Source organism: Populus euphratica, unplaced genomic scaffold (assembly GCF_000495115.2).
Source record: "Populus euphratica unplaced genomic scaffold, PopEup_1.0 scaffold559.1, whole genome shotgun sequence".
In the NCBI taxonomy this organism is placed as follows: Eukaryota; Viridiplantae; Streptophyta; class Magnoliopsida; order Malpighiales; family Salicaceae; genus Populus; species Populus euphratica.
The window spans coordinates 55,833-108,469 of NW_011500433.1; the positions used below are offsets into that span (position 1 = coordinate 55,833).

General features: G+C 30.9%; 3 protein-coding genes, 1 long non-coding RNA gene and 1 pseudogene across 7 annotated transcripts; 3 read left to right on the plus strand and 2 right to left on the minus strand.

Annotated features, from left to right (window-relative positions):
* Positions 1–14,239: 14,239 nt before the first annotated feature.
* On the plus strand, positions 14,240–18,811 carry LOC105114650 (uncharacterized protein At1g04910-like). Of its 2 annotated transcripts, none has more exons than XM_011011269.1 (12): positions 14,240–14,662; positions 14,949–15,053; positions 15,280–15,382; positions 15,471–15,538; positions 15,831–15,919; positions 16,016–16,196; positions 16,309–16,437; positions 16,519–16,652; positions 16,735–16,948; positions 17,606–17,790; positions 17,871–17,966; positions 18,233–18,811. In XM_011011269.1, the coding sequence occupies exons 3-12, from the start codon at positions 15,349–15,351 to the stop codon at positions 18,384–18,386; spliced, it is 1,284 nt and encodes a 427-aa protein (XP_011009571.1). In that variant the 5' UTR covers positions 14,240–14,662; positions 14,949–15,053; positions 15,280–15,348; the 3' UTR covers positions 18,387–18,811. The 2 variants fall into 2 exon arrangements, with proteins under 2 accessions (XP_011009571.1, XP_011009570.1); XM_011011268.1 differs by having other exon boundaries at positions 15,289–15,382.
* Positions 18,812–19,098: 287 nt separating this feature from the next.
* TL29 (ascorbate peroxidase 4) lies at positions 19,099–22,683 on the plus strand. Of its 3 annotated transcripts, none has more exons than XM_011011270.1 (11): positions 19,099–19,300; positions 19,408–19,506; positions 19,895–19,979; positions 20,064–20,098; positions 20,231–20,296; positions 20,408–20,448; positions 20,875–21,005; positions 21,152–21,258; positions 21,689–21,826; positions 21,954–22,088; positions 22,282–22,683. In XM_011011270.1, the coding sequence occupies exons 1-11, from the start codon at positions 19,205–19,207 to the stop codon at positions 22,390–22,392; spliced, it is 1,044 nt and encodes a 347-aa protein (XP_011009572.1). In that variant the 5' UTR covers positions 19,099–19,204; the 3' UTR covers positions 22,393–22,683. The 3 variants fall into 3 exon arrangements, with proteins under 3 accessions (XP_011009572.1, XP_011009573.1, XP_011009574.1); XM_011011271.1 differs by having other exon boundaries at positions 19,101–19,240; XM_011011272.1 differs by lacking the exon at positions 19,099–19,300 and having other exon boundaries at positions 19,342–19,506.
* LOC105114651 (uncharacterized) lies at positions 22,517–24,270 on the minus strand. Its single transcript, XR_840179.1, has 3 exons — positions 24,086–24,270; positions 23,858–24,006; positions 22,517–23,527 (listed from the first exon to the last, which is right to left on the minus strand). It is a non-coding gene; the product is annotated as an uncharacterized LOC105114651 (long non-coding RNA).
* Positions 24,271–28,398: 4,128 nt separating this feature from the next.
* Positions 28,399–31,823, minus strand: LOC105114653 (cytochrome c oxidase subunit 6b-1-like). Its single transcript, XM_011011273.1, has 5 exons — positions 31,674–31,823; positions 30,380–30,682; positions 30,176–30,258; positions 29,971–30,052; positions 28,399–28,778 (listed from the first exon to the last, which is right to left on the minus strand). The coding sequence occupies exons 1-5, from the start codon at positions 31,719–31,721 to the stop codon at positions 28,725–28,727; spliced, it is 570 nt and encodes a 189-aa protein (XP_011009575.1). The 5' UTR covers positions 31,722–31,823; the 3' UTR covers positions 28,399–28,724.
* Positions 31,824–45,351: 13,528 nt separating this feature from the next.
* LOC105114654 (WAS/WASL-interacting protein family member 1-like) lies at positions 45,352–47,099 on the plus strand (annotated as a pseudogene).
* Positions 47,100–52,637: the final 5,538 nt, after the last annotated feature.

Sequence of the window (52,637 nt, forward strand, 5' to 3'; positions counted from 1 at the left end):
CTTTTCTAAGTCTAGCCATCTCTTTGTCCTTTCAATTTCAGTTCTTAAACTCATAAATCAATCCTTTCAATTTATGTGATAGGCCTGCATTTAAAATGAATATTTACCACAAATTAAAGGTATCTTATATTATTATATATGTTATTATAACACATGTTTTAGTTAAAGAGTTATTGATACTTCAAGTGCAAAATGATGATATAAAACCTTGATAAAAATGCATTTTTAAATACTAATCAGTTTCTTCATAAGAGTTTTAGATAGATATGTTAAGGTTCCAATAGATCTGACCTTTTTGAATTTAGAGTTGTATAACTCTAGATATAATCTACAAATCAAGTAAAAGTCTAAACTGATATAAACTTGGACAAAATTCAGAATGCTATTATGATTGTTTGAACCTTAAAGTATATAATTTTTTGCACAAATATTATATGTATGGATTTTACTTTTTAAGTGAAAGTGATCTTACTGAAACTAGAGTTGTATCACTCCAAATATAAGCTAAGAACCAAGTAAGGGTCTAGCTGGCACAAAACTTTTTTTTTTTTTATTTACGTTGGGTGTTCGGGCCAGCTTGTGCGCACCATGACTAATCCCCACGGCCCACTGAATACCCTGCAAACCCAGTAGGCATGTAAGGCACCGCGTGGGTGACAGGCGTGCACCCCAGGGCTCGAACCCAGGTGCAGTGGAAGGAGACAAGCCCCTTCCACCACTAGGCCAAGCCCTAGTTTGCTCTTGTGGTGGTTTAAATTAAGCCCTAAAAAGGTATCATTTGGAGTTATTTTTTTTAATAGGCATTAATATTAGCTTTTAAATGGAAATGGTATTGATGAATTTGGAACTACATAACTCCTAAAATGACTTAAAAACTAGGGAAAAATCTAATTCAACTTTACTAAATAGATTATATTAAGTATAATAACGGATGAATTTGGGTACTTTAAGGATAGAATTGGGTTTCCCTACCTTTTTACAAAGATGTAGATTTGTGTCTTATGTTTCAAAAGAGTTAAGACATGTTCAAAATTGGAGCCACTTGAAATATGAAAGTTGTAGGAAATTATATCAGCTTTCTTGTGTAAAAACTTCAGGTCATTTGGACTTCTAGAACTCCAGATATAGGCCAAACACTGAACAATGCTCAGGCTGGAAGACAGATTCAGATGTCTTTGTTGTTGCTACAATTTGGACTTGAAAATAGCCTTTTTTAATTCTTAGGTTCCATATAAAAGTTGTAGGCTTATGTCTTACCTTTCCATCCATATAAAGTAGACCTAAATCTGAGATCTACATCTCTAGATATGACCAAATTACCAAACAGTGTTCTGGTATGGATTGCACCTGCATCTCTTTTCTAAGTTTGGCTATCTCTTTGTCCTTTCAATTTCAGTTCTTAAATTCATTAATCAATTATTTTATTTATGTGATAGGCCTGCATTTAAAATGAATATTTAACTTTATCTACACTGTTAAAACTTTGTCATTTAACTTTATCTCTAATTTTAAACTTTAGATGTTTGGAGAAAAAATATCTCATGTCTTTATAAAATTTGATCATATTATTTATCTCAATTATTCTCTATTATGGATGTTTAATAGTTGATGGAAGTCAATGAGACTTGGAATAATAGAAAATAGGTATACCTCCTATCCCCAAACAAGTATATGATGATCAAATAAAATTAAAAAAGAAACATAAGAACATAGGTAGAGAAAATCAAGGTGAGGAACAAGGTGAAAGAAGATAAGTAGAATCTGTTATAACCCAAAACACTTTCTGCACTGCCTAAAACCATTCGGCCAAAAACCTAAACCATTCAGCCATTTCTAAAACAAGCCCAAGTTTAGTCGAGAGTAGAGGTACGACCTGATAAGTAAAGAAAGTAAGGGAGTAAAGTGAAAACAATATGGAAAAATTAAGGAAACAACAAGATTTTAAGGAGGTCTATTTCATTACTAATGAACTTGATCATTTTATTTCTAGTATAATTATTTCTTTGTTGATTTAAAGTCGAATCCTTTTTCATAATGAGTGAATAATGTGTATTAGTTTATGACATCAACAAATCCAATTAAGCTACTAATCAAGTCCATTTCAAGTTCAAGAAACGAATTGACTGACGAGATTGTTTTGGGTTTGATGTTTTCTATTGTCTAATTTTACAATATTGAATGTAACTATAAATTTGATTATTGGATCAAGTTAAAAATTTATTAGATGATACCAAATGTATTGTTTTATGTTGGGGTAGAATTTCAGGTTAACCAGAATTCAATAAAACCATATAATACAAGTCAAAGATTATATATGAAAATTATATAATTCCCTCATTGGTTTGAGATTATCTTTCCTTATGATTTTTGGATTCTATGCTTAGCATGGATTCCTTATTTTATTAGGAAACATATATGGCGACATATTATTTTCATCATTAATCACGAGGTTCGCATCATAGACTACCGAATAGAAACTATTTAATAATAAATTTTTAAATTAGGGTTTTTCTATATCATTTTTCATCATTATTTTATGTTATTGTGCTTGATGTTTTTCGTCTATTACTTCCATTTGTGTCATTTGATATTAGAGCTTCGCATCATATATAATCTTATTTTTTAATTGATTCTTTCGCATTGAGTTTATTTGAGCTTTGTTTGAGCTTGATAGTTTGAATTGATTAGCTTAATATGAGGTTTTCTATGATGTTGAAAAAATATCTCCACGTTAAGTTAATGTTTGATTTTTCTAAAAACAAAATAATATGATTTTATTTTTTGCTAATAATTAAAAATTGAGAGACTTCAAATGAAATTGAAAAATAAAAAAAAAAGCCTTTGTTTTCTCAAGTACCATTATTCGCCTTTTTTTTAATCATGCCTTCATACTTTTTTCAAATTCTATTTTCATTCTTTTAGTTTGAAAAATATATGTTTTGATTCAAAATTTTAATTTGTTTACTTTTAAGTCCATATATTTAAGAGATGAAAGAGAAAGTTGTTGAAAAATAAAAGATAAATAAAAAATCATTGGTTAGAGTTATTTCACAAACAACAACCAAACTTGGTGTCAATATATTCCAAATAAGGAGAGGTGTGTTATTAAGGTGGTTTTAATCCTTTATTTTGTCGGGATAGGTAAATTAAGTTTTTAAAAAAAATTATTCAAGATGATTTTTTAATTTTTTTCATCGATTATAAGATATTTAGAGCCTAGAAATAGCATTAGAGGGGTTTATTAAATGTTATTTTTTTATATTTTAAGATAAAATAGAGACAAAAACAATTTTTTTTTGTTTGTGTTGGAGGTGAAAATAATTATGGTATTATTTTTATTATATACAAGTCAAAGGAAAAAAAAAGAGTAAAAAGGACTGGATAGGGCTTAGAATGTGTTTGGTATTGTGGTAGCTTTTGTGGTTCTGGTTTGAAAAAAAAATTGTTTTATAAAAAATACTTTTAGTTGAGGTTGGTTTGATATTTATATATATTTGGTTAAAACTGTGGTTCAAATTGAGTTTGAACAAAAAAATAATTTAATATGTTTGGTTAGTAATGCTTTTCAAATTAAAGTTATAAAATAATTTCAAAAAATATATATTAATACTGATGGTTTTTAATTTAAATATTGTAGATGTAACTATTGTTATTATATCATGAAATAAATAATATTTTATATAAAATATTTTTTATTGTTCCATTAAACTATCTACAATTCTATCATGTATGAAATACATTTGACAAGAACTATAATCTCCTTAGTTTCTTAAGCACGGAACAACATCAGGTAAAATATCATCAGGAATAAAATTGAGATTGCAATCGAATTCTGCAAATGCTACGTCATTAAGCAATCTCCGTCTAATTTATGTTGTGTTATTTAGGGGTGTTCATGGTTTGTTTTGGTTCGGTTTAGATTCAAAAAAACAAACCGAACCGAATTACATTAATTTTGTGAAATATTAACCAAACCAGACTGAAAACCAGTTCAAACCAAACCGATCTAGTTCAGTTAAATTCGGTTTTTTTGGCAAAAAACTAGGAAACCTAAACCTGAACCCTGAACCGCCAACCCAAAACTCCACTTGATCCTTTGGCTCTCTCATCCAAACCTTACCAACCAAATATGAATCCGTTATTGAAATCTACAAGAAAGGCCTGAAAGAATTTGGATCCGGCTTGAAAAATAAATATGCCATTATCCGTGATGTCGCTTCACACACCGTCCATGATCTCTCCACTTTCTTCGAGGACGGTGCTAGTACTTGTAAATCTCGTCAAGCATTCATGATTATAACTTATGTTAACAACAAATCAAGTTCCTTTCATAGCTCAAGTGTCGGTTATACCATACAGTGACAATCCTTATCTTCTCTTGTCTGCCCAAAACGTCATTGATAACGTCAAAATTGGAGCCAGTTGCAAACATGAAAGTTGTAGGCAATTGTCTCAGCTTTCTTGTGTAAACAATTCAGCTCATTTGGACTTCTAGAACTCCAGATATGGCCAAAATACCGAACAGTGCTCGGGCTGGAAGACAGATTCGGGCTTCTTTGTTGTTGCTACTATTTGGACTTGATAATGGCCTTTTTAGATCTTGGGCTCCATATGAAAGTTGTAGGCCTATGTCTTACCTTTCCATCCATATAAATTGGACCTAAATCTGAGATCTGTAGCTCCAGATATGACCCAATTACCGAACAGTGTTCCGGTTTGGATTGCACCGACATCTCTTTTCTAAGTTTGGCCATCTCTTTATCCTTGCAATTTAAGTTGTTCAAGTCATCAATCAATCCTTTCATTTATGTGATAGGCCTGCTTTTAAAATGAACATTTACCACAAATTAAAGGTATCTTGTATTATTAGATATATTATTATAAAACATGCTTTAGTTAAGGAGTTATTGATACTTCAAGTGCAAAATAATGATATAAAACCTTGATAAAAATGCACTTTTAAGTACTAATCAATGAGCTTGTTTAGGGAGACCTGTCTGGATTTTCACCTTTGCTCCTATAAACATGAGCAGGTATCAATAGGGTTTCTTACACTAGAAGCATAATTCAAATGTTCGCGATCCCTGAAGCTGAGAAAACGTCTAAACCAAACCTCTCTATATAGATATATGATACATCCACTATCACGTTAAAACAAGCAGAAAAGGCCAGGACTTTGCTTGTTAAACATTGAAATGCAGATGGTAGTGCAATTGAATATTGAAAGGAAACTAGGAAAGGAAGATTGAGAATTTCTCTAGGCAAAGAGATGGCTTTTTATGAGAGGTAGGAAAATTATGTTAATTGTTAGGGTTAGCCGGTTAGGTTGAAAGTTAACTATTTATACCATAAATTTTTGTTAATTATTTAGTGGACCCGGTTCGGTTTAGGTTGTGTCCTGTTTGTGGTTCAAAACCAAAATCGAACCAGACCTGTTAAAATTTATAGTTTTGAAAATTGCTTTAATCGATTTTTCATTTCAGTTTGGTATTTTTTGTTAATTTTTCTTTAGATTTATCTATTTTCTCGGTTAATCGGTTATTTTGAACACCCTTGGTGTCATTGAATAATGCTAAACACTAATGTTTTGAATAAAACATAATTAAAAAAAAATTATTTTATTTTACTGGGTTAGACCCGGTTCGAACCCAATCGCAACCTCATAGTCAAATGATCTCTATCAATTTCTGAATCGGCAATGATAGTATAAGATCTAACAAAAATTAGTATTGGATCAGCCTATCTTAGGAGAGAATGGGAATAAAAGCCAGCTCAAGATAACCTAAAAAGAAAGGCAAGGACAGCCTTGGTTTCAAACACCCGAGCATACTTTGGGGGCTACAAATACAAAGAGAGAGAAAAGGTGGCTGCCCCCTCTTCCTAAAATAAGCTTTATGCTCTTGCTTCCTTCTCTCTTTTTAAAATGAGCTGCATGGTCTTGTTCTTTACAAATAACACTAGGGCTCCCTAAGGTAAATTGCTCGGATATATGAACCCTTTTGTCCAACAACTTCTAAAATTGGATCTTTAATTTAGCTAGTTCAATAGAGACTATTTTATAAGGGGTCTGTGTTATAGGATTAACTCCTATAAGAGTTTTAATAAAAACCTCAATCTCCCTGATTGGTGATAGTCCTAGTAATTTTTCTAGAAACACATTTAAAAATTTTTTTATAATAGATATATTTATTAATTCTATACTTTTATTTTTAATTTTTTCACATGAGACAACTAAGCAGGACAATCCTTTTTAATCAGTTTTTCAGCAGTTATAACTGAAATTATAGAGTTTGGAATCACCCTCCTCTCCCACGTGAATACTACTTTTTTTAACCACTCACATCTTGGAGGCTCATGGTTTCTGTGAAATAATCTACTTGTGTCTTATATCTATTAAACCAACCCATTCTCAAAATCAAATTAATACATAATAATCCTTTTTTTCCGGGATAAATACATGATTGATCCCTTTATATGGATGCTAACATACATTTAATATGTAGTAGTTCACGTATAACAATCTCCTTCCCTGTGATCCACTTCATGTCAAAATCACATCATCAGCGAAGCTTTATCGATTGTCCCCCGCATGCGACCAAAATTCATCTCCTTCAGCTTCAAGGCTAATAAAGGTCCTGTCCTCCCTCGGCTTTGCTGGCGATCCGCTCGTGACTTGTTCTTTTCTTGCTGAGAATAGTTTTCCCGACAACGTGAATGACAAAGGACCCACTTGATCTTCGTTGTGTAGATAATTTATATTAAATAACCTTGAGGGGATCTCTTGCCACGTGTGACGCATAAAAAAAGCGGTAACTATAATAATATCATTATTAAATTAAACCAAAACCACTAAACACGTCGAAAGCAGTATTATTTATTTTTAACAAATAAAAGTTTTAATCTATTTACTTTGACAAGTAGCAAGAGTAGAATTGAAGATTGGAGGATGCATGAGAGCAACGTCAGATGTCTCAATGCTTTTATGATTTATCATCTCGTGAATATTATTTTTAAAAATATTATTTATTTTAAAATATATTAAAATAATAGTTTTATTTATTTATTAAAATTTATTTTTATATACATTAAAAGTTTTAAAAATACAAAAAAACTAATTTAAAATAAAAGGTTAACAAAATAATAACCCAACGCTACGCTAAGAAATCTTGTGGACACACTACTGAATTCGGTGGTGCGGGGAGAGGATCCTGGCGGCGGTGCCACGAGCAAGGAGGCCGTGACAAAGTTGCGACAAGAAAAGAAGAGGCCGGATGTCACGAGACCTTAATGGCATATGTTTAAGCACAAACTGCCAAGAGATCTACCCGACCTTTGTTATATTATTTTGTCTTCTCCCAAGAGTAAATTTAACCTTATCCACTACACATAATTGCTTAGATTTTCCCGGATGGTGACAACGTACGTAGCGAACATTTGTTTTTGGCAAAATCCATTGTAATTCATCCATTGTTTTCGGGTCACCTGACATTCCGAGGCCCTTTTTTCACATGGCATGCCCCATTTTCTTGTTCGGACATGTCGACATTCCGCTGGTTTGATCCGCTTTTTAGCCATTGGGAAATATGCAAGTAATCGTATATATTTTTTATGGACTCCTTTTTCACACTAAAACTACAGGATATAAAGTATTATGAAGTTATTAAAATTTAGAATTTCACAAGTGATTTATAAAATAGAAAGATAAAATAAAAAATTAATTAAATTATAGAAAGCTCGATAAAATCTTTCTTTATTTATGTTATTGTATTTTATTAAGAAAGAAACTAAACATGAAGTGAAGAATATAATTTTTTTTAATAGAGATATCACTTTAAATGTGTTGAATTTCTCCTTTTCCATAACTATTGTTTCTTAATTTTTTTTTATTGTATTTTCATTTATGAAAATCCTAAACTTTTGCTAATTTTATTAAAATGTTGATTTCTTCATCGTTAGGCCAGACTAAATCTCTTTATTTCCATCATTAATTGCAATCAAATAATACCATTAAGCTAAAAATCTCTCAATTTCCATTTTAATCACAATCAAATGTTACCATTAAGTTCAAAATCAATTTTTTTTTATTTTCTTCCTTTATTATATTAATTAGTTCTCTAAAAATTGATCTTATTCTTCTTTTTCATCATTTTCATTCACCAATATCCTTTTTTATTGTCATTTTTCCACATTAAAAAATGTATGGGTAAAACTTGAGTTGTGAGAAAATATATTCAATTAAAAATATGTTATTTTTTGTTACTAGCATATCGTTAATTGTTCTTCATAAATGAAATGTGCACATCAATTCAAAAGAGGCTATAAATGCTCCAATCAAGACTTAAGTGTACCTATGCGTGCTTGTATTATTCTTTTAAAGGATATGTAGGGTTAAAATTAATAAAGAATAAGGGTGAATATTTTTTTTGGTTTGATTTGGTTTTTATTTCAAAAAAATAGTTAAATTATTTTTTTAGATTTAAAATCATTTCAAATTAAAAAATAGTTCAAACTGATTAATTTTATTCAACTTGATTAAATTTATTTTGTAAAGATAAAAAAGAAGTATTTTTTTATTGGATTTTTTTGTGACTTTTTATGGGCTATTATAACCCTTGTAATTAATGTAAAAGATCTATTTCAAAAACAAAAAGTTTCCATATAAGTTATACAGACAATACCATACATGTTCTAAGCTAGGGTGATAACTTCAACCATTCTAATCATTCATTGCTTATGCTTCACGTATCAAGCTTGCAAAATATCATTGCATGTGTTTGTATGCATGACAAGAAAATCAACAAAAATACAAAAATAGCAAATTAAATATATTGTTTCCTAATGATTTGTCATTGCATTAATGACTGCACTGTAACTCTTTGGTAAATCTTGTATTTTGATTTACATTTTATTTTAAAGGGGTGGATGAATAATTAAATAAATAATAGAAATAAAAATAATAGAAATTAATAAAGTATAAATTATTATCTAAGAAAGTTAATGTGGGATAAGGTTGAAATTAAATAAGTCAAACTTTTGAGCCAAATGATTTTAAAACAAAACAAGTCCTTAAATAATAAGAGGGGAACTTGTAAATATATAAATAAGTGGGGAGTGGGAAATTAGCCATGTTAGGGCTCGAGAGGGAGAAGAAATTAAGTGAAAAATTATCAAAGTTCATCCAAAACAATTCACAAAAAAAAAAAGATAAAACTAGTGATTAAAGTATACTAGGAAGGGTTTGAACAAAAAAAATCTCAAAAGGGATTTTTCCTAGAGGAAAATAAAGGGAAAGAAGGAAAGAAATTTTTGTGGTGATTTCAAGCTTCTCATTTCTTATTTCTTTGAGTTAAAAGGTAACAAATCCTTTCTTCTTAATTAAATTGAGGAATTTAGTGTGTTAAGATTTCATTTAATTGTATTAGGGTATATTTATGGTATGAATTGTAAGGTTGAATGGGTTAATATATGAAATTGTGGGTAATGTTTAAATAATAGTGAAATTAATTAATGGTTAAGTAAATGAAATAATAGGGGGTAATGTTTTGATTTGTGAAATTAAAGAAAAATTATCGGTTCTTTTTTAGAAGGGGTTTCGGCCTAGGAAGAAAAAATGATTGAAAATATTGAATCAATAATTGATAATTAAATGAGTTATGTGGTAATATTGATGATGAAGAAATTATATTAGTGATGAGTTGATATTGTTGATTAATAATTAATTGATGAAGAAATTATATTAGTGATGAATTGATATTATTAATTGATAATTAAATAAGTTATATGATAAATTGATGATGAATAAATTATATTAGTAATGAATTGACATTATTGATTGATAGTTAAATGAGTTATATGGTAAATTGATGATAAAGAAATTATATTAGTGATGAGTTGATATTTTTTATTGATAATTAAATGAGTTATGTGAAAATATTGATGATAAAAAAATTATATTAATGATAAATTGATTGATAAATAAATGAGTTATGTGGTAAATATTAGTGATGAGTTAATATTATTGTTTGATAATTAAATAAATTATGTGCTAATGTGCTAATGAAATAATTAAATTAGTGATGAGTTGTTATTGTTTGTTTGACAATTAAAGTGGTTTTGTGGTGGTGGTGTTAATAAAATAATTAAATTAATGACAGATTGATTTTGTTGATATAGAATTAAATTGATGATGTGATGACATTATTGATGTAATAATTTAATTGGTAACGAAATGAACTTGCAAGAGTGAGCTAGGCTACAAGAACTATTCAGCATGCAGGTTCAACTAACATGATGCAACACCAGGTAAGTGTTTAATAACTTGAATATTTTTTTTCTAAACTTTAGATATTTAAATTATCTCCCTAATGAGTGAAATTTTAAGCGTCATGGTGATAGATTTCCCATGATAATTTATTTTGAGAATGGACTATTGGTGGATAAGTTATCCTGGTATGGAATTGGTGTCCTATGAATGGGTGACTGATGGTCCAGTTATACTGGTTTGAAACTAGTGCTTCATCGTATGAACAATTTTAGATTTTAGATTATTGATTTGTGATTAGTAATTGGGAAATGAGTAATAAATTTTGAAATTTCTTTCCGAGTAACAAATATATATATATATATATATATTGTTAATATCATTTGTTTAATAATAATACTACAAAGATTAAATATGATTGAAGAAAGAATATTAAATCTATAATTTATAATTTTGTATATAATTGTTAAGATAATTGTCTTTCTTCATTTTAGTTAACATGATTATTCTTTGAATTGATATATTAGAAAATGTGAAATATTATTGATTGATAAATGCTCTAGTAAATAAAAAAAAATATTGAATTGTGAAAATAATTTGTTAGGGATTGATGCTAATATTGTTAATAACTTGGAATAGGCTAAATTAGGGGAAACCATGCTGAAATTTTTATTAAAAAAAATAAACTTCATGAATTCCAGATAAATTGTTAGAAGTTTTAAATAGGGGTAATCATTTTCAGTTCGGTTCAGTTTTTTTTAAAAATAACCAAATCAAATTTTTTTAAAAAAAAAAACAAAATTGGTTCAAATTGATCACTTTCAGTTCTTAAAAATAACCAAATCAAATTTTTTTTAAAAAAAAAAATTGGTTCAAATTGATCACTTTCAGTTTAATTTGGTTCGGTTATTTTAGGACAAAAAACAAAACTCAACTGGCTCATTTTCGATTCATTTTCAATTTAGGTTTAATATCAAACCGGCTAATTTTTTAAATATTTTAATCTATTTAATTAGTTTTTTTCATGGTTCGTTTTTTATTATTTTTTCTTAGTTTAATCGATTTTTTGGTTTTTATGCTCACCCCTAATTTTAGGGATGTTACAACGTATACTCAAAAAAATCAAAGTTATTTACCAACAAATAGCCTTAATTTTTTATCATTTGTTGTCATATGTAACTTTTCACCAAATTCTATAAAATAATAAATTAAACATGTTAGATTGAAAATACATTAATTAATAATTCATAAAATAAAAAATATAATTTTATAAGATAAATTACTTGAATCAAGGTTTTCATACATTTCAATATCATCCATCAATATTTTATTGTTAAATGGAATTGGTATATAATGCAACAAAATTTAACAACAAACAAATACATGAATTATTGCCAAAAAACAAAAAACTTCATGATTTATTAAATATATGGTTGCTAGTGCTGAAGACTGATTTAGAAACCGTTATCGATATAAAAATAAGTAACATATGTTTTTAGACCTTTAAAATAATTTTATATTTCAAAGTATTATACTTTCACTAACCCAAAACTTCTAACTTATCATTATTAAAATCCCCACAATCATTAATCAAATACATCACAATCTCATTTATACTCTCAACACTATCTTCTTCCTCTAAATATATTTTTTAATCAAGCCAAAGTGTTTGATATATCATCTACTCACATGTCATTACTAGCATTAACATCATGCTGATGTCTAGGATCATTTTTCATTTCATGAACTTTCAAATAAAAATTATATAAACTTACCAAAATATTTTTCATTTTATTTGTTAGCAATTGTGATTTATCATCGTTATGCAAGTCATTAAAATAGAATTTCATACATTTTAACTTAAAATTTTCATATAAGACATATACAACAAAAGATCATTACCCTTTTTATTTCTCCAATATTTCTTAAACTTTAACAATATAATTTTTATTATTCCACTTGAAATATGTTGACGTATATATAAATCAATTCATTATATATATATATATATATATATATATATATATATATATATATATATATATATATATATATATATATATATATAATTGATGTAACATGTAATAAACTAAAAAATCTCAATGTATCCATGTATAAGATTCTAAATAAATTTATCAAAGATCTTATATTTTTTCAATTCTCCAAATTAGGTAGCTTTATATATTTTTACCCCCCTTTAAATCAATATCCATAAAGTAACTTGTATATCTAGGATTGTTTTCACTTAATCTCATAAATGTCTTATAAAAAATGAGAAGAGTTGAGTCGGGAAACAACAACAATGACATCTTAAAATGAAACAAAACAAATAGCAATAATTAGAAAAATATAAAACTTGAATAAGATTTTTGTTTTTTTCAATTATATAATGACTTTATCGTATAAATAAATCATCATTAATTAGAAGATGAAATTTGATTAAAGTAAATAAACATAAAGTGATGACTACTTTTGAAATAGTGAAAATATTTCCTTCATTTAAATATGCTCTTAAAAATTATCACCAAACCATAACCTCTCTCATTTTTTTTTCTTTTATAAAACTCTGTAGATTCATTAAACACACCATATGAACAAGAAGTAACCTAGGTGAGGGAGTACAGACAACTTGAGAGGAAAGAACCCGAAATTCAAAATGAAGTATCCAAACATAAGCAATTACTTATCCATATTGGGAATACTCGTCGACAACGAGACGATCGATGATAAAGGCTAGAGAGATAGAAAGACAATGGCTAGCAATGGAGGCTAAAGAGAATGAGAAACAGATGAGAGACAGAGCGATAACGAGGGAGCGTAGGCGACTGCGTTTGGCTTTAATTTAGGGTTAGAACATGGTGGGAAGAGATGAGAGATAGAGAAAAAGCTTAGGGGATGCTTTTGGGTTTGATTTAGGGTTCAAGAAAATTTAATATTCATATATTTTTATTTTTGAAGTGCTAGCTAAACAGGTCTGGTTCAGTTAGTTTCAGATTTTTAAAATTAAAACCAAACTGCATTGATATTTATCTTGTTTTTTGGTTAATTTGATTTTTATTCCGTTTTCCTAACTATATTTGTCGAGTTTTCTCGCAACCTCGGAAGGGAAGGTGAAGATCCAAGTGAACAGTTAGCTGCATCGAGTGTGAATGCGAGCAGAGACTTCAGAAAAAGATGTGCACATGCAAGCCATCCTCTTTCATTCAATGCATCTCATCTTGAGATCCACAATTCGATCCACCCAACGCGAATTATACAGCTTTTTGTTGGTTTGGGCGAAATAAATAAATGGAAATCAGACATATTTACATTTACATAATAAATGACCAAATAAAATTAATTGTAGTTAAGCATGAAATCTGTCATGCATTTGCTCCGTTTTAAATTAGGCACAAACAAGCACTCAGCTGGTCCATACATTTACGAGCGTGCATCGTAAAAATTCATGTATTCCTTTTTTTTTCTTTTAGATGAAAGAGTATTGTAATTAACCTTACGGCTAAATTTATTTTTTTATTTACTAATTAATATATTTTTAGTATTTTCAAATTATTTTTATATTAAAAATAAAAAATATTATTAATATACATCTTAACACAAAAAATTATTTAAAAAATAACTATAATTACTGTAAGTTATAAATTTTTTAAAAAAACTGTTTTTATTTAAAAAAAAATTTATAGAGGGGAAGAAAGATAAACAGTGAAATAATTTTAGTGTATTTTTGTTTTAAATTTTTAAAATTTTTTTAAGTTTGAATTTTTTCTTTTCATTTTAATATACTGATTTTAAAAATAAATATTAAAAAATAAAAAATTATTTTACTCTATTTTTAAATAAAAAATATTGTAAAAAATAACAATGAAATAATATTATAATATTAAACAGAATTTTTAATTCCATCATAGAGGATCCAATCTGTCACCCCTCCTATCCCCTAAACAAAGCAAACTGACAGAGCAAAATAAAATAAATAAACAAAAAAAGATATTCCCCAAGCAAAGAACCCCCCTCCTCACTTTACTACCACAGCCGACTACTGCACACAAACACGCACTCTCCTTTACCTTTTCCTTCTTTCATCGATCCTTCTGTCTTTCTTTTCTTTTCTTCTTAATGGCCATTGATGCCCTTTGCTCCTTCATCGACCTCTTCTTCTTTTCTAACTCTTAGAAAAAAAAAGCAGCGATAGAAAGGGAAAGAGAGACTGGAAATAAACACCAAGAAAGAAAAGTAGCGAAGAAGATGATGCAGAAGCGAAGATGGAAGACCGTGGGTTTGATGAGGAAGATGCTATCATGCGCCATATGCACGATAGCGATGATGGCCCTCCTCTCCGTACACTTACATGTTTTCCCTCCTTGCTCGAAACTCCCTGATCCTTACAGGCTTCCCCATCCCGTAAGTAATTCCACAGTCACTGGATTTCCTTTTTTCCCTTTTTAGTGTTAGAATTAGGGTTTCTTCTACTTTCTAAAGTTTCTGTTACTTCTTTTTCGAAATCCGTTAACTGTGGCCTAATGTGCTTGAAAGATGGATATCTTAGCCTTCTAATTCTTGGATGTGATTTATTTGAGCTTGAGATAACTCCTAACTGCGTTAGTTTTATTTCTTCTTTTTTACAACAATAATCGGAGGGATTTTAGTTCATACAATTTTTTTAACAATGAAAAAATATTATCTGTAGCAAATTGAAATCAGAGACAAGATATTGGGCAAAGAGCAAGAACAGAGCTGGACAAGTGAGATCACTCCTCCCAATGTATACAAAGGCCCTCTCTCATCCCACCAGGTCTTATTACATGCAATTCATTCCCAATATATTTGCCAATTCAAGCACTTTGTTTTTTTTTTTTGTATTCTGATTCATTGATGAAATTTAACAGAAATGAAAAGTACGGTGAGGAAACCATTTGGGATTAGTCTGTGTGTAGCTGTGGATTGAGCGTCTTAAGTGTTTATGTTTTTCTTTATTCTAAGCAGTCAGTCATGCATCTTTCATGTTTTCACTCCTTTAGACTTGACAGTGTTCTGATCGGAACCCCAACTGTACCAAACTATGGAAGCCTCCACCAAATCGCAATTATATGCCTTGTACTCAACCTAGTCCTAACTATACTTGTAAGTTTAGCTTTGATTTCATATTGATTTGCTTCTTTTAAAAACTTTTTCCTGTTTGCTTATTTCTGCTTTACCTACTGTTTCTCAGCTCCTTCAGAGTCGAGAGGTTACCTTCTAGCCCATACAAATGGAGGGCTCAACCAGATGCGAGCTGGGGTACTTATCTACCATCTATCTTGTATGAAGATTTACAGTGTCGATATCCATGACTACTTAAGTTTGTCAATCGCAATGGCTGTGTTTGAAATTCTGAAATTTTATTAGACTAAGCTACTTGTTAGGCTTCCCAAATTCTTATTCTGTTTCTATGTTATCATGGAAGATATATGCGGTTGTGCTGTGCTCTATGGTACAATTTATTAAGGCAACAATAATTTGTGTTTTTTATTTTTTTATTGGTTCTTGGGTTTTTGTACTGGGGTTGAGAAACACTTTTCTTGAATTGCAGATATGTGATATGGTAGCTATTGCACGTATCATAAATGCCACTCTTGTTGTTCCAAAACTAGATAAAAAGTCATATTGGCAAGATTCCAGGTAATTTTAGATCAGTGAAAATTTCTAGTTGTTGGGCCCTTTCATGTCATGATGCCATAGCTCTTTCTTTCTTTGTTCGTTGTTCCTTTTTTGCAGCAACTTTTCAGATGTCTTTGATGAAGATCATTTTATCAATGCTCTAGCTAATGATGTGAAAGTCATAAAAAAGCTTCCCAAGGAAATAGGTAGTTCTATGAAAGCAGTTAAATATTTTAAAAGCTGGTCTGGTATGGACTACTACCAGGAAGAGATAGCAAGCATGTGGGCTGATTATAAGGTATATCAATTGGAAGTTTCACTTGGCATTTATGATTGTAATCTGCTGGTTTTACTCTCATTTATTATTGAAATTCTAACACAATCTTCCTAATGTAAATTTGTTTTCACAGGTTATTCGGGCTGCCAAGACCGACTCTCGCCTAGCAAATAACAATCTCCCTTCTGATATTCAGAAGCTGCGTTGCCGTGCCTGTTATGAAGCCCTCCGTTTTGCACCTCAAATTGAAGCAATGGGAAAGGTGAAAATAGCTAGATATTTTTTCTCTTGTTGATTTCTTGTATGTGCAATGATATGATTTCAAGCCACATTGACATTGTAGTTGTTGGTGGACCGCATGAGGTCATATGGTCCTTATATTTCCCTGCACTTACGATATGAGAAGGACATGCTTGCCTTCAGTGGATGTACACATGATTTGTCTCCTACTGAAGCAAATGAACTAAAAATGATACGGTAATATTGCTGCAGTTATGTGATAATGAATTCAATTCAATGTTCGGGCTTTTTTGCTTATGTAATTTTATGTGACATGAAGAGACGCAAATGATAACTGGAAAGTGAAGGATATTGATCCCAGGGAGCAGAGATCCAAAGGTTTTTGCCCCTTAACTCCAAAGGAAGCTGCAATATTTCTATCTGCTCTTGGTTACCCATCAAATACCCCTATATACATTGCCGCAGGAGAGATATATGGAGGTGATTCACATATGGGTGATCTACAATCCCGATATCCTATGTTGATGCGCAAGGTTTGTGTTTTGGCTTTACTTTATAACTTTTCCATGTTTCCTCTGTATAAGTTAATTGTTGTTATTGATAGTTTTGTTAACCTATAGATAAATGTCTTTCAAAGGCCTTGCTGTGAGAGCAATGCAAAATTTTATACTTAAGGAAAACCATAAGATTGAAAGGAAAAAAAAATAAAAATTCACTCCTCACATCTAGGGATACACCCTAGTCCATCTACACAACTAATGATGAGTGCAATTGCTCGCATTGATGATGCCATGTGCATTTTGTATGCTGTTTTTGTGTTCATTTTTTTTTTTGTGGATAATCAAAATAGTAGTTTATTTTAGAAGTCAGATTATGAGGGGATGCCATGTATAATACTGTAACCCATTCATCATATAAAAAGTATTGGAATTGTGTTTGTAATCAAGTTGTATCCGAGACAAATCGCCTTCCCTCTCTTTCTATGTGCCATTTTGTTGTCAATCACAGTGCACAGATACTTATGCTTGCATGGAGACTTGTAAACATACATGAATGTTCTCTGTTTTCTGTCTATAAGTGCTGATTTTGTTTTTTGTTTTGGTGCGAGAAGTTGGGCCGGGATGGGTGAGAGCTGCTAATTTTTTAAGTGTGTTGCTCTATGACTAGCATGTCCTTTAAACATCTTGCAGGAAACATTGGCATCTTTTGAGGAGCTTGAACCGTTTACCAATCACTTGTCTCAGCTGGCTGCGCTTGACTATATTGTATCTGTTGAAAGTGATGTATTCATGCCGACATACTCTGGAAACATGGCAAGGGCGGTCGAAGGTCATCGTCGCTTTCTTGGACATAGAAGAACAATTTCCCCGGACAGGTATGGGATATTCTTATATATATTTTAGCTTATTTTGATCAATTTCTTTGCACTGAGCATTTTCTTTTTTTGTCCCCTAGGAAAGCACTTGTTCGTCTGTTTGATAAAATTGAGCAGGGAAAACTGAAAGAAGGCAGATATTTATCAGACCATGTCATTGAAAGCCACAGAAAACGGTATGTGTTCTTAAGCATTATAATCACAATTAATACCAAAAAACGTCAACAGCTGAGTTGCCCATGGGCACTGCTTTTCTGGGAGAAGAGGTGAGGTTTAGTTAATATTTTGCAGCCACGATTGGGTGGCACTGGGAAACTAGTGCTTGTTTTGTGAGATTTTGAGGTTATCTTCCATGGCCATTATCTTGACGGGTCAGCATTCTGTAAAGATTTGAAAATAGAATCCACTAATTGAAATTTTGTTTCTCATGTTGGTTGCATAGGCAAGGCTCCCCAAGGAAGAGGAAAGGCCCCATTTCTGGAACAAAGGGCACGGATAGGTTTCGTTCAGAAGAAGCTTTTTATGTAAATCCTTTACCAGATTGTTTATGTCAGGGGCAATCCCGGAATCTGAACACCTCTATCATAACAAGTTAGTTTAGATGCTGTAGAACAATTCTCTTCAAGATCCAAGTGCGGGAGGATAGTGGCAAATTTAATCATTCACTATCCATTGATACTACAAGCTGGCTGTGCCAGAATCAGGGTTAGGTCTGCGGATTGTGTATATCTCAGAGTTTAGGCGGGTGGAGGCATGCAAAAGATACAGAGCAAATGGACGCTGCTGCTATTCGGTGCCAGTGCTGGCAAAGATTATGTTGGGAAGAGAAGGGGCCTTTCATTCCATCAACCAAAAGCAATTTTAATATTTCAAGAGGACAATTTAAATAGTCAGATTAGAAGGAAGTTAGGGATACGATTATCATTGGATCTCTAGAGTAACATCCTTTTCTTAGATGCATGTATTCGATTCATCGTCATTCAATGCAATAAAAGTGAAAACAATTACTTCTCTTTTCTCCCGACTCTCGCCCACTTTTCCTCCTTTTGCAATAATCTTTATTCTTGCATGGTAAACCGAACGGCGAAAATTATCTTTGAACTCCTGAAGTACTAAATAATGACCCTACAAATGAAGGAAGAGAGCGACGGCATATGCAGGCCGTCGCTCTTTCTACTTCAAAAAAGAAAAAAAAAAGAAAAGAAAATGGGTCGGCGAACCGGGTGGGTAACCAATGAAAAGAAGATAGGATATCCACATATCTCCTCACGAACACTCATGCCCACTCCACATGTACAGGTATAGCCACATAGGCACACATAATCTTGTTACCTCTCTCTACGAAACGGAAGAGCCTTCTGTTTGTCTTTTAGTAGCTCGAAAGCACGGAGGTTGTTACATTGTAGAGGCAACTATGGGTACTTCTTTCCTCTCAACCCTCCCCTCTTTGGTTAGTGTCCCTTCTTTAACCATCTCTACTACTCCTACCATTAGATGTCCTTCTCATGCTGTAAGTTCTCTTGAAATGTTGCTTCAGTTTCATCTTGGCTGGGAATGCTACAGAAAATGGAATCATTTATTTTTCTCTCTTTTGCCTTTTGGCTAAATATTTATCAGGTCGCTATTCGTTGTCATAAAATGGACGCTGATGTCCCTGGTGAGAATGTTCTACGGCGAAGAGAAGTTTTGAAATGCTTTGGTGCTACTGTTGGCATGGTAAGAGAGAAATAATACTTTCCTTTCATTGCTCAGGGATTTGGCATTCACATTCTATGCAAACTTGACCATCCACTTCTTGATTATATTCCAAAGGAGATACATTAGTGTGTTGTTTTGGTATACATGGTCAGATGACACTAATCCTATATTCGAAACATTGTTGATTTATGAGATATACAATTTAATTACCTTTTTTTTTCCGGCTTAGAAAAAAATAAAATAAAAAGGTGATATCTGAAATATTTCAGTTATAATATTCTCTCATTTTGATTTTGTGGAATGTTGAAGTTAATGGTTGTATTTTGACGCATCCTTTATATATTGGAAATCCATAATGTAGAATGATGTGATGATGAGTTTCTAACCTGTTTTGCTGTAAACTTAGGAATTACTAGCTAGCTCAGGATCATTTGTTGAAATGGCCAGTGCTGCTGATTTGATCCAACGCAGGCAGCGTTCTGAGTTTCAGTGTGAGTTCCCTAATCTCAACATTTCCAAGCATGCTCAAATCAGCTACAGTTTGCTCAGTTGATGTTGCATCTTCTTTCTCACAGCCAGCATAAGGCAGACCCTTTCCGCAGCTATAAAGGTGAACCACACAACCTTGCCTTTATGCTTTCTTTTTATCAAGTAGTTGTTCTGCAGTTCCATAAAATGGATAGAAATATGTACATCGTGCTTGATGTTGTATTGATCACTATTCTGTTGATATTTGTTTCAGGGCAAACCTGAACTTGTACCATCCATTCTAACTCTGGCTCTGAATGATGCCATTACTTATGATAAGGTCAGACAAATTCGTTCACCTGTTGAATTCCGATATGATTGCTATGGAAGTCGTTAACTAAAGATAGAAGTCGAAAGAAATGCACTGATTAATTCCTGATTAAGTTTGCAGGCTACAAAATCTGGGGGCCCAAATGGATCCATACGATTCAGGTATTTCAGTTATGAAGTTATCATCTTTTATGAGTTTGTACACTGATTTATCAATGTGTGGAAGTTTACACTTTCCTCTTCCTCTAGCATGTAGAGAAACTGGGTCTCAGACATTTGCATACGCACTGCAAGCATCAACTCCCAATTGATTATGATTATTCACTGAGGAATGAGCAAATAGAACCTCCTACAGGTTCTTTGTGAAGCATCCTGTCAGCACGCTTATATCACTGTCTGTGATGTTCGCTGTCCCTGGTTTTTGGATGCTTAATTAAATTAGAACACCTGCTTAGGTTGTAGAATTGTAAATTATTGTCTGAAGTAATCCCTGCTTCTTGATTGAAGTCCCTTTTGCTTTTGAAGCAATAACTTAGCTCCTTGCCAGAATGTTGTCTTAATTTTCTTCTCCTTTTTTCCGACCTGAAGTTCAGAGATAAGCAGACCTGAAAATAAGGGACTTTCTGCCGCGTTGAATTTAATAAAGGAAGCGAAGGAGGAGATAGATTCATATTCCAAGGGCGGACCCATCTCTTTTGCAGATCTTATCCCGTTTGCAGGTTATACACATTAATAATGCCAAATTTATGCCGTGCTGCATACTATGGCCTTGTTGCATGACCTAGTTTATGTGCAGGTGAACAGAATTTAATTCATCAACAGAAAAGACCAATGTCCCTGACTCAATTGTGTTTGTTCTCTGCAGGACAAAGTGCTGTTAAGGCTACATTTCTGGCTTCTGCCATCAGCAAGTGTGGTGGTAATGAACAGAAAGGAAGCATATTGTACTCCGCATATGGATCCAGTGGACAGGTTAGTGTTTCTAATTTGGCTGTGTTGTGGACATTTTTAATTTGCACCAGGATATATATAAAATATTGGCAACTCTACCTCTGAACCAGCCTTATTATTAAAGTCAAGGTCTAAAACTGTGGCTACATAAGAGTTAAATCAGAGAATTCCTCATATGTAAAGGTACTTTTGCAGAAAGGTTAGGAAGATCCTTGTGTAAAAAGGAACATTACGATGACTGCAATTATGCTCAAATGAGTTCTCGTAAATACATACAGGTAGAAGTACATATTTCATCATTTTTCCTATCATCCGATCTACAGAAGGGTTTGTTGTTCTGTGTTTTTTCGGGGAATTAGTTTTAGTGCTTCGATTCTAGTGTGTCTATTATCAATAAAAGCAAGTTATAGTGATAAGCAATTAATCCCAACAATTTTTGTTGTTCTTATAGTGGGGATTGTTTGATAGACAATTCGGAAGGACAGATTCCCAAGAGCCAGATCCAGAAGGGAGGGTTCCCCAGTGGGAGAAAGCCACAGTCCAAGAAATGAAAGACAAGTTCTCATCTATTGGCTTTGGTCCCCGCCAGGTATGCTTTCAACAAATATATTAAGGATCACGAGTTCACAAACCTCTAAAAAGACAGGACATTTCACTTTGGAAAGACACCTATAGATGGTTGCTGACCCAATTCTGTTCCTTCCCTGGTTGACCAGCTCGCTGTTATGTCTGCGTTCTTGGGTCCTGATCAAGCAGCAACAGAGGCCTTACTGGCAACTGATCCAGATGTTACACCATGGGTTCAGAAGTACCAACGTAGCCGAGAAACAGTGTCTCAGACAGATTATGAGGTCAGTTGATGATTCTCAACAGGGATCCCAATCAATTGAACCTGCCTTATTTGAAATTATGCGATGTAGTTTCTTGCTATGGAGGAGCAGAGGGAATTTGTAGCTATTATGTACCGTTAAATCCTCGCATTCCCAAATTTATGTTGCCTCTAGATCTGTTCTAATTACGGTCTTGGAATTGATTTTCTTGCAGGTCGATCTGATAACTACTCTCACCAAATTAAGTTCCATGGGCCAACAAATCAATTATGAAGCATATACATATCCTGTCCGAAAGATTGAGTTGAGCAAACTCAAGTTATAGCGCAGACGATTTGCATTTTCAAGGAGCCATCAACTGTTCCACCACGCGCAATTATTTATGTTTCTCACAATTTTGTAAGCAATGATGTTCTCAAGTTCCCATTTGATTCAAACCATGAAATGACTGTGATTTCAGCTTCTTGGAACACTACATCCATCTTTCTAGTTTCCGATTCTCCTCGTTGTCCCACGCCACGCGGGTACTCGCTATAATGTGGTTTGTGGTATAAACAAATCAACAGATGACCCTACAATATAAAAACTCAATTTAGAGAATGCCTCCAATTATCAAAACCTGAAGTTGTAATTCTTCTTTCTTCATTTACCGACCTCTGATGTTGTAATTCTTCCTCCAAGCTACATGGATGAAAGCCAGGCTTGGTGTCAACTCCAAACTCTGCCATTCTGTAGCCTTGTGCTTGCTGCTTGTTGAAAATTAATGGCTTGATGAAGACGAATGTCATCGCCAATAATGGTTACATCCAACGCACCTTCTGCTGCCCAACTAATTCAGTGCACTCACGTCTATTGCATATCTCTCGTGCTTTTAATAAAAAGGCATGAAGATTCAACCAAGTAGAAACTATCAAGGCCCTGAATAAATTTGGCACCTTGGCAATTCACCAAGCCAGCATATAACTTTAAGGAGAGAAGTGGTGTTTGAAAAAGCGGGACCAGCAACAAACTGCGGGTGGGCAGTGTAAAGGAGATGCATGATCATTGGATTTTTCCATTTGTAAGGAACCTAAACAGTAATTAATACTGAATTGCTGTTATCAGTAACAAAAGTAGCAAGGCCATGAATATATGATTTGGCAATTAGCCAAGACATGAGAGTTGAATATGAACACTGATATTCCTGAATGGAGGAACCCCACCATGAAGAATGGAGTATTGATATGAGAAACTTTGCATCTAGTCAGAGTATCAGACAACTGTCATACAAATGAAAAAAGCCAGATAATATACCTAGTTGCCGTGTCTGCAGCAACAGCCTCTGTACGGAAGCAATGGGAAAACGCCACATACTTCAATGAAAACAGTGACTTGGCAAGGATAGCATCCATGTGAATTCCTCCCAAAGGAATCTCTGCAGTGCTAATGTGGCATTGATCACTATCATTGATAGAGCAAACCTGTTAATTGTCAGGCATAAGTATCAACAGGTCAGGGGTGCCTGCCTGTAAGAGCTCAGGGGAAATATACTTAAACCTGTAAGATGTCCAGCATCATCCCCTCCTTCAAACATACTCGCACACACGCACGCACACTTCTCTAACACCATAATTGCAAATGAATTATGCTATTATCTCATGCAACATCATAAGTACAAAAAATTGGCAAACTTGAAACCGAATTTAACTGCTCAGTCTTTTAGTTACAAAAAGCAATTCATGTCTTTGTGTTTTGTTCTACTTATCATTTTCCTCACGAAATATAAGGAAGCAGTTGAAAGAATTACATACCATCGCTCTCACTGTTGAACTATCTTTTTCTCCAATCGGAGCATGTGGATGAGTCATGTTAGGTATACATTGCGCTTCCATCTGAAGCTCATCTGTAAGTTCAACCAGGTCTTCTTCCAAAGTTGCAAGTCCTTCTTTCAGATTCTTTCCTAAGAAAATGAAAGGACATTCATCACACTGATACAAGCAACCAAAAAACCGAAAGAATGACAAATATTCAAACCATACTTTCCTCAATCAGTTTTTGACGCTATGATGGCTCTAGCTTTCCCTTCATCTTGTTTGCTACCGCATTCCTTTCCCCGCGAAGCCCCCTGAGGTCATGGAGAGAGGATCAATGGGAGAGTTTATCATATGACCCAGGAGAAGGTCAGGATTGATCTAGAGGTGGTGGCAGGTATTCTACAGTTGAATTCGCAAACTCCATATGCTTTAATTGATCTTGAAACCACTCATTGAAACCTCTCATTTGTTTATATCGGTTAGAGTATAGGTTAGAGTTTAAAAAAATTAAATGTGTTACCTGGTAAGATAGAAAGAGCGATAATAATTAGTGCACAACAATTTATATTTATTAAGCATGCAAGGGGTTAATGATTAATATTTAAAATTATATTTTTATCAAGATTTTATATTTTTATTTTATACTTGAAGTATCAATAATTCCTTAACTATAACATATTTTATAATAACAAATCTAACAATATAGGATACCTTTAATTTATAGTAAATATTCATTTTAAATACAGGTCTATCATATAAATTAAATGATTGATTGACGAGTTTAATTACTGAAATTGAAAAGATAAAGAGAAGGCTAAACTTAGAAAAGAGATACTAGTTGAATTCAAATTGAAACACTATTCCGTTATTGGATCATAACTGGAATTACAGAACTTGGATTTAGGTCTAGTTTATATGGATAGAAAGTTAAGACATAGGCCTAAAACTTTGATGAAAAGTCTAGATTCAAAATGATTGTTTTAAAGTTCAAATTGTAGTAACAATAGAGAAATCAAAGTCGGTGCTCCAGCCTAAATATTGTTCAGTGTTTAGCCCATATCTCAAGTTCTAGAAGTCCAAATGATCTCATTCCTGTTTTGTTGGAAAGCTAAGATAATTTTTCAGAACTTTTAAGAAGACTATTTGTTCAAATTCTGATATTAGCAATGACGTTTTCTACAGACAACAAGATAAAGATTGCTACGAAGTCAACATGTGGTCACTCACTCAACAATTAGTCATCAAATCAATAGTTCTGATTTTTGGCTTATAAAAAGAGATATTTGCCATGTATTTAGGCATATTGCTATTCAGATCAAGATCACTTTTTCTCTTTGTATTTTAATGTTTAAGTTTTATTTTATGTTATATTTTTTTTAATCTCTTATTTATACTTTTCATTTCCTTTACTATACTCATGTTCGTATATTATTTATTTATGTTTCTCTTATTTATTATGTTTAGCTAAGTTTATTTTGTCAATATGAAAAAGTTACACTAATGGTGTAAGAATAAATATAATATAAACTCAATATGGATTTTAATGTTTAATACTAACATGTTTTGTATTTGTTATCTTACTCACTTTTAATATCTTGCCTGTTAAATGGTTAATCTAGATTTGTGTTGAACAACCCTACTTGGTACTTTTATTTGATACTTTCATAGCCAACTGTATAGTATAAACCTATACATGTGCTATGAAAGGAACTTGATTTGTTGTTAACATAAGTTATAATCATGAATGCTTGACGATACCTGATAATATTTACAAGTATTGGCATTACTCAAATAAGATAATTAATATAATCATGCTAATAATTTATAATCCAGTCAAGTAATAAAAAGAGTTTATACTATATTTGTTTGAAATATCATTAGTGGATCCTCTAACCTTGACAATTATTTTATTCTTGTTTAATCTTTACATCAATATCACATCTCAAAAGTTCTTTTCAATTTCTTTTTATTTATTGTTTATAATTTTATATAGTTCACCTCCCTATGGTTTGATCTTGGTTTTACCGGGTTATCTATTACTTCGACACTCCTGCACTTGGAATAAGATATCAATCTTTTGATCATGTCAGTTAACAGTTAGGATAGAAGGGTTTGAAATGAGGGTAGATTTCTTGCCATTAGAGTTAAATGATTTTGATATTATTTTAGGAATAGGTTGGTTTGGTTGCCCATCAAACATAAATGGATTGTCTTGCTAAAATAGAAACATTAATTGGAATTAATGCAAAAACCTTAGTCTTTAAAGGAGAGAGAAATATTATACTTTGATTATGACTGCAAGGAGTCTAAGGAGGGAAGGGATATAGGCATATTTAGCTTATGTTATGGGGTTAGAAAAGAAAAAAAGATAGAATTAAGTAATATCCCTGTAGTAATGGAATTCCCTAATTAAAATTAGTATTTTCATATAAGTTGTTAGGATTACCCTTGAAAGAGAGGTTGAAGTGTCTAGATATAATATTTGGAACTACCTCTATAGACCAAGCACCTTATAGGATGACACCTGTAGAGCTAGTGGAATTAAATGTTCAACTACAAGAATTGCTAGACAAAAGGTTAATCCACCCAAGAAACTTGTCATGGAGTGCCTCGGTATTGTTTATAAAAAAGAAAAACAAAACCTTTCAACTTTGTATTGATTACATACAAGTAAATAGGGTGGCAATAAAGAATAAGTACTCACTTCCTCGAATAGATGACTTGTTTAATCAATTAAAAAGAGCAAGGGTGTTCTCAAAAATAAATATAAAGTCGGAGTACTACCAACTGAGGATTAAGAAACAAGATGTACCAAAGACTACCTTCCGAAGCTACTATAAACATTATGAGTTTCTTGTGATGTTGTTTGGGTTGACGAATGCTTTGAAAATATTTATGGATTTGATTAGTAACGTCTTCAAACCTTACTTGAACAAATTTGTTATGGTTTTTATAAATGATATTCTTGTCTATTCTTGCTTGTAGCGGTAACACAAGCAATATTGGAGACATGTATTAAAAGTTTTTAGGGATCAACAATTGTTTTCCAAATTTAACAAGTGTGAATTTTGGTTAAAATTAGTCTTTTTAGGACATGTTATCTTAGGAGAAGTAATATATGATATGTAGATATAAAGAAGGTAGAAGTAGTGCTGGAGTAAGAGATACCTATAAATATGATAGAAATTCTAAATTTTCTTAGGCTTGCAGGTTACTATGGAAGGTTTATTATAGGGTTTTCAAAAATAAAAACCTCTATGACTCGGCTAACCTGGAAAAAAGTAAGGTGAGAATGAACATGAAAAAGTTAGTAAAGCTTTTAAAAATTTAAAGGAAGACTCATTACTGCTCATATATTAGCACTTTTTTCAAGTTTAGAAGGGTTCATTCTTTATAGTGATAAATTAAAGAAGAGATTAGGTTGCTTTTTGATGAATCATCGAAGAATGATTGTCTTTGCTTTAAAAGTAATTGAAACAATATGAGGTTAATTATCTTGTTTGTAGCTTAAACTTGGCTATTATAGTTTAGAGGTATTGATTATATAAATATCTCATGTTTAAATATTTATAAATCATGAAGTATCTAATATTACAAAAAAAAAGTTAAATATATGATAAATATGATGGATAAAATTGATCAAAGATTATAATTATGTAATCTAGATTATAATTGTGTAATAGATTACATCTATGAAACATTAATATGGTGGAAGATGCTCTTCATCGTAAGGAGGAGGAGTGGAAGAAGAAATGATGGTTAGGGACAGAAAAGAGATAGTAAAGTTGAAGAAGATTAATGCACAATTAAAAATAAGACCTGAAGGGTCCTTGCTAGCATAATTCACAGTACATTCTGTACTCCAAGATCTAGTGCTGGAAGCTCAGAGAGATACGAAAGTGGAGAGTAAAGTGAAAGCAGGAATTGAAACGCCATTCCAGATCTCGGAGGATGAAATAGTAATAATGGATAAAAAAGTTGTATTTAGCTTGATGAAAAGACTCTTAAAAAGGAGATCATGAAAGAAGCTAATGAATCAAAATTTGTTTTATATCTGGTTGGTACCAAAATACATAAAGATCTTAAGGATTATTATTTTGGTGGCCTAATATGACAACTCTGGATCGATTGGCATCGGATTTTTGTTGGTATCCAGTTGAAACTTGAGTGCGCAATCAATTTTTCACTCTTTACCCGTAATTGGCCATTTTCTCTCATTATAAAACTAGCTCATAGCACAAATAACATGTAAGAGTTTTCATGACCCTGAAAACTTTTTAGTCAAAGTATGATTAGAGCTCAAACTTCGCTTAACATGTGCCTGAAAAAGGTTCCCGGCGAGATATGCATGATCAATCGCAGATCACATCAGCAGGAAAATAAAGTCGCGTTTTGAACCACCTAGTAGCAGATCGATGAGAATCTGATTCCACTACGCAATTTTTTGCTCGGTGTAAATAGCAAACTTTTAAGCTGCGTAAAACAGCAGCAAAGCAACAGTATAAACTTGACATGAGATATTCCGCAGGAAGTCATTCTTGAGAGTAATCAAGGCAAGTATATGTTCTTATTATCTAATTCAAGATTCTTTTGGGTTCTAAACAGTAATGAGTAACTGTTACACAACAGTTAAAGCAGGAAAAAATGGGAAAAAAAAATAAGCTTCATCTTAAGACAAGCAACACATTCTGTGTTCAGACTTGAGCTAGTTCTAAAAGACAAGCCAAAATTTCTTATTAACTCATTGATTCAAACAGGGCATTCCCTGAGAAAACACTTTTCATTAAAGGTACTCATCTGTTGGTTGAAACTTTGATTTAGCAGCAGAAAACAAACTGCATGGGGGTCTTCAAACAGGAAACACCTACAGGGGGCCTGGAAACGTGCCATTTGACCTTTGCTCATTCCATCTCTCCACCTGCCACCAGATAACAAAGAAAAAGTTGGCTTACACAGCATTAATATAGCCAGGTCAGGAGACAGAAACGAACATTGATGCCCAATTCAACCTTATAAAGTAATATTATGATCTACAGCAATGATTCATGGTTACAATACTTAGCTCAGTAATCATCTAAAAACCTAGCATCAGAATGCAGCCCAAGCATAAATGAGAAGCTTAAATATAGCATCCTAAAACAAGATGCCTCATGAAAAAAGCACTGCTAAAAGAATATCTAATCAGGTGCTTCCGGATAACCAGAACAGGATTTGCAGTGGCAATTATAGTAGCGCTTACAGCCTAAATTCAACAGAATCTGAGTATGGGTTTGTGGAAGATTTTGACTGTCACGATTATGGAGTTGGTTGTTGGCTGGCAGGGACAGTATGCAATTCTGAAGAGGAAAGTGCAATTTTGTCCTATGCAAAAGATGTTCAGCAAGTCTTGCTACTATAACAGCAAGACATCTTGACATCAGAAAAGATAGAAAACCTAATCATAGTGTAAAGTTGAACCTTGAAGGAGCCCCTAAAGTTAAGCCAGGAATGCCAGGTGCGCGCGGTTTATTGTGTGACGTCAGGGGGTGCCCCATCTACAGTGCAGGGCCTGTTACAATAAAGCACTTGCTTGGCACTCTTTAAGGCTTGGTGCCCCATCTATAGTGCAGGGCCTGTTACAATAAAGCTCTTGCTTGGCACTCTTTTTGGCTTACAGATGTTAGGAGGCTTTGCACACAAATTGGGACATCAATTGGCATGGATCTTAAGACTTCAAGAAGTTCATCCTAAATAGTTGATTCAAAGGTAACACTCAAACAAATCAACATAGGAGCCAACCTGTGTGGATTCCAATGCACCTTTGGACAAAGAAATCTGGAGTTTGGAAGACTTGGTTGTGAGATCACAGCAATCTTAAAGGTGATGAGCATGCTTATCAAGTTGAAAATTAAGATATATATTTAGGACTTGGTTTTTTCTTTCTTCAACATCCCATGACATGACTATGGTATATATCAACATAGCACTAAGGTCTTAACTTCCAAGATTTTTATGCCAGGTAAACATCATTCGACATTTAAAGAGCATTAAACAGCTTTGGAATAGCCTGTTGTTGAGAGAAAAAATAATATCATGAGCCTTAGTATATTGAAGATCTCAGATATACATACCCATTCACTAGGGCAGAGTGAACGATAATATTTGGCAAACTTATCACACTCTGAAGCATCTTCACCCTTGGCAGCTACGCACCTGGAGAAAATTATAAGAATAAATGTTTTATCTTGGAAGAAAGAGTCAGCATCAACTTGGAAGAATGATGACTAAAAAAGATAGTGGTAGAAGAAGAAGAACCATGGGTGTGGTTTCACTTACCGATGATATTCAATGTATCTGGTAAAGCAGTGCCTTGTTTGATTTGTAGTTGGGAATCGGTAATCAGCTGGTGCTGTCTCAATCTAAACATCAACAAGGCAATCCCAACACAAAAATGAATATATGGGAAACATAAAGATGGTAGTAGAATGAATATGACACAATTATGTCACCACCACGAAGAATATCTTGATAAATGGTTACCTTAATCTCCCGCCTCTCTTCTGCAGCTTCTTTTCCTGAGTTCTCTTCTGTAGCTTCATTGGATTCTTCAGCAGCAGCAGGGGTATCTTCACTGTTGCTTTCAGCAGTAGCGGGAGTTTCAGTGCTTTCTTCGACAGCAGGAGGAGTATCTGCAGTTTTTTCTTCAGCAGCAGGTGCTGGTGGTTCCTCAGCTTTCTCCACAATTTCCTCAGAAACAACAGTTGCTGGCTTCTCGTCTTCTTTTACTTCAACAGGTTTTGAAACCACATTGGTCTTCTCTTCTTTTCCCTTCAATAAATATTGCTGCATGCCATAGCATGTGAGCAAATGGGTTGATTAATACTAGTAGCACGCCAATGCAGAAAAAATTTCTTGAACATGCAAAATGACCAAAGGGCTGGAGGTTTAACTTCTTATCACACTTCAAATTTTTCACTTGTACAGATTAACAATAAAGGCATTTACATTGGTGAAAGGCAACGTTTGTTAGTGAGCACAAAATCAAATTTGTGTCAAATTCTAAATGTGCAGACATAGCAAGTAAATGTTGTAAAAAAATCAATCTCTTACAAACCAATTAGCAACTGAGTTCAGAGCATATGAACAGGTCAAACAGCAGCTGTTTTTACACTGAAATAGTAGCCTATCTTGAAGTCAACAAGAGTGCCCCTCAACTGTTAAAGCTTGGGTTGATCTGTTAATCAAGCTCAAGTTTAATGGGCATATCAAAACACAACAGCGAGGGTAAGGCGTCAATCTATTGGGTCCCGATCCTACAAATGCTTATCCCTTGGTAATTGAAACATACCCACGGGTCCATTTGAAGAAGCATTCGCTTTAAAAAGAAAAGGAAAACAGAGACAGAACTTGGTACCAAAAATGCAAGTTAATATGACAGCATTAACACAGATTGAGAGAAAAAAATTAACAGCAGCCGGCAGTACATCTGTAATTGCACATCTCTTATGCAAAACATATGTTTTTTGCATAATATGTAGCACCTACAAATCGAGATTCTCACTCTTCCACCCAAAAAAGGGGGGAAAAAAGAATCAACCAATCAAAATATCACCATCAACGTTTTCCTTCATAATTTACAGCAAAAGAAGATGCAGTCAAAGAAAAAAGCGCATAATTATCCTCATTTTCGTCAATGATTCTCTACATGAAACGAAAACAGACTAACGATCCGAATAAAGAAAATGCAAAAAAAAAAAAAAAAGCTTTAGGCCGAGCTTAAAAATTTAGGAACTCGAAGAAAACATTTGAACAGTGAGAAAGAGAGATGAGGAACCTCAGATAGGGTTGGGGCTTCGGTGGTTGCAACAGCAGTTTCCGCCATTTAGTGGAAGAAGGGGAAGAAGCGATCAGCTTTGCGGTTGAGTTGATTCAACAAGAGCGAGCGGCCAATCAGAGTGATATCAGGAAGGCAGTGCTCGGGTTAGGTTATGAGCTGTCCTGACCTCACCAGTAGTTTCGTTTTACTGCGTGTTACTGTGCAAGTAAAAGTTGGTGGAAGCTGAGTTACACGCATTGTAAGCCACGTTTCCATCTGACGGTAGTTTAACCTTCAGATAACTTTCGGAAACTTCTGGCTTGCTGGCTCGGCTCATTATATTTTTCTTGGACCGATGAGTGAGGGCTTCAAGACTGGGCCAGAGTTGGATAGGTTACTTTTTAGATATTTTTCAGCCGATGGGCCAGACATGGTTTTAACCCTTCCATTGATGACCCAATAGCACTAATACATTGAGCATCTCGTAATTGAGATTTTAAAAATGATTTTATATTATTCTTGAATAGATATTATTTAGTTTTCATGTGATCAATCATTAATCATCAAGCTTTAGGAAGATACTTTAAAAACTCAAATTTGAAGATAATATTTATTTATAATTTTCAAAATAATAAGTGATTTGATTGATTTATTTAGAATTTATCACTTAGCTATTTATTTCTAAAAATAAAATTGATAGAGAAAACATGTTTTCAAAAAACATTTATGTGTTTATCACTTTAGTTTTTTTGAAAGATGAATGGAAATCATCCTATTATATTATTATATAATTAATTTGAAAAGAATTTTAAACAAATTGACTTCTAAATTTCTGTCTTAGATGTTTTCTAGCTCATATAAATAAATCCTATTTGATTGAAGAACAGAACAATTAAATTTAAGATGATAAGCAAAGAAATCCTAAAAATATGATGCAAAACACTAGTAACATCAATTCTAAGCTTGTAACATTAGAAGAACTACTTAAATAACAAGTAGTTTAATAGAGTGTTTGCAGCTGTAGTAAGAATTGTTTTTCAAAGTATTTTTTATTTAGAAGTAACAAGTAGTTTAATAGAGTATTTGCAGCTGTAGCAAGAATTGTTTTTCAAAGTATTTTTTATTTAGAAATATATTAAAATAATATTTTTTTATTTTAAAAAAATTATTTTTGATATTAGCATATTAAAACGATCTAAAACATAAAAAAATAAATTTTAAATAAAAAAATAAAAATTTGCCCAAACTTGATTTGGAATGCAATACTAAACAAGATGTAAGTGTGTGTAAAATGTCAAATAAAAATATATATGATTGGAAACAAACATTTCACTCATGAATAAAGAGGCATTATTGAAAGGGAAGCAAGTTACATTATTGCATACTTGCAGCCTCTTAACATTTTCTGAACTTCTGTGCATTAGGCCTTATCAATAAGAATGATAGGGCTAATCTTCATGACACGAGCAACATTCACTATAATATACTGAGAAAAAGCTTGAAACATTTATGAAATCGTGCAAAACTTCCCCTTTTGTGACCTTGAACTTGCTTGTTCCATCCTTTGGCATGTTAAAGTAAGTTGGCCTTAAACGGTTATTCTTAGCTGATATACAATCTCTTCTTTATCCATAACATGATGTAAATATGCGTTATACCAAATCCTTTTCGTTCACTTTTTTTATATGTTGAGTTTTTCATAATATATACACGCAATAAAAAAATATATTTAAAAATTTTTTAGAAGTTCTAAAATCTTATTAGACAGATATAGGGTTGTGTAGAATTTGTATAAAGATTACATGAAAATTAATTTTTTTTTAACTTTGAATAATTATTTCAAGGTTAAGTTGTTGCAAAACAAATGTTCGGTCTATAATAGTAATATATACCAACCACTAGTGAGAAATTTCCTAAATCGTTTTAGAAGATATGGATTGTTATGCCTTTAAATACTATTTCTTTTCTTTTATGTTTTTTAGGTGTTATATAATGTATTGTGTATTGTTTTGAAAATAAAAGGCATTATAAATTTATAGAGAAACTTGAAAACCCTATAAATAGTAAAATATCAATTTGTCTCTTAAATAATATGACATATTATTTCAGAAAAATTTTAAAAATTTATTCCATCATGTCCTTACTTGATTTTTTTAGATCTAGAATTGTGATTCCCTATATAAATTAAACCTTAGTCCTTGATTTTTAAAAATTATCTATAATCAAGTCACACTTGATTAATCATTCCATTTTAATTTCTGACCAATGGTTCTTGTGTGTCTTGCCCATTAAATTTTCTAATAAGTTGGTCCAAATATAAATTATAATCCTAAATAAAATATGATTAAATTAATTAATTTATTATCAAATTAAAAAATTAATTGATTTATATTTAAAGATAAAGTACAATGTTTAGCAACATGTCATGATCTTCGTAATATTTGAAAAGTCATAAGTGATTTGATTTAACTTTTTAATGATCATTTTATAAATATAATTATTATTCTTTCATCAATAATATTTTAATTTAGACATTATATCATGTAATATGTCTAATTTGTCAAACCATGTTTGTTCTCAACACCATTATCATTAATTATTTGAATAAAATTTGAAACTCTTTTCAAATCTCATTCCACCTTGTGAAAAGATTTACAATCAATATTAATTCACCTAGGGTGATGAATCCTATCTTGATTACTTAAATACATTCATATATTTATATTTTATCCAATATTTATCAATTGGATACCATTGATTAAAACAACATATAACAGGATCACAACTTAACACTCTCAATAGAAAATAACTTAATGATCTTAAGTCTAAATATCACTTATAAAAATATCACGTGAGTCTTTTCATAAATATATATGATATCTTCATACGAAATTCTCATACGGGTTAGTTTAGTATATATGTCTTATAACAAACATTTATATATTAGTTCTAGTTATCTCTTATACCTCAACTTATAAAAACAATTATTTTTTTTATATATATATAAAGAAAATAATATATTACGTACCATTTCAATGACTCTAATTAATATCTAGACTTAATAAAATATTGACTAGAAATATTTTAGAAATAATATTTTGATATAATAGAAATCTTATAATAATAACAACTTTAAATATTTGATGAATAATAAAAATAAATAAAGTTTTTATTGAAATTAAATATGTTTACATATAAGTCTATCAAAAATACTTTTTTGATACAATACGAAAAATCTCTAATTATAAAGTAATTTTTTTTAACTAATTATAAAGATAATGTCAACTAAGTAGTAAATAACAATATAATATAATTAAAAAGAGAGTAAAATACACAATATAAAAGCTCAAACATTTTAAAATATATAATATATAAAAAATTCATATATAATTTAAATTAAAAATCCCTTACAATACAATTATATTTATAAAATTTCATTAGCTAATAATTACCTCTCAGTTTGCTAATTTGAAAAAGAAGCTGTGGAAGAAACTAATTTACCTACTATATACATTGCAAGTTGTTATAGCATATAACAATTATATTAAAAGGAGAAATAAAGAATATGATGCAGAAAAGAATGATATTACAAATCAAATATAAGGGCCGAGAGTAGCAGATATAACTCCCGTCAACTAAGATCTATATTACATTTTAATGTCGAAACCAGTCACCAGAAAAAAAAATAAAAAAAATTACAGAACTTCATTTTCCACCCTTGCTTCTTCGTGTTCTCTATCCCTGAATTACATCCCGGATGAGGACGTCCCCCGCCCAATTTTGGAGCAGCAGGTTTACCTTGGCCCCTACCAGCTGCCAATGGTTTGGCCCTGGTAGTAGGTGAAGGAGCAGCAATGGTGCCCAGAAAAACTTGTGATTTTGCTGACCGAGTTTGTTAATTTTACATGAGTTAAATTTAATTTTACTGATTTTTAGATTTTTAATTTGATTTTATATATATTAAATACATATTAACATATAAAATCATACAATTTTATAAATTAACTTGTATTTTTAATGATTTTATTTACATATATAAGAATAATATAAACATATAACCAATCAATTATCTATATTACATATACATTAATAGCAGCGAACACTCTCAACAACGCTAAAGGAGAAGGAAAAACAAAACCCAAATTCAGGAAAAGAAAAACAACAAAATAATGAGAATGCTAGACAAGAAAGTTGATGTGATTGGATTCCCCGGCTGCCTCGTGCCCGAAAAATCTTGGAAAGGATGAAACGGGTCCCAGAGGAATCATGCGGAGAAAAAATCATTATAATAACATTTGTTTTTTAAATTTTTTTAATTTTTTTTAATTGTAATGCATTAACACTGCCAAGTGGCTGTTTTGCAGTGCATTTAAAAAATATTTTTAAAAATTTTAATTTTTTTAAATTAATATATTTTTAATATTTTTAAATTTTTGACTGTGTTAATTTTAAAAATAAAAAATATTATTAATATATTTTTTAAATAAAAAATATTTTAAAAAACAATCATATATATTTAGCTTTTGATTGAAATACGGTGAAAGTTATGATTTTTTAAATAATATTTTATTATTTTTATTTTTTTTAATCTATTGATATTAATAATAATTTTTAAAAAATAAAATAAAATTTATTTTAATATATTTTTAAATAAAAAATATTTTAAACCGTTGTTATTATTATAAGTACAAACACATTTTGAGTGTGTGCGTGTAAGAATTATAATGGACCACATGTTGAGCTTGATTTACGAACAAGACAAAACAAATTGCTTGCGCTCATGGATTCGAAATCTAATATATAATTATCAGACGGTAGGAAATAACTATTTTATGGTTGCTGCACATATAAAAAAAACACTTGAGGCCCGTTGACATGGCCCAAAAATTCGAGCTTGAGATTTGTCTTCCTACCTTCGAGATAAGGACCGTCTACCCTTTACATCAATGCCAGCTGCCAACCACTTAAATAACACAATTAGTCAAATGAAAAAAAAAGAAAAAGGAAAAAAGAATACGATTAAACAAAAAAAGCAGGAGAAGTTTAGAAATATTAACTTTAACCATATTTGCTGGAAAGTAATTTTTTTAAGTATTTTTTAAAATAAATTATTTTTTAATATTTAGTAATATTATAAAAAATAAATTCAAAAATACTTTCTAATATTTGAGAATGTCATAAAAAATAAATTATTAATATTTTTTTAAGTTTATTAAAATAAGAAGGAATAAATCTTATAAATTAAAAAATTAAATGAGAATAAAATTAAAAAAAATATAATTTTATAAATTATCTCAAATAAAATAAATAAATAACAATCAAAATAATAGACATCAAAATTAACAAATGAAAAAATTAAAAGATGATGAAATTAAAAAAATTATAATTTAATAAATTATTTCAAATAAAATAAATCAAAATCAAAATCAAAAGAATAAGGATAAAATCTAATAGATAAAAAATCTCAATTAAGAAAATATTAAGAGAAAAATAAATAATAATCATAAAAATAAGAACCAAAATTAATATAAAAATCAAATTAAATAAAATTATAAGGGATAAAATAAAAAAAAAGATTCCAAACAAAATATATAATAACCAAAAGTTTGAGAAATATAACCAGTAAATAATATAATATTTTTAAATTTTTCACGACTTCTGAAAAGTATTTTTCTTTCAAAATTAAAAAAAATACTTTTTTGAAAACTAAACTAATTTTTTTAATTAAAAAATAGTTTTTATTGATTAATTTTTCAATAATAAACAAAGATAAAAAAACCTAAAAAGTAATTTCTATTTTTTTTGGGTTAACCAAACGACCTAAATTTCTTCTCCCCCTTTCCTCTTCTTGTTGTTCTTCTTCTTGCTCTTTTCTGTGTGGTTGGCCCCACTCTTCCAAAGGAGATGCTAACAAAACTCGGTGTGACAATCTTATACAGTCACGCAGCCATAGAGCAGGAAATAAACAGCAAGTTGCCCGTGGCTGCTGTGGCAAAGACCGCAGTGCTTTCGCTGAAGGTAGCAATTTACTTTAAATGTTTGGCTTTGGTCAATTTTTTAAAATAATGGATCTTGCTTGAATTTTCTTCTGTTATTTCAATGACCAACCCATTCAACACATTTCAAATTTGAACCGTAAGCTGCACTTGGAATTCCTTGCCTAGCTTCAATTTGATTACTAACTGACTGATTTGGACATTTGTTTTTTTTTTATTTGCATTGAAATTTCCAAGCATCCATGTTACCGGGCTCTAGTGTAATTGAGCTTTTCACAGTCAAGTTGCACGTTGTAAATAATTTTAGAGAAATGCTGTTTTTGTGGAATATTTTTTATTTTATTTTTAAAAACTCTTATACATTAAAAGAAAATGTATTTCACCCACAAATCCAATTATTTTTATTATTAAAAATGATTTTTCTTGATTTCGAAAACTCGATGAAAATATTTGAAAAGATTACTAAAATAAATTTGAATAATGCAATATCAACAAACAAACATTATGTTTAAGGAATGCATACCTTTTTTCTTATTTGACCAATTACTTAATATTTATAAGATTTACTATCCCTTTTTTTTCACTTACCATATCATTCATTAGTATAATTCAATATTTTGCCCAAATCCTCAATGTACTGCACTCTATTCTTTAACTTCTTGGATTTAAACTTTGACGTTCACACCTAAAGTTTTTATTAAACTCTTCTAAGTATACCTTTTTTGTTGAATAAAAAAATTATATGTTTCTTATAAGATTTGAAGCTAAGTTAATGGATTTAAGCCTTTCAATAATAAATAATTAGGTTGGATTATTGAAGAACAAGGATATTATTGTAAGTTTAGAAACACCTGAAAAACAATAGCTTTATATATATAAAAAAAACTTTATGAAAAAAGAAGAAGATGTGAATAATAGAATGCCTAGAGAGAATATTAACACCTACCTTGAGGTTTATAGAAATGTATTGATATTAATAAATCATGGATAATGAATAAATGATTATGACTCTTAAATAAATAGTAATCATTTAGGCTTATAGTCTCGTATGGATGGTGGTATTATGTTCGAGAATAAAAAATCTTATCATGTAACTATCAAGTAATAAAATGAGTTTAATAAAATTATTGTCGCTATGTGCACCTATTGGTATAAATTAATATGAATGAGTTAAACATCAGTGTATGCACTTAGAGTTAGGGTGTGCATGCTTAAGTATATTATCTCATAGGTCCAATTTTTTATTGGATCATGTGATATAATCAGGCCTAATTAGGAGATGCATCATTTAAAGCTCAGGGATCCCAACCTTATATTTATACCTTTCCACCTAGGTTGTGTCTCAAATCTTATGCTTTGGGGCCTAAGTTGTGGATACAAATACCAGATCCATTAATTACCCTTTTAATTTTTTATGATGCAATAATAAAAAGACTTGAACAACCACTATTTTTATCTATGTTTTTTTTTTTTTATGGTTGGGAACTTTCTTACCTTTTTACTTTGTCATTTTGTTGCTTAGGGTCTTGAAATTTTATTGTTTGAGTAACTTTATATCTAGGTATATCGGATATATAAAAGAAAATTGTATAGAAGAAGATAAAAAGCTGATGTACTTTGAATATCATATTTTTATTTATTTATTAAAATGTCGTTATATGTGAAAGGATCATGGCCATCACTAATATTGTATGAGCATATATAAGGGATATAACTACCCTCACATTATCATTTTCATAAAATTATTGTTGTTGTTCTTGTCTTTTTTTTATTTTCTCTCTTAATCCTAATAATTTTCAAAGAGAAACAACTATTATGAAATCATATAACTACCACCCATACCACCCCTAAAAGCATCACTAAATTATTTTTATTCTTATTTTAGTTGTTATGGAAAAATTTATGTGTAATTTTATAATAAGGCATTAGTGAATTTCAAGTAAGTTTTCATAGAATTAGAAAAGCCAACCTAGTTTAAGGTTGACCACTTTCCCTGCTACTTGTAAAAACATAAATATAATATGTTTATTTTGAAAAGTTAGGGAGTTTAGGGCTACCTAGAGTGGAGAGGCTTTAAAAAGCTATAAAAAAAATAAAATAAAGACTACTAATAGAGATTATAGCTATCTCTAGTATAGCCATATAATCTACGGACCAATTAGGAAATATTACCCTAGCATAACTATAATGTAACAGGTAATGGATATTAATGTCTTTTTAGAAAACAATTATGTGGTTAATACTTTTTTTAATAGAGAATATAATTAAACTTGAAAATGCTAAAATAAAAGGGACAAAGATAATTATACCATTTTGTATATTCAAATATGGTATGAATCTCTCTCATGTTGGTTTTAATATAGTGTGTTTTTCCATTATAATCTTGATGTAAGTCAGATATACTCTAATATATGGGTCATTATAGCTACTTTTAAGAAATACATAAGCCACCTTATAAATAAGTCATCCTTAAAAGTACTTAGGCATTACTATTAGTTAATATGATGTGCTAAAAAGAAATGTGAATTGGCCTAGTTCTTCATCTTTTCCCTCTAGGCTAATTGTCCCATGTTCAAGATCTTTCATGGTAAAACTAGTAATTTGAAAAAGTTGAGAGGTAGAATAATGTATGGTAAAATATAGAGAAGCAGTCTCCTTATATAGACCTTAGAAGATATAGGGATACCCAAACTTCTAAAAGACCTTCTAAATCTTATATAACATAAAACTAGGCTTTCAAAGGTGGAAAGGCTATTGTGCAATTAATTGCAACAATCTATATCAAAATAAACATCAATTGCTTAATATAAGAGTAAAAATTAGAGGAGAGTCTAATAGGTATGTCACTAGGAAGCCTTAATATATACATTATTTCCATAATGTTTTCTTATTTTGTATACCTTTTATTTATATAGATGGATTAAGGCTCAATAAGCCAACAAAAAAGAAATAAGCAATAGAGTAATCGATAGTTAAAATGTTTTTTTTCCATAGAAGAATTAAGTTCTTGAACCATAAGAAACTTAAGAAATCATCTCTAATGTAAAAAGGGTGAAGAAGTTTAAAGACAAAGAAAAACATAAATAATAAAGTAAGTCTAAAAAAAAAAACATGAATTTTTGTAAAGTAATATCAAAGCTTGTGTCTGGAAAGTCCAAAAAATAAAAGAGAGGACTCGTTCATGTCTTCTAATTTTAGAGATGATGAGGAGCCTAACTTCCCTTTATATTTATTGTGTTAGCTAACACTCCTAATATGAGCAAAAGTGTGACTCCCCTCCTCCTCAGTCTGCCTAAGATATGGTGAATTAATTATTATCAATCACCTTAACTAGAGAGACACAAGTGAGATTTATTCTTCTCCAACCTCAACAACTAACTAAAGTAAATCATGCTCATATAACTTTTTATGTTCGAGTAAGATGCCATTCTCTAGAGGATACTTGATTTGTTTAGTATTCATATAGTAAAATATTTCATTTAATATATAAGAGATATAAAAAGTGGATGAATGTCAAGCTCACCAACTATATGCATATAGCTACCTAACTTATCTTCAATATAAGTTCAGATTTTTTTTTTAAGTTGTTCATATTCTAGTCTAATGCTTTTGCATTTATATTTGACAAGTATATTTTAAGACTTCTAAAAAACATTATATAACCCTTCAAGTTGTGAAGCCAAGTGCAATCACATTCTCAATATGATCTCTATAACTCGTGAGGGCTACTAACCTTTCATGAAGAGATAATTAACCAACTTTAAGGATGTACTCTAAAAGATATTACAAGAGAAAGAAGCTTGGTCTATGAAGTTTGAGATTTTTTATGAGAGAATGATAAATGTTGACTAGGATTTATTGACTTACCAATAACAAGTAAAGAAGTTGGAGCTTGCCTTAACCACACCAATAATAAGGTCGATCAAGCCCTAATAAAAATGTTTCTAAATGCGTGCTCTGAGAGATACATCGAAAAAGTTCAAAGATGATTTTGAAAAGACCTAGGCATTATAAAAGACCTTTAAACATAAATTAATAAAAACAATAAGTGATATTTACTTTTTTAATTTGTCTAAAAGTGATGTGGTTGTTTTTTTCTTAAATCTTCCAACTAGATCTTATCACAAACTTTAGAGAGATCTACATTAGAAGTGCAAATGTAGCTACTAAAAGCTAATACTTGGTTTTCGACATTAAAAAGAATGAGGAGAGTAATAAAGATAATCTTAGGATCATAAATAATCAATTAGCAGTGAGGAACCAACTACAAAACAGCTTGAAATGAAGCCTTAGAGGGTAAGGAGCCTAAGTCTAATGTTATTGGAGTTGACTAAAGCTTTGATATGGAGATTATTGGTGAGAACCAAACTATGAAAGATCTGAAAGATAAATAATGAGCAATTATTTCTATCTTGAATATTTATTAAACCTTAGCTTCAACTTTAAGGTTTTTGTTTTTTATTTCTTTACATGTAAGAAATATTTATCCATTATAGACCATTAAATTTGATTTTTTTTTATTTTATGAAATGAAATGTTTTTCTAAAGTATTGTAGCCTTTATATTTTGCATCTTTCTATTTAAAATCTAAAGCCCTCGTATGCCTCTTATCAAGTGAAATAAAATCATCATATTTAAGCCCTGTTCAATGACATAAAATAATTTTTCTTTTTTCTTTTTATTTTTCTTTTTATTTTTCTTTTCAATTTTTTTATTTAATATAAAAGTGTTTGGAAAATACATATTCATTTCTTAAAGTTTTATAACATTTTTCTAACTTGGGAAAATAAAAAATATTTTTATATAGTATTATTTTTCATATGAAGACAAATGGCAAAATAGAAATCATGTTCAAATAACTTATTTTCCATGATTTTATATTTAGAATACATATTATCATTATTAGCATAAATAGATACTAACCTACGAGAATGTTGAAAATGTTTAGCTATGTCTTTTTTTGATCAATAACTTAAAATTCTTATTATCATTACCATATAAATTCAAACTAGAATACACATATAAATATAATCCATTTCATCTGCTTTGTTAGATAAAGGAATTCAATAAATCTCAATTTCTTACTTATTAACTATTTTTGTCTGAAAAATATTTATTAACATGGAAAAATATGGAGATGTGCCTTTTTTATTTTGTTCTAATTTCTTGAAAGATTTTGAAAAACATCTTTTATATATTTTCCAACTTCAGGCATTATGGTGGAAAAACTAAAATGTCTTTTTTTCTTTTTTTACATATTTCTTTTTCTATTTTTCTTGGAAAAATAAAGTGAAACTTTATTACTAAACACATCTTAGAAACTTTTAGACTTTAGACTCTTCTGTGTATGGATAAAATAATTCATACTTTTTTTTTTCTAAGTGTTTAAGCTATATGTTTAAAGGGAGCTCATACTTCAAAATGTTTTGAATGTTTTGAAATTCAAAAGGTGTCTAGATATATGTTTTTGCAAATTATTTTATTATTAGAATTAATAACATTTTAAATACTAACTTATAATTGTCAACGTTAATTAATATAGCTTTGGTTATGAAAGTATATTCATATCGGACATTAAAAGAGTTAGAGTAATAACTATCATTCATAAAAAATATATTAACTTTATGGCTTATCATGTCAGATGGTTTGGGGTTAGACATTTCCTGATAAATCCATGTTTATGAATTTTATCGATATGAGTTAGACATGCATCAATCATATCAGGTAGGTGTTACAAGTGTAAATACAAATTATTTATCATTTATTTGTTACCTAATATAAGTATTCATATGTCCTAATAAGTTACATGAATGTTATATAGAATGGATATGATACTTTTAACTTCATTTATATATCATAAAAGATTTGACTTTTGGTTAACACAGGTTTCGTTACACGACTTTGATATTATTAAGATGCATTGTGTAGATCGAGTAATGTAATACTTTGGACTATCTCAGCATATACTATATTATGTTGATGTCGGTGACAAGCTGTGCAATATTAGTTGTTAGAGTAAGCACAATAAAAATTAGTTGGTGATTTATGCATCTTACTTAGATCTTTGGGATGCTAGGAGATATTATGTTTTTAAAGAGCGACATCTAACAATTTATGTAGATACCTACATGAAATGATATCTATCCATAACATGTCATTTTATTACACCTACCTAGTCATGTTTTCTAAGTTGTCCTCATAGTCCGATGCATTATATACCATGATATTGAGATAAAATCGATTGGTATGCAATATTATTTTATATACAATATTTATTAAATACTAAATTATTTTTCTTATGGATGATGACTATTAATTAGTTATGTATATATAGATTCATTACTTGATATGAGAGGTTAGGAAAGCAACAACAACTATTTGTGAAGATGTTGATAAGATAAGACATATTGTGGCCAACACTATGCTTAATTTATATTGCGGTAAACTTTAAGAGGTTAAGCATCTTGAAGTGACATTAACAGAAAATAAAATTGATTATCGTGAGAGTATTGAGGATGCTGATCCATTCACGAGCGTCCACATCTTGTTTAAGCATCTACATCCTGTTTATAAGTGTCCCAGGTCCGTCATTAAGCACCCACATCCTGTTTACAAGTGTCCTAGGTTCATTTACGAATTGAGATGATATTAATCATCCTTACACTTACATGAATATTATAGATCCTTCCTCGAGTTGGACGAGTTAGGGTGATACTCCAGACCTATCCTTAAATGCTCTAGTCCATTCTACGAGTTGTAGCAATTATTATATATAATTACATGTTATTATATGTTATGAAAATTATGAATTGATGTATTGTTAATTTGATTTTAATAAAATGTTATGTTATTTTAGGTTAATTCTTGGTCTAATTTTATTATTTATGATTGAAAATATATTTGGTTTATGTGAATTGTGTTTTGATGTTAGAAAATTAGTTATTTGAATTGTGTGAATTGTGATTTTTTTTAAATAGTAAGTTAATGATATAAGAAACTGTTACAGGGTAAGTCTATTAAATGAGTTGTAGAAAATATTTATTACTTGATTAAATTTACTTAAATTCCTAAATATTTTATTATTTTGTTTTAAGTCTGCTAAATTTCAAAAGAAAGTTTGGGACATAGGTTTGGTACGAAGGAGAGATGATATACCAGGCCTTTTTGCAGCCTTGATTTCCAAACGCAAGGATGATGCCAACTGTGATTTTGAAATTTGTTGGACGTTTCAAATGCTACTGGAACGCCAGTTTGACAGGGAATAGAAAATTCCAAGAGAGATGATGAGTTGTTTCGTTGGAAAAAACAAATACCATGAACTACACCAGTAAAAGATGGCAGATACATTAATTATCTGAGGTGGCAGAGATAAAACACTAATAACTAGAAAGAAGAATAAACCCAGACCCCACGGTTGAATTTGTTGCCTCTTTAAGGGTTTGCGGTGTAATAGTAGAACTTATGATATTTACATATTAAAATGATTAAAAAATATAAAAAATTAACAAAATGATGATTCAACAGCCATACCAAACATATTATTAATCAAATCATGCTATCATCTTTATTTTTTTTTAAGAATAAAACACAACATCCTCTGTGGAACAATGAAAGAAAAGAAAAGGCAAGGCAAATCACTCGGAGCCATGGGATCAGTCAAGGAGATGCTCAGTCACAAACAAGGAAAATGCAATGTGATTTTTAATTTTGAGTGGGTGCGAGTGGAAAGTCGAGAGACAGTCCCTGCAGCGAGTATTAATCGGGTTATTTTGACCCAAAAAGACAGACAATGGGAGAGAAAAACACAGCCATTGGTGACGTAGGACACTATTTAGCACTCCTCCGAGGATAAGATTAAGATCCAAAATTAAGTGATTTCTCAGAGAGAGAGAGAGAGAGAGAGAGGAGGAGGAGGTGCGTGCCTTCCTTCTTATACGGGTCGTGTCCTTTCTCTTCTTTTAAGCCTCCAAGAACCAATCAGGAAAAAACAAAGACCAAGCCATAATAAACTCACCGTCACACCTCTTTGCCCTTTTCCTCTCTCTCTCTCCATTTGTACTAATTTTCTATGTCATCTGTTAATCTGTGAGATCCTGCTGCTCCTCTGTCTGAACACCTCTTTTGAAGGCTGCCACAAAGAAGAAGATAATAACCTCGCCTTGCAGCAATATTTATCAGCAATATTGGGGATTCGATCTAGAAAGAAAGAGAGTGGTTTTTGCTTCTATAATGGATACAGGCTGTCAATCCTCCTGTGATTCTACGATCACCAGTGTTAATAGCACCAGCACCACCATCAACAACAGAGATCACTATCTCAAACACCTCAACAAACTCTCTCACAAGATCTCCAAAACCCCCATCATCACCGCCACCTCCACCATAAGAAAAGACCCTTTTGATCAGCCAAACCAGCTGCAACCACAGCCATCATCACAACAGCCGCCAAATCGAGATCTGCAGGGGCAGCATCAGCCTCCTGTTTACAATATAAACAAGAGTGATTTCCGTGACCTGGTACAAAAACTAACTGGATCTCCAGCTCACGAGAGATTCTCTACCCCTCCACCTATACACCCACCCAAACCTCAAAGCACTCGCTTACAACGTATTCGTCCTCCACCCTTGGTTCAAGTTAGCAACCGCCCTCCTCCTCTGCTAAACAGCGTCATCCCCCCTCCTCAACAAAAACCACTTACCACCGCCTCAAACCCCTCCGCCACCAACACTTTCATCCAACGGTCAACGACAACTCCCCCCCCCCCCCCCCCCCCCCGCCATTCCCGGCGGTTCACGCGGCGGCTGAGTCGCCAGTTTCTGCTTACATGCGGTATCTCCAGAACACGATCTCGGCTGTTGATTCTAACAAGCAGTTCTCGGGATTCTCGCCGCTGGCACCGCTTGTTTCACCTAGATGGAACAATCAAACAGCTTCAAAGCAGCAATTTCCCGTCCCGCCCCAGCAACAAGGAATAAATCCCTCGCAGTCAGCGGGAATGGTAGCGCCAGAGGCACATGAACAGCCGCAGTTTCAACTGCCAACGTCACCTTTGCCTTTTGGATGCCTGAATTCACCGCGGTCTCCATATCCTTTGCTTTCGCCGTCTTCATTTCCTCTCTCACCCACAGTGCCTGTACAAAGCCCTAGATGGAGAAGTCTTTAAAAGTATTAATTAATTTTATTCTTCTTCTTCTTCTTCTTCAGGTTAGCGTTGTTATTATTACTACACAATAATATACCTTGTCCTTTTAGTCATAGGGTTAGGGTTTTTAGATTTAACTTCTTTTTATTAATAGTTTATGTAAATATTGTATTAAAATTTGATTAGCGGTGGTGGTTAGATTGTACAAGTGCTTGCCGCTCTGGTCAATTAGGGTTTTTATTTTTTATTGTTAAAATGAATATCATATCCAAGATTCGTGAAAATTAAACTATAGATTTGTTATATTTTGATGGGTATTGGAGGGGGTAGGTTGTTAAATAATTTCAAAGGTTACTTACTTTATATATATATATATATCCACTGTGTGGCTTTGCAAATTGATAGTAGTACCATCTAAGTTGCTCACGTAAAATATAAACGTGCAATCCTAGCACGAGTAGAAAAACTGCTCAAGGAATATTTTTGTCAAGTCAATATTCTATGGTACCGTCGTACCATACGTGTACAAGTGATTGGGTAACAAATCTATTCATTTGACTCCTTAGATCTTATAATTCACGCATGCATGCGGCTTGGGCTGGGCTGAGTTTGGATTTACTCCAACCTAAAAACATATCTTAACCTTGGGTTTAGATTTATAATTCTTCAAACTTTAATAAAAAAATTTAAATAATTTCTTTAAACACAAATAATTTTTTAACTAAAAAAAATTAAATTTAAAATCAAAATTACCAAGTTTGATTTTTTTGGTTAGCTCATAAATAAAATAATTTGAATAGTTGCTTAAAAGTTTTTCAACTAAAAAAAATCAGATTTAAAATCAAAATTTATGTTTGCTTAAATTATTTGGCCAATAAATAATTATTTTGTATTCGCCTATAATAGAAGAATTTGAAAAGTTTATTTAAAATTGGATAATTTTTAAGCTAAAACATGTTAGATTTAAAACTAAGATTATCATGTATAATTCTTGTTTTATGATAGGCAATCAAAATTGATAAAGAAGTGAATTTATTCTGGTAATTACTAAAATTTATTCTATATTAGTTTTGGTATAGAAAGTAATACAAGAGTTATAAATCAAATAGAAAAAAATAATATTAAATCAACAAAGAAAATACTGTAATCCTAACCAATAACTTATAAGCCTTGTTTGAAGGTTTTTTTGAACTTAGATGATTATGAAATCTTAATCCTATATAAAAAAATAGCCTTTAAAATTTCAAAGCAAAATTTTAGTTTGACCCTATCAATAGATCCAAAGTTATGTTTTTTAACATAGGCTACAAGTTAGGGAAAAAATCTCAAGCATTAGTCTTTTTAAGTTGGAAAGAACCGGTCATCGAGTTTTGACCACCCATTTGCTATGTTTCCATCGTTGTCAACTATTCAAAATGATTTTAGCACCATTTGTGCTCCAATAACTGTTGACATGCTGGCATTGTATAGTTAGCTAACTCATGTAAAAAGAGTTAAGAGTCAATTCTTAGAACACTCTTATTTTTTTTTTAAATTATTAGTCATTAATGGCTTGTTCCATATTGTACCATTTTTTACATCATTCTAATTCTTCATACTCTTCTTCGTATCTCCATTCTTCTTCATATTCTCCATAAACTAGGATAAAAACAACATATTTTTACTCTTTCTCTTAGCAATTGCCGCCTCTCTCTTAGGCATTAATACTATATATTTCTCTTTTATACTGAAGGTATACATATTAAACCATCTATCATGCATGACATTCATATTGTATTGTTATAATCTATCTAGTAGTAGATGATATGTATTCATAAACACTACATAACACCAACATTATCAAAATATCAATTTCTTATAGAAAGCAAAACAAGACAGTGTTCATCTATGATTACCTTATTATCTCAAATAAGCCACTTTAATTTGTAGAGATTGAGGTGTTCTTCTATCTTTAGCTGTAACTTCTCTACTATATCAAATGACATCACGTTATCATAATTATCACTTCTAATGATTAAATCACATGCCTTGATGATACAAATTGGAAAAAAAAAGACTCCTATATAACCAATTCTTACCCAAATCATATTTAAAAGCAAACAAGTTCTTTTAAATGATCAAAGTAATGCCATCATCACCTTATAAATCCTTATTATTACCATTTGAATCATCATAAGTAAGATTACTTGTCTTTTTGCTAGGTTATTCTACTAATAAATTTATACTCGAATGACTCTCTTGTTTATAGCACTTAAAAGTTTGATACTCAATTCACCACACTAAAACACCAAAATTCAAAACCAAATCTAGAACTCAAACCCCAACTAGTGATTTGTTCAATTGCTAATTTAGGTTGCACAATTAACTTTTATTCTTTGGTGTGCACCTCTATGTTATTTTAGTTAAGTTGAAATTCACCTTTATTAGTTACCCTAGTAATATGAGGTTTCTTCACATTTAAGAACCTTTGATAAGCTTTTGAAATTCTGCATAGAGATTATAAACATAACATGTCTTGGTAAGACCACTATAATCCACTTAGGTACTTAACAATAAATTAATTTTTTATTTATAAAATGTCATTCCTAGTTATCAATTGATAGAAATTATTACTGTATTCATCAATAATTCTCTCATCATATCTCAATGTATAGAGTTATTTGTACACAGTTTGAGTATACCCGAATAGAACAAAGTGATCATTCATTTTCTTCCTTATCTTTTCTCAATTATTAATATTTTATTTAACTTTTCTTTCTCAAGACTTATTCAATTGCTCCCACCAAGCAAAAGTTCTCATATTTAATTTTATGATAATTAGCTTTATCCTTATCTACTTTGACACTTTCATGTACTTGAAAAATTATTTTTACTTTATTTAACCAATCGATAAAATCATTTGCTTATAAGGTTCTCATGAAATTAATAAGTTTTATCCAAAAACTTAAACTTCATGGTACTCATCCTAATCAAGAGGTTGCTTCTTATGCTCTTGCTTCTAAAATGAGTTTACAAAGTTGGCCATAATCTATGATCACTCTATTTATGATCCTTTAGGTTCCTCATACCAATTTTTAATTAATTTTGTCATCCATCTTTATGTTTCTTGTATCACTAGTTCTTAAATGTCTTTTTTCCTAATTAAAAACCTCTTCATCCCCTCTTACACTAACATATCATATTTTACCACCTTTTTCATTCATGGTTATTCAAAAACATACAATAACTAACCACTAGGAGTTGTTAAACTATAATATCAACTAGTGTAGATGGACACAATACAAAAAAAGATTTCAAGAACAAGCATCACAAAATTCTACAAAATAGGGTAACGCCACAAACCCTAACTCAAAACTTTATTACTAAATATTTCACCATATAAATATTCTAATCAAGACTTCATATTATAGCTCTTCTAGGTTTCTTATATATTAGCAAAATACCTTAAAAATATCTAAAAACATAATAAAGGAGTTCTTAATCAAATAAGAAAAAGAATCCTAAATTAATTAGAAAAATATTTACAAATCCTGAATAATAAATTATGGGCTTTATTTAAAGGCCTTCCCAAAATTAAATGAATATAAAATCTTAATTTATAAAAAAATAGAGCATCTAGAATCCCTAACAAAATTTTAGTTCAATGTAATGAATAAATCAAAAGTTATGCCCATTAATATAAGGTTACAAGTTAGGAAAGTCTCCTACATCACTTGTATGTGCTATTTGATTAATTTTATTAAACAATATTATTACAATATGATGCATATTAAAATGGTACATTTTCTTAACTAAATCTACCATAACATGTTTTATATTATCTTGTATAATTGAAAAAAATTTTATTTATTTGTTTAGCATTTTATAATTGTAATAAAATTTTATTTTAGTTCTATATATTTTTATACTTATTTGAGAAGCCAAATTTATTTATATAATTTTTGCTTTTATTTTATAAAAAGACTATTATGACATAAACTCTAGAATCAGTTGTCACAATATCGCTTCAATAAATACTACTTCAATTGAGAAAATTCTACCATCACTTTTTATGATGCATAGTAAGGAACCTGAAAAGTTCAATGGATTAAACTTTAAGAGGTGACAACAAAAAAATGTTATTTTATCTAACCACCTTGAACTTAGTAAATTTCTTGCTGGAAAAAAGCACCAAAGCTATCAGATAATGAATCTGGTTTTACTGTTATCATAACTATGGATGCATGGAATTATAATAATGTTGTGTCCAAGAAATACATCTTGAACGGATTGGACAACACACTAGATGATGTGTATGGTTTAATCAAGAATGTAGAGGCATTTTGGGAGGCTTTGGATAAAAAACATATTGTTGAAGATGTTAGCTTGAAAAAAGTTCATATTTAGCAAATTTTTGAATTTCAAGATGGTCAATTTAAACACCATTCAAGAGTTTCAACTCATCTTGTATGATATTCAAGCTGGAGATATGGTTCTAAGAAAATCATTCTAAGTGATTGTGATTACTAAAAACTTATGATAATCTTGGAAAGATTTCAAGAATTACTTTAATTATAAGTACAAGGAAATGAAACTTGAAGACCTAATCTTGAGGCTAAGGATAAAAAAGGACAATAAGTTGTTTGAAATAAAAGCCAACTCTTGTAGTATCACCCCTAATACAAATTTTATGGAATAAATGATGAAGTTATACAATACAAAGCTTGTTATGTAGGGAAAATGAATTTAAAAAAATTTCAATGGTAAATTCTTTATATACAACAATATTAGACACTTGACCAAGAATTGTGGAAATAGGGCTAAAAAATAAACCCTAAAAAGAAAAAGATTGTTGAAACCATTATCAAGTTAACTAGTATCAACCTTGTTAATGAAGTTTCAGAAATGAAATGGTATGATTTTGTTTTCAAAGTTGATAAAAATTGCATACCAATGATGGGTTAATACTAGTAGAATGAGACATATATGCATTTAAAAGAGAATATCCTTCACTTAAAAAGAAATGGATGGTGACACTTTTTCATGGGTAATTCATTAATCTTCAAGGTGCTAGGTTTTGGGAAGGTCATAATGAAAATGACTTCTGAAAAACTTTGCATGCTTAACAATGTGTTTCATGTTACTAACATTAGAAAAAAAATTAGTGTCAGACTTATTATTGAGCAAAGATAATTTTAAAATGGTACTTGAGAGTTATGAAGTTTTACTCTCTAAAAATGATATATTTGTAGAAAATAGGTATCGAAATGATAACCTTTTTAAAATAAATATAATGACTATTATAACCATGGATAATGATGATGATAATGCCTTTTTTTCTTATTTGTTTGAGTCTTATGACAAGTTGCATGACATATTAGGTCATATGAATTATGATTCCATAAAAGATTAATAAATCTTGATTTATTACTAAGTATGATTTTGAGAAAAATCATAAGTTTGAGGTTTGTATAGAATTAAAATTCACTAAACCCTTTTTTAAACAATTAAAATAAGTAGTGAATATGTAAACTCAATTCACTCGAATATTGATGATTTAAAATTTATGTAAAGTAGAGGTAAGAAAAAATATTATATTACTTTTATAGATATTTGTACAATATATTGTTATAGATATATACTTAGAAACAAAGATGAAACTTTTGAAATGTTTAAATATTATATGAATGAAGTTGAAAATCAACTTGATAGAAAAATAAAGGTAATTAGAAGTGATAAATATGGAGAATATGAAGCATTTTTTGGTGAATTTTATTATCAAAATAGTATTATCTACCAAACTATTGTTTTTTATTCACCTTAATAAAATTATAATATTAAACTTTAAAAGAAATGATGATTAT

Excerpts from the sequence above, each read along its gene's own strand:
- LOC105114653 (XM_011011273.1), bottom strand. The coding sequence starts at position 31,721 with ATGGCGGAAACTGCTGTTGCAACCACCGAAGCCCCAACCCTATCTGAG. Across the intron at positions 30,259-30,379 it reads AAGAGAGGCGGGAGATTAAG|ATTGAGACAGCACCAGCTGA; the intron begins GTAACCATTTAT and ends GTTGATGTTTAG. Across the intron at positions 28,779-29,970 it reads CACTCTGCCCTAGTGAATGG|GTGGAGAGATGGAATGAGCA; the intron begins GTATGTATATCT and ends ATCTGGTGGCAG.
- LOC105114650 (XM_011011268.1), top strand. The coding sequence starts at position 14,507 with ATGATGCAGAAGCGAAGATGGAAGACCGTGGGTTTGATGAGGAAGATG. Across the intron at positions 14,663-14,948 it reads CTTACAGGCTTCCCCATCCC|CAAATTGAAATCAGAGACAA; the intron begins GTAAGTAATTCC and ends TATTATCTGTAG. Across the intron at positions 17,967-18,232 it reads ATTGAAAGCCACAGAAAACG|GCAAGGCTCCCCAAGGAAGA; the intron begins GTATGTGTTCTT and ends TTGGTTGCATAG.
- TL29 (XM_011011270.1), top strand. The coding sequence starts at position 19,205 with ATGGGTACTTCTTTCCTCTCAACCCTCCCCTCTTTGGTTAGTGTCCCT. Across the intron at positions 19,507-19,894 it reads TTGGTGCTACTGTTGGCATG|GAATTACTAGCTAGCTCAGG; the intron begins GTAAGAGAGAAA and ends CTGTAAACTTAG. Across the intron at positions 22,089-22,281 it reads TGTCTCAGACAGATTATGAG|GTCGATCTGATAACTACTCT; the intron begins GTCAGTTGATGA and ends ATTTTCTTGCAG.